Source organism: Cyanistes caeruleus, chromosome 1, assembly GCF_971803275.1.
Source record: "Cyanistes caeruleus chromosome 1, bCyaCae1.hap1.1, whole genome shotgun sequence".
NCBI classification, from domain to species: Eukaryota; Metazoa; Chordata; class Aves; order Passeriformes; family Paridae; genus Cyanistes; species Cyanistes caeruleus.
In genome coordinates this window covers 8259101-8320048 of record NC_141701.1, presented here as the reverse complement: position 1 = coordinate 8320048, position 60948 = coordinate 8259101, and the positions used below count along the sequence as shown (strand labels likewise).

Sequence of the window (60948 nt, the reverse complement as noted above, 5' to 3'; positions counted from 1 at the left end):
TTCCAAAAAGGTTGAGAGCTGCACCCTAGGGCTAAGGGACAGGTGTCCCTTAGAGAGAATGGCTTTGCTTGCACTTGGGAAGCAGATTTTCTCTTGGAAATGAGATTTGGGAGCACATGCTGGAGGACAACATCTGAATTCCAAGTCCTCTTGGCGATGGTGGAAGAAATCCAGAGTAGCACAAGTATCAGGGATATTCTGTGGTAGAAGTACAGCAGGGTACTTCTCAGTGGTACAATTGATCAGGTAATTCTTGGGAAGGGCAGCTGTCTGGTTTTGAACAGTTCACAAGGCTCATCTAAAAATCAGATCAAGATTTGGCTGAAAAATTTAAAATAGGTAAGATAAAATATATTCTGGGAAAAACCTGAAAATTCTTTGCTGTAGGAGAAAAAATTCTAAAAGTTACTCCTAGACCAGAAAACCACTACTGGTGATTTGATTTCTTTTATTTTGGGTTTTTGGGGGTTTTTGTTTTGTTTTGTTTTGTTCTGGGTAGTGAAGCATATGGAGGTAGATTTTATACCAGTTAAGAGTTAATTTGTCAATACTAGAGTCTTAGGCTGAACAAGATCAGGGTTCTCATTCCAGAAAAGCTGTACCTGTACACAGAGATATTTACTCTGAAATAAATATTTACAGGAGTAAAGCTGCAACATCATAACCAGACTCATCTCTAAATAGATATGCTGAAAATATAGAAAGTAGAATTTCTCTTCTTGTACTGGATCAGAAAAGTTTCCCTCCTCATCCCATTACTTTTTCCTCCTCTCTTAAAATCCCATCAATTCACCAGGTAGGAGCTGTGTGAGCACTGCTAAATTCCAAGGGGTTTAGATGATGAGGAGGGAGGGAGAAAGGGAGGAAGGGAAATAGTCCCTGAAGGGTCTTGGCAAAACTCAGGAGCCTTCTTCCCACACCATTTCCCCAGTCTCTTTTCTGCCTTGCTCTTTCCTGGTAGTGAAATGCATCAGAAAGAATAAAAATCTTGACTTCAAATAGACACAGTTGCACTTTCTTCAGATCCCTGTATGGTCACATCTGCTGCAGAATTCATATCAGTGCCTTGAATCTATTTAGTCAATATCAGCTGGAGAATTTCAGGGTTTTTCAGGTAGAGCAAAAAATCCCTGTGTAGAAACCCTTAAATTACTATAGCACTTTTCTATTAATTTAGCTTCACTGCACTGAAAAAAAAAAAAAGTGAAATAAATCCCTAATGCTCTGAAAAATAAAATGAGGGCTCAGACACTCTGAAACTGTAATAGCTTAGCTGGAAGTATGAATTTAAACCAATAGAAAACCTCTTGTAAATATTATTAGTCATCTAGAACACTGAGTGATGGAGGACATTTCACTGGGAAAACCCTACTTCTTGCACATATAATGTGACTCTGAACCGAACTGAATTTTCATAATCTAGAAAATATTAAACTGCATTAAAGTTTTCCTTGTTCAGTCCAAGAGAGTTTTGGCTGAGGGTGTTGCCTATGAATATTTTCCTTTAAGAGTTTTGTTCTTTCTCTTGGGGCAATTCTGTTATTGTAGCTTTAGATTAACTATTAACTTATTTCAATTTAGCTTAGAAGGAAAGAACAGTGCCCCCATGGCAGTTTGCTTGGGTTGAACTGCTGCCCCTGCATATCTGAGCACCACAGGGCTTTTTCCACATTAAAATGGAAGATCTGTCTGCAGAGATGTGAGCACAGCAGACAGGAGCAGATACCTCTGTGGTCTACAACAAGGTCAGTGTAATTATAACTTTGCAGAAGTTCCTGCCAGACCAGCTGTTGACATTCCCATTCTGCACCAAATCCGTACACAAACAAGGAGCGTGACCAATGTGACAGATCTTGGTGTGGGTGGCACCTGGAGGCACCTGGAATGTCAGAGTGACTCCTGCAGCCAGGCCTGGCCAGATGTGTCCTGGTCTGACCGAGCATCCTCCCTGCAGTCACATCTGCTGGGGGGTAGAGATGATCTTTGCATGGGACAAGGGACTTGTTTGACTGATTTTACACGTGCAGCACCTGGATAAATCCACTTTCATTGCAGCAGTTTTGAAAGAAATGTTTCTAGTACAAATGAGGATAAGGACCAGGTTTAAACCAAAAGAGAAATCCCAGAATGTCTACTCTGAATTTCACTAAATAAATGATGACTCTAAGGACAAATGTACTTAGTAATCTAGGGGGTGACTGGGTGGCAGAAGTACAATCCTTCTTACTTTAACAAACTGTAATAATATTCATGGTTTGATATATGAAGTACTTTTTCCAAACCTCTACTCCACATAAACAGGAAGGAATTCCTTTTATATTATTATTTTTGTAGAGTGCTGAAAGGTTACTGGAGAATTTCTGATAGTTTAATTTAGGGGGATGAGTTGTTTTTTCTTCAAAATGTTTGTACAGTTATTTCGAGAAGAAAGAAGTGTGTGCTTGATGAGCCCAAAGTGAAATCAGGACAAAATATATGTTAGTATGATATATCTTATGAGTCTCTCCATGCATTTGTACGTGTCATCCATCACCAGACTGAAGGGAGAGACCAGTGGTCAGCTGGTGGCTGTAAATCTGTCCAATTCTGTAACTCACTCTAGCCAGATGCATTTGCAGAAAGCCCAGGAGCAAACCCTACCCTGTGTTAAACATTAGCAGAGTGTTGTTCATGTGTGCCTAATCAATCACACAGTCTTAAAGCAAAGACATCCATTCCACAGATGTAAATAAATAAAGCACCAGGCACTAGTGGGACTGTTTGTTATGCAGACAAGCAGGTGAAGTATTGGGAAATTTTATTCTGATGAGCACAAAGTACCAAAAGAGTCAAACACATTTTATTTCTATCTTTAAAGGTCAATGCCTGATGCTTGTCTAAATGCTCTGAAGCAATTTTGCTCTCTGAAGGAAAATATTCAGGATCTTGGCAAGACCTAGGGCTTTATTTCACCTCTCTTTAGCCACCTGTAAAGCAGGCACCTTCTGTAAACCAGTCACTTCATTTTCCTCTGTAATTAGCAGCAGGAGCAGTTCAGCAAAGCTGACCCCTCTGGTTCCTCTTCTCTGCTGGTGGTGGAGGGAACACATACTATGACTATAGACAACCTAACTCTTAGATGCTCAGTGCTGTCCAGTACCTGCTTTGCTTTGCTTTGCTTTGCTGGGTTCCAGCTACCCCAAACCTACTTTTGTGAGCCCTGGGGAGCCTTTGCATAACCAGCATCTGCCTGACTGCAGCTGCAGCAGCTGGAAAAGGGCTGTAATCAGGGCACTGTCACTCTGACTGAGTGTGCAGGAAGCAGGCAGAGGATGAAGTGCCGAGGTGCACTTGTGTCCTACTTAACTCTCATCTCAGACACTGGATTCCCTCTATTTTCCACTGAAAAGTTAGCAGTTTGCAAAGGGAGCTTCCTCCACGTCACAGTGAGATGCCAAGTCGAGGTGACACTGAGAATCCTTTCTGGAAAACATGATGTCAAAGGCACCACTCACTCCTTTTCATTTTGCAAGATATTTCCATCTTTTTATGATCCTACAAAAGTCTGGGATGTTTAAGGGATAGAAGAAGTACTTAAAGAAACCTCTGTTAACTTGAGCCTGTTTTGAGTCTGGGCAATTTCCATCATATGCACGGTATCGTTCAAACATTTAATATTTATATTCTGCCTCTTAGACCTCCCAAGATGTTCCCTCTACCAGAACTCACAGGGAGAAGGTGTTGCAATGAAACTGCCTTTTTCAAGTTCTCTAGAATCTCACTGGGGGAATACAGGACAAGGGATGTTCCTGACTTTGTTCTGTTCACGTGGGAAGAAGGAGTGCAGAGGGGTGAGGAGGACAAGATACTGAACACTTCTATTCATCTCAGAGATCCTTACTGCTGCTCACTTATTTGCCAGACAAGTTTGACTTCTGAACTCTTGCAGAACTTTACACATTGCAAAATTTAGTCTCTGAGGCAGATCTACATCTATCCTGCATCTAATCCTCACTCTACTCAGGACAAAATGGTGTTTTATAACCACATTTACTTGTTTTTCATGTTCCCACTCCTTAATATTCCCTCATGCTCCAATTCCACGTGCTCTTGTTGCTTTCCTGTCCTGTAGTCAATCCTTCATAATCTTTATTCACACACTTCTACTCACTGCTTCTGACAGAGGCACAGCCACAGCCTGAACAAGGAATCACAAAGCCCAAGTTAAAGGTGCCCTCCTTCTCTATCCATTTGTGTTTTGCACATTGAACCACAGAATGTGTCTTCCAAACTGCTGAAAACCAGTGACTGCATTTCCAGCATTTAGCATTTCAGAGTTTAATAAATTTCATGGATGAAAACCCTTCATGTTCAATTTGAGTAAGTGGGGAATTCAGATGCAGTTGTCCTGTGTCTTTATGAACTCCATGAAGTGCCAGATGACCAGTTTCCCTAATGGCTACAGGGCTTTGGGAGCATTTGATTTCTGAGAAGTGATTATGCCCAAAAGAGATTGTGCCCAAAGAAAAATGATCTGCATGAAAATGCACTCAATTATGAACTGCCACAGCAGAAATGGAACCTGACAGCCCAGCTGCCCCACAGGACTTCTGCATACATCACTGAGCAGAGGAAATGGTTCTAAGGACCAAGCTCATAAAATTCACTGACAGCTACCACAGCATACTCTGATTTTCAGAAACAGCTGGTACCCAAGTAGCTTTCAAGGTGGCAAGGGGAAATACTGGATATGCAGAGCATTGGAGAGAAGAATTTGGTGGAATCAACATTTTCAACCATTTGCAACCATCCAGAGGTCTGATGCACTTGGAGGTAAATGTGTGTATTGACAGTTCCTGTTGTAGAGAATGGGATTTTACCAAACAATAACACACATCTTCTATCATGTGTGAGGGGTTTACAGCTTTTTCTTACTGATTCCTTTATGCAGTGATTGAAGCAGCCAGGTATTGGGTTCCTTGTCCTTTCCTTAAGGAAAATGATACCCTGAACATCTGACACCACACCATGCACAGTCAGTGGCAGATGAAGGGAGTAACTTTCTTCTACTCCAAGATCTGTGATGTGAAAAGTCACTGCCTCTCATAAGGCAGCTACACTCACCATGGTAGAAAATCATCACTTAAAAGTACAGCAAAGAGATATTGTAAAAGTATCTTGATCACCAGCATTCATCTGTTTCCAGAGAAAAACTAACAAGTATGGTATTATGGATGGAAACTCTACAGAATGATCATGGAGAATAAAGGAAAGAAAATTGAGCTAAACTTAATTATCTCTTCTAAAGAAAAATAAATGTAAAGAAACAAGTCAGATGGAAATATTGTCCAAGCTACCAACATGATAAATACTGTGTATGCAGAAGGAGCTATTGAAAGTTACTACTTCATTTGGAAAAATACCCAAACAAATTAGCAAAAAGAATAGATGTTCGTGTTAAAGACCAAAAATACTGAAGTCAATAGGTGTCTGAACAGAACTAAATACACCAGAAAATATTAAGTACAATAGGCAACTGTGTGGGAGACATCAATACAAGCAGAGACACTGTGCAGAAGATTGGGAGGTTATTCCAAAGCATAGGAAGAGATCAGAGATGTGGTTATGGGACTTTCTAATGGTCTGAGTGCACAGACACTGCTAAGGACGCTAGCCCTTCTCTCGGTACACGAGCATCCAAACAAACCTGATCCCAGCATTGCCTATGAATCAGCCATACTGAAGAGCAAAGTTCTATTGGAGACACACAGACAAGACTGAGGATCACAGCAAAGAGACAAAATGAAAATGTGGACTGTAGAAAAAAAAATTAAAGATCCCCCAGGAAACAAGACGTGTTGTAGCTTGTCATTCATCCTATCTGACTTGTCAAGCTGTGGGACACCAGGGAGCATGACCAGAAATATTCTCTGTGCTAAACTGACCTCTGTCTATGAATGCATTTTTCAAAGCAATGAGCATCTTCAGGACAAATGTGAGCTAGAAATAATGCAATCTGAGCTTTGGCTGGATCCATTTGATTTGCTGGTCTCAACAGAAGAGCAGCAGTCAGGATGACAAAGGCAAGGCAGCCCTGCAGGGCAAGAAAGCAGCAGGTAACCAAACCTGAATTGGCTGGAAGCTGCTGTATGCTGAAGTGTTAATACAGCCAGTAAAGTTTACCAGGCTCTGAGAACACACCCAGTGTCCTCAGCATGCTCTGCTGGGTGTCTTTGTTTCCCTGGCTGTGCCCAAAGGGACAGGCACTCCTGTCTGTGCATGACAAGGAGGGAAAGGCTCTGTGCTGCTCTGTGGTCAGACTGTTGTGTCTCCTGGGTCTCCCAAACACAAAGATTATAGCTGATGACCTTGGTATTATTGAGGGAAGCAAAGTCTAGGAAACATGAGAAATCCTTAAAAAACTCCATAAACACTTCAAGGGGGAATAAAGATAAGAGGTTTTGAAACAGCAAGGCCCTCCTGGACATTTCAAGCTCTGTTACTGAGTTCCACAGTATCAGAGAATGTTCTTGAACACTGGGATATATTTGTCTGTGTTCTTAAATTGTCAGACAAACATCTGGCATGGTTTTGGCTGGGTACTCTACTGAAAACTTCACTGCAAACTTGGAACCCAGCACCAGCTAGGACTTTCCCCTGCAGGCAGTTTTATGTGGTCCAAGGACGAGATTCAGTGGCATGGTCATGGGCTGTTCTGTGTCTGCTGATCTCCACTCCAGAAACTTTCTCCAGACATGTTACATTGCCATAGACACAACTTTGGGATTCTCCAGGCACTCCAACAAAGATAGACAGCAAAATTATTCCATAGATCTCCTCCTCTCCAGAAACAAGGAGGTTGTGCCACTGCTGAGGGAGTAGGGGTACTTCAGAGACAGCCTGAGAGGAAGCACATCTCATCCTGAGGAGTTAAGGCACTTCTCTGAGAAGCCAGAGACTTTTTATATGTGCGAAGCTCAGATTTAAGATACTTTATATAAAACAAATGTTTGAAATCATCATGCTGCAGAGCTGAGGGTGTCTGAGTCCAGCAGCAAAGACCTCACCACCTGATGGGAAAGAAAACACAGCAGCTCCTCCAGCTGAGTGCGTGAACCACGGACTAAGGCAGTGGAGGAAGCAAAACTTAAGCAGAATGGCAGCAAACAGAAAGCATGTTGTGAAATTCAGTGCAAAGTCTGGATGCTACAAAGATCGTGCATGTGCCTGACAAAGAGAGAGTGGGGCAGGGGAAAGCCCAGATCTGGAAAGGAAACAGAGCCAACAGATTTTCACACAGCAGAAGAAAGATGGCAACCTGGTTATATCAAATTCATAATCAAGATACTGAGAACAGGAAGTGGGGAAACTGGTTTGAAAACCAACTAATCTGAAAGTATATGATGTTGAAACACTAAAAAAAAGGGTGGTGTTTAAAGTCACATCTCTAGGAACATACTAATGCTTTCCTTAGTGGCAATGGGTCCTGTAAAGCACATCCAAGATCAAATTCTTTAAAACAGTGATTTACTCATTCTTGTGTGACTTACAAGGCACAGCATATCTTTCAAGAAGGAATTCTTTGGAGGTTTACTGAAGGATCACTGTCTCTGTACATGGCTACAAGCAGTTGCAGGTTCTCTGTAGAAATAGTGTCCATTTTGGATTGCAAACATGTCATGGTGCTATCAAGGACTGGGAACATGAAATGGCTCTTAGTTTTTGACTTGTTGATCTAATTCTGCTCTGTGCAGACTTCTGCAAGCAGCCTTAAACCAGGCAAATGAGGAAAGGCAACAAGAGAAACATTCTAGAATTTATAAAGGAGTGATCATGCTGGTCCTCAGCCTGCTTCAGATGACTGAATCCTTTTCTATTTCAGAAAAAAAATCCCCAAGAGTTGTGAAAAAGGTAATAGAAAAGGAGGGAGAAAAAGTAAGGGAGATAGCTCATGACACACAGCTCTTAAGTCTGCTTGTGATGGAATGATGGAGGAAATTTCATGGTGTAACTCTGAATTCTCTGACAAAATGTCTTGCTAAAAAGGAAACTTTAATGTGGAAGGAATACAAATAGAATGGCAAACAAATATTCTGTTTCTACCTTGGGATATTTGAATTGTGACAGGATTCAGCAAAAATACTTGAATATACTTTGAAAGAAGGTGAAACCATGTCCTAATCTCATGATCATGCAAGGTGTGCATGTCAGGACATACCCAAACTGTTTCCTGCTCTGTGGCACCACCTCCTGGCACCAGTGACAGCACAGACCCAAAAACCAGCTAGAACTCAAATTTTTCATGTTTCCTTTGATCTAAGTTATTGCTAGAGCTGTTTGTATGTAAGGAAGCAGGGGTTGATACAATTTTTGATCAGAGGTCTAAATAGATATGATTGAAAATAATTTCTTTATTAGCATTACAGAATTAAATCCTGAGTGAAAATAATGGTGTATTAACACTGTTTACCCCGTTGTATCAGTCATGAAGTGATGTTTGGCAGCATGTACATTCCATACCCATCCACCCACAGTTTTCTGCATCTTCCAGACTTACTCTATAAACATAGAGAAAGCAAGGAATTGCTCAAAGGAAAAAAATCACTAAGTTCTCTTTTATGTCCAGCAGGAAGTTTTGAAATAAGGTCTCACCTGCAGACTTGTGAAGCCAGCAGAAATGCACTGCAGGAAGGATTCCAGTTTTAGAGTGCCTGAGCCACCAGTGGATGTTCCAGGTGAGCTGCACACAGCTCACTACAAGCCATTGAGCAGGGGAGGACAATTCAGAATCAAAACCTGAGCCATTTTTCAGACACAGCTCCCTGCACATCATTCTCCCTTCCCCCCAGAGGTGAGCTCTGCCTTCCTTCTGTGGCTTGCTAAAGGGTGGTGTCTGAAGACATATTTGTGAAAGTGGGTACAAGACCACAAGTAAAAAAGTTGCACTATTTTTGCCTGCTGCTGCTTTTTAATCAGCATTTGTGCTTTCAGCATGCTGCAGCGTCTATTTTCTAGGCATAGGCTGCTCAGCTCCAGTCTTGCCCTTATTTCCATATTCAAAAATGTGTCACAGTAGGCAAGATAAGGGATTCAGGTGGAAAAGCCACCTGAATGTATTGGGTAATATTTATTAGAGGTTTGGAAGCTGGTTGGCAAAAACCTCTCCTCAGAAAAGTAGAAAAAATTGATTTAGTAATAACTGAGATAGTAAACTCAGTAAATTGAGGCAATTCAGAATTATATTCTATTTAAGTAAGATATTCCTGCATTTAGGAGAATTAATCAAACTGGTAAATGTAAATAAAATTTTCAACTAATCTTTCAAGATAGCATTTTAAAAACACTGCTTAAATGAGCAAAAAAGAAGAGGGAAAACAAGTTGCTGATCCTGTCACTTTCCACCTACAGAGGTATGGATCTGGAGCAACAAAATAGAAACCTACAAAATTGTTATTGAAAACTTTATTCCATGTACTCAAGAAAAGGAAACATATTAACCAACACAGTAGAAGAGGATATGCTGAGAAAATCTGAGAAGATTGTTTTCTTGTTATTGAGTTGACCTTGTGCTTACCACAGTAAAATTAGGCTCAATACTTCATCTTGCTCGTTCCATGACTGCTTTTTTGTAAAATGCCAAAACCCTCTCTACCTGATCTGTATGAGGAAATTAATGGTTCTTCCTACTGATGTGTCTGCAAAAAACATTGGGAGTGGCTGTCAACACCTTCTGTACGAAGCTGTCAGGGGTGTTGGCTAGATCTGTATCTGAAGACTGTGACTGAATGAACTTTGCTCAGTGCAGTTCCAGTGATCATGTAGTCTAATAACAGCACTCTTTTACAGCAAAGCGCTGTTTGTTTTTTTTTTTTTTAATAAGAGATAATAAAATTACACTTAATAATATGATGCAGCATATGGAATACAACTCTTGTTGCACTTAACAGAATATAATTACTCCAGGAAGGGACATTGAACTCGCTGATTTCAGAACATCTCAGAAATTTACTTTTCAAATACTAAAGAGTTTGAAATCCAGCCTCTGAATTGGATCAATTCTTTTGTATTGCTAATAAGACCAGCTTTATGATGATGTACTTGCAGGACCTCAGATAAGCGTGACAATGAACAAAGCAGACTTTGCAGCACTAAAATGTCAGGCAGCTTGTTCAGCAGGTATTTATATCTTCTGTCCTAGTAAAGGGAAAGGTGACATTGTCTTTGAGAGGATAAAATTAGGTGCTAACTCCCCACATTCGCTGAAAAGTTCTGCAATTGCACATGCCAATACCCTTTGAAGTAGAATAGCAACAGCAGTACAGTGAAAAAGAAAAAAAAAAGAAAAAGAAAAAAAAGAAAAAGAAAAAGAAAAAAAAAAAAAGAAAAAGAAAAAAGATATCCAGACGTGGTTTGGACAAAAGTCTTTAGTAAGACATACTGCCAATGCCAAGAATGTGGAGCTCTGGGAGTCTGAGACATTTCTTGTCTATGGTGGGAAAGAACTAAACCACTGTGGGTCTCAGGGAAAAAAGTTATGTCAGGCAATACCTTTGGGCCTCAAAAGTGTTTAAGAATTCACTACTCCTGTTTTCTTTCCCCTCTGTAGTATATTCCTACCTTTTTTTTCCTAAGGTGACAGTTTTTAAGCCCACATCCTTTCCTTACAGGTTAAAGGAAAATTTCCGGTGCTTTATTTAGCATTTCCTTCCTCCTACCTCCTTCTATGTACCTCCTTTACTTCCTTTACTCACAATAAAGAAGTAATATTATGGAGGTGTAAGAGGATTTCTGGACTTAATTCTAGCAGTGTTTTCATATCTCATTCATTGACATAGTGCTTTCACATTTAAACACCTTGCTCAAGACATTTGCATAGATACTGAAAAAGCTTAATTCTCACTTTGGTTTAAAAGCAAGGCACCCAGTAATGTCAATAACAGACTGAAGAATGACACCATCCCAAATAAAAAGAGACTAAAGATTCTAAATATTCTTTTGTTGACAAGAAGAACATTTTGAAACTGCTTTCTGAGACTGAATTTAGGTGAAGCTCTGTACAATGTGGCCTAGTAGGAGGTGTCCTGGTCCATGGTGGGATTTGGAACTTGATAGTGTTTAAGGTCTCTTCCAACCCAGGCTATTTATTGATTTCATGATCCCATGATCTCAAGTAGATGGAAACATCCACTCTACAGGCTTCTTTCTCTTATGAGCAGCAGCACTGAGAACAAAATTAAATTGCAAGTTGGAAGTTCAGGCTTCTCTCCAGGTTACCAGCGCACCACAAGGTTTTGTTTTCTCTCACAAAAAGTGCAAAATATATTGAAGCAAGAGAGATGATAAACCTCCTGTCAGAACAGCTGGAGTCTCTGTACTAAAAAGGGTGGCTGCATTCAACCTGCTTTTTGGGAGCAGTCCCAGCTCCTGCTGTCCCACCAGCTGTGTCCAGGCCGTGTCTAGAAGAGGGGTAGAATCTGTGCCAAGGAGCAACCCAGCAATTACCCAACCCAAACCAGTTTAGTTTAATAGTGTAAGTATCACTGAAGTTTCCAGACATACCTCACCCAGTCCAATGTGTTGCCTTCAAGCACACAAAAATTGGAAATACATTGAGTGTTTTATAATTTCACCAACTGGAAAATAAGATTTCCATCCCACAAAGCACTGGAGATACTTCCCCCATCAGAAGCACGAGGACTGAGACAGGTCTGTGGATATTTCTTGTGTGAGTGCAAAAGAGACTGTAGTACATGGTGACTAGTTTGGTTTGTGACCTGGCACAGTAGCCCAGCTATGGGACCTTCCTAAGGTCCTGACTGCACACTGGAACCACTGAAGAGTTAAAGATCTTGTGAACTTTGTGCAATATTTGCCTATGTTTCTCCCTGCTTACACCTGTCATGAACAAAATCTCTCAAGAAATCCACCCCAGTTAAAACACTGTGTTTAATTATGTACAGTTAATGTTCTTATCCCATTTGTAAACCTTGTTTGTTGTACCCCTTGTTTACTCCGATGGTTATTAGTAATGTTAATTACTTAGCAGTTTCTGAAGTGTTTTAAGAGTTCTTATGAGACATTCCTGTACCCTTTCCCTGACTTCCCTGCCACACTGGAACAAAAGCAACTCCTTAAGGAGCTATGCCATGGAACAAAACAACTCCCATGGGAGCTGTAGTAATATGTAAACTAAAGCATGCAAGACACTAAAACAACGAGCTAACAGAGGAATAAAAGGACAAGGAAACACATTCTAGCAAGCTGTGATGAAAGATCATCTTCCTGCATCACCTAAGCCTGCTTAGAAACCATCTTCCTGCATCACCATGACCTAAAGAGGACTGGAAAGGACTGGCCACCCTAGACAATGAGCCAGAACAAGAGGCTTCCTGGCTACTCTCATGAGGATGGAAGCCCCAGCTCTGCAGTGTGTGCTGCAAAGCTGAGTTGTGCCTCCTCCTTGGAGCTGCCAGTGTGGGAATGCTCGTGGTGCAAGTGACCCCTCAGACCCCCACCCCAAGAGCTGAATCCTAATAAAAGCATCAAACAGGAGCTTGTCTCATGGCCAATTTTTTTCACACTCAGAACATCTTTAGCAACAAAGACTGGCAGGAACACACATCCCAGAGGCCTTTCCACTCCCTGCCAGCATGGTGGTGTTTGGACAAGAGGCTTGCTCTACCTCCTCACCTCCAGGGACAGAGATTCAAGCAGGCTCCAACACCAGAGACCACTGCACAGAGGCCAGCTGGTTCTTGTGGAAGGTTTATTCCACTTTGCTATTTGGTGTATGAATGGGCAGATTGATCAAGAGAAAAAGGAAAGGATGTATTTGCTAGGGAGAAGAGATAAGAATCAATACAGGAATGGTGAGGAGCAAAAGTCACACCAGAGCTGGCCAGAAACACAAGTTCTTCCACTCAGCTTTAAAATGGGACAAATATGCCTAGAATTTAACAAGCATTTTTTGAGGCTCGTGAATGCCATCGTGTCAATCACTGCAGAGCTGTCTATAAATCCCTGCTGCTTGCTGTAACTCATGGTATTCACATTTTGGATTTACCAGTTTCAGCCACCTTTCTGTTGTTTGCAAACAGAATACAGGACACCTTTAGCAAATTATTGTCAGTTAGAAATTGCTTAATCCTTGGCTTTTTGAAGCTAAACCAACCAGTTTTAAATAGCTTACCTAAGGACTTGTGTAGCTCAACAACCTCCACCTCTGTGGTAATATTTTACAACCAACCTTCCTCTCTTTGCATACCTTTATTCAATTGTCTTGCTACAAGATAATCAATGGATGACTTCACACTCCATTCCACTGTTAATGAGTGAAGTCAGTGACTCTGAACACTTTAGCATGAGCACTACCCTCTGTCTGTCTATTAAAGAATTCTTCCCACAGTCAGACTTCAAAGCTATGTCCTAAAGGCATTTTCATATAGTTCTCATGTCTTCCTCTTCTTTGGGAGGTGACATTGTCTCCATTGATCTTTTAGTCATGAAGGACTCAATATGACTCAAAAATTTACAGTGATGGGTTCAGTTTTGGGCTGTGATAATTTTGTTCATCCTTGTAATGGAGGTGTTCAGACCATTAAAACAAATGGCATTGAGAGCCATCACTTTTCATAAATTAGGGGGAAGAGACAGTTCTGTAGGAACCTTGATCCCTGTCTCACACAGGCATCAGCCACAGATAAAAAAGCTGCTGGGTAACTATTGGTCAGTGCTTTCAGGTGTCTCACGTATCAGAATAAATGAATTCTTAATGACTGCTGTCCCATTTTCAAATCCCAAACCCTTTTCATAACAGTGACATTACTTGGTTCCCTAGAATAATACAGAAGGGAAAGATGATGGAATGGGATGTGTGCAGTTTTCCCAGCTTAGTTATGACAGAAACTTAGCAGTGAATTTTCTTTATACACTTCTACCTTCAACTCTCTGGTGTACCTCTATAAATTTCATGATGGAAATCAAACCAAATGAACACCCAAATGCAATAACTGACTTCATTTCCTTTGAAGAAATCCACACAGGCATAAGAAGAAAAAGAAGCATTAGCAGAAGGTTGTGCAGGAAGACAGATGCAAGTACAACTGAATGCTCTGAATGTTTCCAAAACTACCTTTTTCTTGGCATGATCACAAAATAAATTGCATACAGCCTTAAAAGCTGTGCAGTTTCACAGCTTGAGACCCCAAAAAATATTTGTTAGAAAGATTCTCCAGCCTAAAATATATTAATCTGTTTATTTGGCATAATGAGTTCTCTGGAAAGAGTTACCTGAGATCAGTTCTGCACTGAGACATCTGATCAGTTAGACAAGGCATGAGGCAGACCTCAGGAACAACAGCCTGAGTTGGCTGTTTGCCTCTGAATGGTTCAAATAAAATATCTAGAGTGGAAAGAATGGGGCAACCAAATGCCTCCTGGAACAGAAAACTCTGAAAATGTAGGTAGTTATTTTGTCTGGCTGAGTAATATGGTCAGGTCAAATGTCACCAACATGATCAGAATGTGACTCAGCTGTCAGGTCTCTTGACCACAAAACTGTTTGGTTTCTTTGAAGGAAAAAAGGGAAAAATAAACAGTCACACAAGAACCTCTACAAGACCTGAGGGTTGAAATAGGCTGCCCAGACACTTGAAACAATAATTTTGTTTTAGGGGTCAGAACAAAATAAGCTTGGAAAGGCATGCACAAGAAACCCCTTTCAGAATATGTTGGTAAGGGTCTGACCCCAGACCTTCCTTCAAGTTGTCAGTGACTCAGGACATAGTTGAAGAGAAGTAGAGTATCTAAGTGTAGTATTTAAACAGACATTACTTTTTCCTCGTTATTCAGCAATTCACATTTCTTTATCCAGGGTCATATGAGTTCAACTACTGCAGGAGGTCCATATGCCAGCATCAAGTATGTGCTGTTCCTAGGATTCCCTGGACACTCTCTCACTGGCCCAGATGAATGGACACAGTTCTTATGCTGGGTAGCAAGATGCCTGTGCAGGAATTTTTTAACAAAAATGCTGCTTTACTCCAGCTTTGGCTGTTTTAGCTGTTTCAGCTCTGCTTGACACCTTAAACTTGCATGCTCCCTTTCTCACTTATGCATGCCACTTGAAAACCATCTGCATGTGTTTCAGGTTTGTTTGCCACTTCAAATCTGACTCCATTGCTTGATACCTTAAAGTGGTCTCCACAGAACATTTCAGCTTTTCTTGTCACTTAGATGTCACCTTTGATCCCTCTTAGCTCTGTCACCTGCTTTTCCCTTCAAAGCTGCCTCTTTGTATTAGTGCTTGAAGGAGGACTTTTGGTATAGGGTATCAGCAGAGTCTCTGTAAAGGTGCAGAGTCATGACAGCTTCTTTTACTTCCTTTGTCATATCCACTTCCAGTTCTCTTACTGTCAGTGCTCCTGTTGCTTAGGTCAGGTTCGCCTCTCCCTAAGTACTTCTCACATGGTCTCTTCATCCATCTCTTCATCCATTCAGTGTGGCATCAAAAGATGACACGTAGTTGACATGAAAATAATCTGTTTAGTTAGTGCTTGCTTTGATAGATCCAGAGAAGGAGTCCAGGAATATGCTGGGATTATCCTTTGTCTTCATATGCATGAACCTTTTGTGAATTCCCTCAGAGTTTACAAGATTTGACTTGTTCTTAGAGTAGATGATTGAAGCAGGTTGATGACTTTGATATTTTTTTTTAACCTGGACATAATCCATCACAAGACAGTTGATAAGGAGTGTGGGGAGTGAGGTGCTTCACATCAGAAAGCAAGTGACAGTTATTAATTCTAGGTTGGATACACAACCTAAAGTGAGATCAAGCAACAGTAATGCTACAGGACTAACAAGACAAAAAAAATCTCTAGCAAATAAATGGGTTAAGCTTAGTTTATGCAACATTAAACTCATTTCCCACTTAGGGAGTTTGTATAGAAATCACAGAGGCAAGAAGCATAAGATGTTCTTTGTTTAATCCTCTGGAAGGTCAAGGGACCAATGGCACTGAAGAAGCATCCCTGGGGTAAGCAAACTGCCAAAAAGTCCAGAGCTCAACTGGAAGACCTCAGCCTCCCACCTGTAAAACCCATTATTGCAGTTCTTGTCTGCAGGTAGAGCCTGAGACAGAAACTTAATTTGTTTATTGCTGTAAGGCTGACAACAATTGGAAAATATTAACATCAGCAAAGCTGGTGAACTCACTGATGACTGAATAGTCTTTTCAAAGACTCTCCAAACAAACAAGTACAAAATATCCCATCAGTACGAGCCCCAAAGAAATATATTTGTTTATAACAAGGAGTCACTTTCTCCTCCTTACTTGGGGAGAAATTCCAGGAGACAAGGCTGAAGTCAAATATTTCTCTATACTTGGTGCATCAGCAGAGTTCTGGTAGGTTCCCCAGGAAAAAGAGAACATATATTTTTGAGAAGACTTGTAGGCCTTTTGGGAGACCTGGACTGTGCTATGCACCTAAGGTGTTTCAAAGAGACATATAACGTATTCTTGACACCAAAATAGATGCTGAGATTTTATGAATGAACATTTGACCAGTGGAAAAATAGTGGGCAGTATTAGCAAAGCCTCTGAGGAGATCAGGAGAGCCCCAGATCCGTCTACTGCTGGTTTCTCATGTCAAATGTGACTTGCCAGGACAGTAATTAGCACAGCAAGATTACAGCAAAGGTGAAGCCCTGGCTAACACACCTGCTCCTCTGAAAAAGGATGGGATCCAAGATTAAAAGGAAGTTTTAAAGAGTTAAAATTTCATACAGAAGTTAGTAGGTGAGCTACCAGTATGAAAATGTGACTCTGCAAAGATGTCTGATAGACCGTGACTGAAAATCCTGCTGAGACCTGAGAATGTGATAGAGTTAATCAGAGGCTGTCATTTGGACATCCCCTGACAACAGGCACAAAGCTAAACTCATCCAGGGACACCTCTCAGGAGGTACTGGCAGGGTGTCCTTACCTCAGTCTTGTTTTCTGGGAGTGCCAACAAAAGCAATGTCAATACAGCTGGAATGGAGAAGGATATAAAAAGTTTCATTTATTTCTGAGATGGCAGCGTTGGCTGCAACTAAACCATTTTATTTTTTTTTTTTGTCATTGACAAAAAAGGGCTGGAAATATGCAGATATAGACATATTTCCCTAATCACAGTTTTTTCATTTGCAAACTGAAAACCCTGGAGAGATTTGGATTACAGAATCCTTAACCTTTCCATGCCTGTGATGGCTCCATGGCAACTCACTCCTTGTGTGAGGCCTTTCCTTTGTTTGTCTATTGTTTCCTAGCTAAGCTTCCACTGCCCATCAAACAGATGATCACATGGTAATTGATGAGTTTTGTGGTGTCCCTCTTTAGTGGACTGATGGAGCTACAGGGTCAGATGTGTTAGTTCACCTTATCTAAATTGTCACCACATTACACCCAAATAAAGGTCATCTGACCCAACAGCCTTCCATGGCAATGGTGGCAGGAGATGGGAAGTGCAGGGTAAAGAAGGTGGCAAATACAGAGTTAATCTCAGAGTATCCTAGTGACCTACAGGGCAGGGACTTCTGGAGGCATGTCCTTGTGTCTGATGACCTTTGTCTAATTTCCTTTTGAATCCAGGTCACTTTCAGGATCCACATTATCCCCAGTCTATTCATGAACTTGAGCAATTAATAAGCTACTGGTTTTGGGTGAGTTTGATATTTCTTGTCCTATTGCTGTTGATTGGTAAATTATTTCTTTTTTTTTTTTTTTTTTTTTTTTTTGGTGGGTTAGAGAAGCTATTTGTCCTGAGTGCAGCAGTGAGCAGTGAGGGTCTGAGTCATGTGGACCATGAACAGGCTCCTGGGACCTGCTTGAATCCTGAACATGGCAACCCTTTTAAACAAGGTAAGATCCACGTCTATGAAAACACTAATTGCAATCAAACTTTCAAGGGGCTCCTGGGTAGACTGATAATATCACTGAAGCACTTGAAACCAGGCCAGCCACTTGCAATAGCTCGATTTCAAGTGCTAAGAGGAAGAAAGAGTAGTTAATTATATTCTGATGCATAATGTGTGGGAAAGGAAAAGGAAAGGAAAGAGGGAAGGGAAAGGAAGGGAAGGGATACTACAGATTATGCATAAACACTGATCTTCTTTCAAGGATTTTAAGCTTTCATAAGACTTCTTTATGGAACTTGTTAGCAGCAATGACAGCAGTTTTACTTCAAGCAGAGACATAAAGCATTGACCTAAAGGCCATATATAGGCCATGAAAAATAAGGGCAAATTCTCTATTTTCCAGAAAAGATTTTGGGCCTCTGAGAAGCCAAAAGGTGATACAAGTGCAGAAAATGAACCAGAAGAAAGCATCAGAAATGAGAAAAAAAAACAAACCTGTGTGACTCAGATATAACTTGGGTAGGATGGGGAGGGGTGGGAGTGATGGGGAGAATTTGGCAGAAAAATATACTACAATTGCTACAGTTGTGGTATGTTTCTTAAATAAAAGAGGGTCTGTCCCTGTCAGCAGTTTTTCCTAACTGAAAAAAATACAGAAGACCAAACTGTTTTGGCTAACTATGTCAAAAACTGCAGCAGGAAATGTTCTGATATTGCAGAATGCCTTTGCTGAATATATTTGATCATAGAACATGGATTGGAAAGGAAAATAGAAACAAATTAAGAGGAAATATCTACCTAGATAAAACTTGTTTCTCTATGTTTATTTCTCAGCAATCATACCCCCAAATATTCTTTTCCCCCCAGATTTCATTTATCACTTCTTTGGAAATCACTGATCTGGCCTGTCACCCAATTATCTTCAGAGTGAAAACACTCCTCAGTACATCTATTCTAAGCTGTTCCTGCCACAGTTTGAGTCTGTTAGAAATCTGGTCATTTTATTTTCATTTCATATTTGTGTGCTGCCTGACACAAGCAAGAAAATAAAACTCCTGGAGAAAGATTTTCAATTCATATTGGTGTCAATTGAATGTAACTCTGCTGGCATCAGTAGCATAATGTTGGCATTTTTTAAGTGCACAAGGCCCTCAGATGGAGGGCACCTTCTGTGGTGCTATCATCTGCCAAAGCTTGAGAAAAGCTCAGTTAAACCTACAGACTTGTGCTCAGTTAACCTGGGTGAGGGGGCAGATTCCCATTCACTGACTGACTCTGCCTCAATAGGACAGGAGGAGAAAATAAGATGAGAAACCTCATGGGTTAAAGACAGGGAGATCACTCACCAGTTAGCATCACAGACAAATGCAGGCCATAAAGATTGTATGTACTCAGACCTTATGGGTCTGGGCTGGATCTCATGTGGTTTGACAGCATGAGGATATTTCTGGATGTAGAATACAGAATGATCTGAGCTGGGAGGGACCTTAAAGATCATCCAGTTCCAACCCCCAGGCCACAGGCAGGGACTCCTTCCCACAATAACTGCATGCCCACCTTGAGGGGAGCTGGAAGCTGCCATTTCTGCTGCAATAGCCAAGCTGTGATGGAAATTGCAGCGAGCCCCAGGGCTGGGAGGGACCAGGTGATGTCACACAGCTTGGAGAGTCTGGGACTGCCTTCCACTGTTTCCCACCCTGTTTTGTTTCCTTCAAGAAGTGGCTCTGTCAGAAGGTGTCAGTTTTGGATACCCACCTCTCCAGCCTGTCAAGGTGATCGTGGGAGTCGACAAGTGATGAACTGCTGAGCTGTCTGTGTGTCTCCTCTGGCTGAGAGGTCACTCAGGAGGAGGGAAGCAGGCACAAAAGCTTCTCTCCTCTTCAGCTCACATGCCCAGTGATGCTTTCAGATCAGGAAAAATGAGTTTCTCCGTGTTTCCCTTCAGAGTGGTTTTCTCGTGCCCGAGCTGAGCAGTTTGGTATAACAATGGTTTTCAGTGGGATATCACAGTGCAAATGGCAGGGATGGAGAAATTTTCTAACAAACTGGGACTAGAATGAAAACTGTAGTGTGTTAAAGGAGAACAGATAATCACACATCTGGCTGGTAGTTTCCTCCCAGGAATGTAAGACTCTCCATAGCTTAATTAGAGGTACACCCAATTCAGTCCATCTCCACAGCCCTGTGATTGGCAGCATTATAACTGGTTCATTGAGATGCTACATTTTTAGGGAGAAGTTTTGCTTGCTTGCTTGGTTTGCTGCTCTTTAGTGTGTGGGAGGCAGTTTAACCACAGCTCTGACTACTTGGGAGTCACTTTTTGCGGTAAGAAACTGCCTCTTTCAGAATTCTCCTACTGACTCAAGCAGGCTGATTGTAAACAGAGCAGTAAAAAAGAGGGGGAAGTAAATTCTCCTAGTCCTCCACACACATTACTGAGTGAAGCACATGATCTCAGTCACAGGAGGACACAGTTCCCCTCCTTTCTCTCCTGCTCTATAGTGAGATGTGAAAAAGTGCAGAAAACAGCTCAGAATGTAAACTGAGACATCAGGACACAGTTACATTATGGCACTTTTAAGTAATTTCTGCTTCTGATGATAACTGGGAATCTGATGAAAATGACTCTAGTTGATGAGGCAAGTTTGTCTAGGTTTCCATTTGAGGAATTAAGGGTCACTAAATGACATTAGGGGCTGTTCAAAACAGGTAGGTTTTGTTAACAATGGGTGGTAGATCCATGCAAGTAATAGTTAAAGGGTTATGCATATGCAAAGAGCTTAGATGGGTTTAAGGGAGAGAAGACAAGGACAAGGAAAATAGCCTTTAGAGATTATGAATACTCAAAACACATTAGGCTTAAACACCCTGAAATAGGCAGGGACTGGGAAAGTGTTTTCTAGAATTTATACATGCTTTCCCTGTTTTCTTTTTCCCTGGACATCTTATTTTTTTTTTTTTTTTCACTGCTTGCCAGAGATATTGGTAGGTACAGGATTAGGCTGGACCTTAAGAGGAATGTTCATGCTCTAATGAAGTTGCTAATGGTGCTTTGTGGCTGCAAACTAAACTCACTGTAAATATTCAGATAAGACTACCTTTCAACAAACTCTAGTTTTGCAGACAAAATTAAGGTCCCTCAGTCTGTCTAGAACATGATGCAGAAATTCATTCTGGAATAGGAAGGAGGACTCGATGACACAAGCATTTTCTTGGTTTGAGGTCATTCTAACCCATTGCCATAACAATTTTGTGGTTTTCTTGGAAGCTCTAACTTCTGTTAGTTAAAAAAATTTGTTTGGCTTTCCTTGAGTGAATTTGTTCCTTGCAGTCCTTCAAAGGTCCTTTCTGCTCACAATTCACCAGTGGAAAAATGTTCTAAACCAGCTCTGGATCATTTGGTCATCCCACATATATGCTGGCTAAGGCTCCAGCTCCAAATTCCTCAAGTCTCGAAGATAAAAGTGTGAGAGCCAAAAGAAAGATGTCACAGGTTTCTGTCATAGCCTTCAACAATAAGTTCTTTTACATCTTCTCAAATCTCCTACTTAAATTCCATTTTAAAGCCTAGTGCAAGGAGGAAACATCAAATATTTTTTCCCACTAGCACTTTGGAGTATGTCAGAAAGCTCAGGCAGGGCACAGAGGGACGTTTGTGCTTCACTCCTCTGCACAAGTTAATGTCCATGAGTACAAGGGCTTGAGGAGGGGGTGGGAGGTTGAAAGGTGATGTCCCCAAAGAGCCAATGTGTCGTGCTCTTCCTGCAGCAGCATGGAAAGCTGCAGTCTAGAAACTGCTCCTGGTCTGCTATCATCTCCATGCCTGTATTCCTGTGGTTTTACTTGAAAGGAATACATGACATAAATCTATACAAGTGCCAAACATGCTCCCAGCTGCTGAGCTAAGTATTTCTGATTCAAAATAGCACAGAATAACCACACAGAACAAGTTTGGTATAGCCTCAGAAGAGAAAGGGAGAAAAAAAAAAAAAAAAAAGGCAAAAAAGCCAAACTTCACTGCATTCCCAGTGAAAAGCCTGTAGATGGAAGTGTGACAGTGACAAGAGCTGACATGTCTTTTACACTGTCATTAAATTATATTTTCTAGATAGCAAAGAATGATTCAATTTTTCTCAAGGGAGCTGCCAACCCAGGGCTGATTCTGGGTGAGTCTAAAACACCTTTAACAATGGATTGTGATGTTTATGAGCATCTAATAGGAACATGTCTGCTCCCCCACCTTTTCTTGGAATGTGAGTGTATTTGAAAAATTCTCATGCTGGAAACAAACCATTCTTCCTTTTAATTATGATTAAAGATGGAAGATCCATTGTTCATGCTACCATACAGATAGTACTTTGATTTTGCTTGTTATAGCAGCATTTGAGACTGTGGTCTATTCTTTCACTCTCTAAAATGTTTTAAATCATTTTGTAACAGATTTTGCCTTCTGGAGATCTCCTGAGCAGTCCCAGCACATTGTTCATGACACATACACACAGTTCAATACAGGTCAACACTGAGATGCAGATCTAAGTGACTTGCTAATGTCTGAGAAAGTGAAATGTTTTATTAGCAATGTATTTTCTATACCACACTTCTTATGTAATTTCCTGTGACTCACATTTTCTTCTATGTCATTGGTTTAATACTCAAGAATTTTTACTTGGAAAATTGTGCACTAAATTAACATTACAACTGCAAATTCAAGTGCTTAGGATCTAGGGATGTTAATATCCTTGTTTTCTTTGGTTTTTTTCTAAAGTTCAATTTTGAAACTTAATATTTTCAGCAAGCTGGAGACCTTTCATTTTTTGCCAGAAAAAAAATTTCTTTTACAGAAACTGTTTTCTCTGCATTAATGAGATGTACAGGTAATGAAAAGACTGATGAAAAGAAAAGCATATGAATTAAACCAAATATGAAAAAATGATGGGTCTTCAGGTTCCCTCAGTGATTAGGTGAAAATATTTCTCTTTTTTGATTAATGGAAGTTCTTTCATTGACTATAATGACAGGCTGATGAAATCTCATGGGACATAATGTCTCATTTCTTTGCAAAGTTCATGCTCATTTATTTTAATAGTGACTTATATTAGAAAGCAAAATCTCTTACCAAGTTTGCTTTGAAACCCCTTCACAGCCCATCCCTCTCATTTCTTTAATGAAGCTTTTCAAATCTCCCTTTTCAGAACTTCTTGGACTGAACTGTCACTCTGCCTTGCAGTAATAAATCACATTTTACTACAGTGGTTTAAGGGAAAAGTATCCACACTGCAATGGTATAAATTCATGGGTATAATCAGCCACCCACTATGGTGCTGCTTTTCCCTCCCTCTTCCTCCAGATCTGTAACTTCTTAGAAGTCCTGGCCAAAAGCTGAGGGCCTTGTAAGTATTGTCTCTAATGCACGGAGAATTAGTCTTTCAAATGACATATTTTAAGTGAACCACTTGCTTTTTAGAGTGCTTCAAGTATCCTTTTGAAGCCAGAATATGCTCATTGTTTAAGGCCTTGGGGCACTGTAATTTCTGTCCTATTAATTTGGGGAGAACCTTGAAGTGGGCTGCAGCCTGGCAAGTGCATCCTCAGCCTTCCCTGAGGTTTTCCTTTACTAAATGTGTCCTTTATTCCTGGATTATTAGTGTTAGCACCAAATGTATCTCTGGTAAATCAGGTAATTTCTTAGATCATACTTGGGCAAGTATAGCACATGTAGAATTTTGGAAAGGAACCCTGTAGGAAACAGGAGAGTGATGGGATGGCCTGGCCTTCATTCTTCTTGAGTCATTGCAACAGAGAAGTTACTGTTGAAATGGCATTCAACAACTTTACCAGCCTTAACTTGCCTCCAGGCTTTGTGACAGCACAAGGCTTCAGCTCATTTTACAGAACCAAGCACAGAATGGGTCAGGCTGGAAGGAACCACGGTGGGATCATCTGGTTCAACCTCCCTGCTCAAGCAGGGTCACCCTGGAGCACAGGGGTACAGGATTGTGTCCAGATGGTTTTGGAATATCTCTGGTGAGGGAGACTCCAGAACTTCTCTGGGCAATCTGCTCCAGTGCACAGTCACCCACACAGTAAAGTTCTTCTGTGGGCATTTACCAGGATCTACACAACAGGGAAATTTTTTGCTGCTCTGGCTTCCATTTTTCAATTTTACATCAACATTAACCTGAAGAAAGCAGCAGCGTGCCAGCAAGCAGGGGAATAATTGTGTACCTGTACGTGAACACACAGGTGCATGTGGGATTTTGGAGATATGCATGTGAGCATGCACTGGACCAAAGTTTGACCTTGAAGTTGGCCACAGGGCAAGCAGAAGGACCTCAGACATCTGAATGGGACAGAGACATGGACCAATGTCCTTGTCTTTGGTTTTTCATAAAGAGCCTATTCATTTTGTGGCCTTGGATAAATCACTGAGGTCAGATTTTACTACAACGATTCTCCAGCTGGAGAAAAAAAAGAGCTATAATAGGAGACACTTAAGGAAGGACAAAGCAAGAAGGGAGTGACTTGAAAGGAAAAAAAGGACCAGTGACCCTTTGGAAAGGAGCAGGTTCTTATGGCATCATTTGTTTTGCACCTGGGAAAATAGCCAGGACCTTCTCTCTCCTGCTCCCGACACATGGAATGAATACATGTTTCTGAGACAACCTTTATCCTGGTCATATTTAAGCCAAGGTTAAGTTGTAATAAAAATAATTTGATCTGCTTGACTATGACACACAGGACACCCACAAAGTCATTCCATCTCCAAAGTTTTATTAATTTCAAAACATTGAAACATTAAAGCCACAGTTGAGTATAAAATCTGTCACAAATAACAAAAGTCTAAATCCTGAAAGAGTAAAATATAAGTATTATTTATCTTGCAGTTGCAGCAAGAAATATGATTGGGTTCAAGGCATCACTGTATGAGGTGCCATGTTAAAAAAGAGTGGTGTCCAAGCAGGGAGGATGCAACCTGAATTTCAGAGATGAAGGAAGAAGAAACCTGGGAATAAGATAGCTGAAGTATTCATGAAGTTTCTGTAGCTCGATTCAGAAAAACCATCACCAATTTCCACACATAGATCTTCTGAGGAAGACAGTCACAGCCCTGTCAGCACTGACCACTGATCCCAGGCAGATCCTGGATCTGAAACAGATACCAGCCAAAAGGATAAACAAACATATGCAACAAAGTTATAATGAGCTGGAGATGACCCATTTACTCTGGTTTTAACAGGCACATGTGTGCAAGCCTCAGAGTCAGGCCAGGCATGTGAGCCAGGAGCTTGGGAATGAGATGAATGACGTTGTGAGCCAGGCTCTGTAGCTGGGGGCTATCCCAGCCCTTCTGCTCTGTGGGCTGGCACAGATGGGGTGGTGTGTAGCTCACCAGTGAATTATACATCCTGTTAAATGAGCTGTGCAAAATCCCCGCTTGTCTGGAGGGGCATTGAAATGAACAAGAAGCATGCACCAAAAATACTTGATAAGGATACTGGCTTGAAGCATTTTTATCTGAATACCAGTGGTCCCCATAATCTTTCCTCAAGTTTACCTGCCTATCTTTAATCCTAACAGCAGCCAGAACAATGTGAGATAATACACACTGCACTGAAAGAAACAGCAGTAGGAAGGAAAGAAAATGTTCCCAGAGATCTGCCCCTGTTGGCACAGTAAGTCTGTGTCACACACTCACAAAAACTTTGTCCTCAGCTCCTTTCCCAGGCACAGGTGTGTGCTTGTATCATAAGCAGATATAGAGACCTAAATGACACCAGGCCAGGAACACCCTCAGATGCTGAATTTTGACATTTCTTCTCATGAGCCCAGGATGCTCCCTGGGGTGTTTTCTCCCATGGTTAAGTGCTGCTGGCTCAAATCCCAGTACAGGTGGGTGGTTAGCAGGGCTGGAAACTGGTCCCAGCAATCACTGCTGGTGCAGACACCTTGCTGTGAAGGTGAAAGAAATTCAGCTGAATTTGGGGCCAACCTATGCTAGCTCACCTTGGTACCAGAACTTGCCCCTGGAAATACTCAATTTATTAATATAGATGTGATGACTTATCACTATTACTCCGGATTCAATTTATTCTGCCATTGTGATTCCAGGGCCAGCCCAAGCAGATAATCAGAGCCACAAACACATTATCATAGAAAGAAATGAATTAGCTACAGATGGATAATATCCTCACGCCTATCCTCTTCTGAGTCGGGATTCACACACTGAATGTAAGCCTGCCTTTGTATTTGCTTCCTTGGGTCCATATTAGCCTTTACTCTGTTATGCTTCTACAGAGGAAAAATGTAACAAAAAATGTCCTAAGAATGGAGCTGAACAAAAGGTCCCTTGTTTCTGTAGGTATGGATTAGTCTTTGCAGAAATCAGAGAGATGAAAGCTGTTGCAGTGTTAAGAGGATTTTTTGGGTAATACTTTAGAGATGCGTGTACGTGTGCCTTGTGAAATGAAATTTAGTGTTAAGAATAAGAAGCTTCAAAAACTGAATTCTTTCATTTATCCATAGATATTCTATTGAGTAGGTTTCCCATATGGCTTCATCAGTGTTTCAGTCCTGAAGGGGGTTAAAAGTCCATCCACACTTTTCATTCCATTCTTCTTAAAAGAAATAGATAAAACACTTTGCAAATCTTTGATTCCAAAGGATATTTGCAGAACATTTTTCCTCTCTCAATAATATAGTTGGTTCATTAAAAGATATTTTCAGAAAATGAAACCAGTCCTAAACCATTTTTTTCAGGTATACAATGAAAGACAGTTGTGGATCAAAACAAAAAAAAAAAATTAATTTAAAAAAAAATACTTAAGTCCTGCAAGGAGAGATTAATGTTTGCCAGTGGACTCCCAGATGGACAAGCTGTGGTGTTACAAGCATAGGTTATTTGTGATTTGGTCTCAGTACTGAGCCTCTCTTCCTATTCTGCAGTGTCCTGAAGATCTCTGATCCTCATTTGGTATTCTCTGCAGCTTTTAAGAGAGGCTGAAATTCCCAATACCTTTCTTGAATAAGCCTGTAACTCCCAAGTTCTGACCTCAGCATCAGGTCTTAACAGCTTGTTTTATGGCAGAAAATCAGCAGTGCTGTTTGTGTGATGAGCCTGTGCGTTTGTAACACACCATTTCTAGGGACTCAGGAAAGATCCAGGCTGGGCATAGTAGTCTAAGATTTAAGAGGCTCCAGAAGTTCAAGGCAATCAGGGTAGTGTTCAAACCCAGAGCTCCTAACAAGGCTTGCAAATCCATCCCAGAGGAATGCTGGCTACACTGCCTAGCTTTATCCTCAAGCCATTTTTTGTAAAGCCCTTTGTCAGGAAAATTAATCCACAAACACTAGAGGTTTATGTCCAAAAAGGAGACAGAGGAGTCCTTTCACTTTATTTAAATAAAGAGGCCATGGGGCATTCCCCTGGGTCTCTCAAATTTTTGGAGGGCGCAGCCTCCTTTTTATCCCAATTTCCCGGCCCTACGTCCCTTCTCTCTTTCCCCATGGGCTGAGGTACTTGAGAGGTACAGACTTCCTGGAATGCCTGATACCTGAGAACCCCCCCAATGCATGACTCCCCTCTTAATTCTTAACTCTTGTAGAATTCATGGTGTTTGCTCAGTGTTCCTTTCATCCTTCAGTGGAATCCATCCCATTGTTTCTATTATCTCTCAGTGATAGTTTCGTCTTATCAGCAGACCCGCAGCTTGTTTGTAAATTCAAACCCGTCATTCCTCTCTCCTTCTATTACATGTGGGGTTTCTTCCTTAATCCTGCTCTTTTGTCACCTGCCCAGGTCCTCTGGGGTCTGAGAGGAATTCTGTGTGAACACTGTTGTCAAGGAAAAAGGGAGCTCCCTGCATGTGATGGGGCACACTGAGGCAGGGACCTGTCCCCCAGCCAGACCTGCTCCGTGTCACCAAGCACCTGGGTGTTCCAGGGTGACTCAGGTGCTGCAGACAGCCAGGCTGATGCACTCTGCAAGCCTCAGTGCCCCACTGACACCAGCTTAAGGATATTCTGTACTTACAAGGGAGTGATTCAAGATCTTGCATGGGAAACCTGGGTTAATGGAAGCCCCATAAATACTCTAACTAGATCATTTGCTTAAATCTCATAATGTAATTCACTTAGCTCTGAGAAGCAAAGAGAAGCTACTACAGCACAGAAAATATCAGCTCCATCAACTCAGATGGATAATAGCCCTTCCTTTTATTCAGCTGGCAGAGATTTATCTGAACAAAAATGCTGGGATACAATTCTGCCAAAAAGAAACGTATATAAGGTTGTCTGTAGCAGGTGAGGTAGTTACACAAGAAGAAACTTCACAAAGAGATTCCTCAGAGACATGAGGAGCCCGACAGGCCTTTGTTAACTGTCCTTTGCAGGATACACGGTTGGTTCTGATCATGACAAAGTGATGCTTTAAAAGACTTTTGCCCCTTCCTCGATGCCTTCTGCCACCAACACTCATCAGTCCACACACTTTGCCTTCAGTAATGGAAAACCATTTTCCTCCAGTTGCTTTTGGGAACATTTCAAGAGGGTGAAAAGACATATTTATAATTTTATTTCTTGCAAGCTGGGACCCTGATGTAAACTAGGCTAACTTGCAAATCTGTAGCTGTTTTGATTTATGTGGAAAATCTTCGAGCTTACTGCACCATATATCATAATAATACATGACTTTGAAAGCTGCATTCAGACAGCAGGTGACTTCAACAGCACAGGAAGGATGTGGTGTGTTTGCACCAGTGGTGAATAATGTGTGAATAATAATTTAGTAAGCATAGTGGCTGGAAACTCAGCTTTGCTCTTTCTTATAAACCATATTTGTCTTGTATGTGAGCTCATCAAAATGATTAAATTAGCCCATGCCTTACTGCCCTGTGATCATGCACCAATTGAAATTAGATAAATTATATTCTCTTTGTTTCAAATGGTTATTTCTCAAAATGAGTATGCAAGGATTCTGAACCAAAACATGTGGTTCTGCAAATGTTTATTTGAAGGGATAATTGTAGATCAATTCCTTAAGGATTCACATGAATTAAAAGCACAATCCTATCACAACATCACAGTTTAAAGTTTTCTATTAAAATATTTTTTAATGGATTTTAAAAAGAACAACATCTTTCATAATGATTTCAGACAAAAAAAAAAAGAGCATTTACACTAGAAGGAAGTTTCCATTGTCCCTGGGAGCAAGGAAGGAGGAGAGGATATAATCTCACCAGTCCAGCAATTTGGTTACATTTTATCTGGTTTGGCAAAGAAAAAAATGACTTGTTCCTCTCCCTCAGTTAACAAATGTATTTCTATTCATAGCACACTGCAAGACTTCTTGAAATTTGTTCAAGTACCATCAAAACTGTTTTTTGGTTGTTTCTTCTGCACATAATATTGCAGAAGAGAAAAATTACAGCATTTTCTGTGTATGGGAAGTAACAGAATCCTTTTCAGCAGGAAAAGCAAGAGGAACTGCCTTTTGAATAGACTCTTCATTCCCTTCCCATAGTTCTTTCATTTCTCCTATCTTTGTAATTTTATACTGTCAGTCCTTATAATCTTTCAGCTTGCAAGAATAAAGGAAAGAACATCAATTTTTTGGAAAAGCTTTAGAAATTGTGTTAGACTAGCTCCTTCCTGTATCTCTACAGCTATTTTTTTTTCCTTCATGCAAGTTTTAATTTGCAATTTCTGACATGCCACTGTGTTTATTCATACAGACCTGAAAATTCCATCTGTAACTGGAAGTTTGAATAAACTATACTGAACTTTCAAGTTAAACCGAGTTTGTTCCTGAAGTTATAATTCAATTAGTTATTAATTCAGCAAGGTGCTTAAGCACCTTTTAATTCCTTTGAAGTCAATTAGACTATTCCCAAGCATAGAGCTGTGCCTGCATTTAAAAGTTTCTCATTGAACAGAGTGTTATTGATTTAATTTTAAAAGTTAGGATCACAAATTAAATATAAGAAACTTTTACCAGGGTTCACAGAGATCAAAAGAATGATTAAATCATTGTATGAGTTGAGGTAAACTGTAGAAACTCAGCTATAGTCTAAATAAAAAGGTGGCTGTATGCAAAATTTTTGAATGCCACTGTCTGTGACTGATTGTGTCTGACTGATTATTGTCTGTGAATCAGATGTTACACTAGAAAAGTTTTGCAAGTTGTTTGACAGAATCCTTCCATAAAATAAAATTATTGTCCAGGCACTCTGAAACATAAACATGGAGATGAACAAACTCACATTGCTCTGAATATCATAAATGTTAGTGTGCAGCTGCTGTAACTATTGACTTTGGAGCTTTCTTGCAGATGGAAAAGACTCACACAGAAAAAGCAAATCTAAAATCAATCTATCTATAACCAAAATAAAAAATTATCCAAGGGGCAGTGGGCTTAGTGGGGGAAGACAGGGATAAGAGTGGGAAAAGGCACGGATAAAAAGGAATAAGTAAGACCTTCCTGTTGATGCAAAAGATTCAGAGTAGATCCCCTTGCTAAACTGAGAGCCAGTCTTGGTTGACACTTAATGCCTAATGTTAAACAACATTAGTTTAAGTTAAACAATTTAACGAAGGATTCATATAGACTTCACTGTACCACAAGAGTAACTCTCTTACAGGCCTATTTTATAAATCTAAAGTTCTTAAAAATCTAGGAGAGCCACATCCATAGTCCATTTGGAACAGCATACCCACTGGCAGGCACACAGACCAAAAGGGAATCTGAAAGGTATCTGTGAAAAATTCCCTTCAAATTCAGTGAAGTTCCCACTCTGGATGACTTTTCATCTTCAAAATGGGCAGAGGGCTGAACCTAGGGGAGTGTGGGGATCAGTCCAACATCTGCTGATCTTGTCTGCCAGTCCTCTAAGTACAAACTTTAAACTTTAGAGTTTGCTGGCACAGAGAGGTCGCACCCAGAGGGATCTGCCAGTCACTGCTCACTGCAATCCAGGAGAACTCAAAGGGTCCCACTTTGGACTGCTGTTTATAGGGCTGCAAGAGAGTTGGCTTTAGTCACAGTAATTTTCCATCTGGCCGCAATTTGGGTCGGTAACTTTCTTTGAAGGTTCAGTAACAAAAATATTATTGCACTTGTGTTGTTATTCAGACAAGAAAAATAATTTTCCAAGGCTGTTCATTAAAAAACAGGAGCTCATTAGACAGGACTAGTTCCTGGGAACTGCTTCTGACAAGCTTGAGAGGAGTTGAGGCCAGGTGCAGTTCATCAATGCTGAGGCCTAAAAAGCATTTCTTAGGTCATGGAGCAGCCTGGGCAGGCTGGGGGGATGAATCAGCACAGGGAGTCATACATGCAGCTGGGAACAGGATAAAGAGAAATGGAAATGCAACACGAAATTTCACACATTGTAGCAGAAAGTCACTGATGCGAGATGTCAGTGTGAATTTTCTACTGGATTATGCACAAATCAGACTCTTTTTGAGATTAACCAGAAAAAAAACTGTGGCAGGTCAGATCCCTGGCCCTCTCAGAGTTACTCACACAGTTAACCATAGCACAAGGAAGATCTGGGGCAACTTCAGCTAGGATGCTCTGAGTGTCTGGACATTGCACATCCTTCCCTGTACAGATCTAGACTATTTTCCAATTCTGACCAAAGTCCCTGACCATTAGCCAAGCATAAATGTTAACCAGCAAGAATAAAGTCCACATAACCATAATCATAACGACATGTGCTAATTACAGCATGTGAATTTTCAATATAACAGTTTGTCAGATTGACCCACAAGAGTTGGTGTCTCATGGCTTGATGGTTTCTGGGACTACCAAGAGGTACAGCTTGGAAAGAAGTGCTGATAAATCTGGTACAGTTTCTGATATCAAAGCTGTGGCAGGAAAGAAAGGCATCCTCCAAAATGCAGGCAGGTGTGAGGCAGGTGACATTGTGTGTGAAACCAAAGCAGTGAATTTTCTGTACCTGAAAAAATTATGGAAGAAATGATGATCCTGCAAAGACAGGAATGCAGGTAGATGTTAGACTTTCTGGCAGGAGTTCCCTGTGCCATCAAAGGGCTAAATCAGAGCTGTACAGAACTCCTGTGGAAACACAAGAAGGAGAATAGGAAGTATTTCCACCAAGTATTTCAGGGTATATAAAATAAACCAAGTACATGTTTCTCATAATGATCTGGGTTTGCCACCGTGTTCAGGCTAACGACAAAGTAATTAATCAGTTGGAGAGCTCTGGAGAGCCACACAGTAGAAAGTGGTATCTGCAAGGAGATTGTGCAATACACAGTGCAAGGATCTGGCTAAATTCAGGTAATGAGTGTGGGATTATAACCTTTTGTCTCAGACTATGGGAGGTTCTTGCTGCGTGCTGGGCTTCTGCCACTACTGACATTAATCCAGTGGTCAATCCTGTGCCAAATGGTATGTAGATGGATAAAGTAGAGAAAGCTGGATTGCAGGAGGAGGTGGGGCCCTGCTGAAGCCCTTGAGTGGGTGACTGTATCCTGGCACTTTATATTAGGGAGGTTTTGATGCCATAGGTATTGAAACTAGTGATGATGGAGTTGAATGTCTATGGGTAAGAATTAAGGGGAAGGCCAACAAGGCTGACATCCTACTGGGAGTCTGTTACTGTCCACCCAACCAGGAAGAAGAGGTGGCCTAATCAAGATGTGAGCGAGTCCCCATTGATGCTGCATAAGCTGATGGAAATCAGGAGGTGAATAGTTTGTATGCTACATACTTCATAAAATAATAAAATACTTGGCAACCTGGGGTCTGACAGTCAGAAATATGTAGTGTAAATATTTGTACTCTTGAACTGGGTGGTGTTGATTCTTCATCACTGCTGAGAGTGACAAACAGAAAGCATACTCCCAGAGAATTTTGGGATCACTCCAGCCTGTATGTTGTCTGGCTGTTCACAGGAGTGAGCCAGCAGAGTTAATTCTGGAGGGTCATGGAAAAGTTTATCAGAGCAGAAGAACAGAATAAAGAGAATAAAGCCTTGTCTTCCTAGAAATAGCTGGGAAGGCATCCAGAAGTTTAGCCAGACGATGCTAACCAGACCACTCAGAGGAGAAAGGGACATTAATTGATAGAGCAACAAGAGCTTCTGGCAGCCCCAACAGGACTGTCCCCAGGACTTCACAGGCTAAAGCAAAGCAACATCTCTCTTTCCCTTCCTAACCTCCTCTGCTTTCATCCTACAGTGCTTGCTCTTTCCCACTCAGCAGCAGATGCATTTCCACCTGAAATGCAAAGGAAAGGAGGACTGACTCATATGGTACAGGAGTTTATACCACATTAGCTGACATTCTGAATGGGGAAATTCCTTCCATATGGTGAATCTCAGCCAGAGCACAAAACTGAATCCTGATGGATCTCCTGTCAGTCACAAGGGAGGGCAGGACTGAGAAAAAAACCTCTGTCACCCGCACTTTGTCATGTGCTCTCCACACTCCCATTCGCCAAAATTTATCAGCAAAATCACTCTCTAGGCTTTTCTCAAAGACTATTTTGTATTTTCTGCACCCTTTGTATTCATATTTTACTATTAATTTCCTTAAATTCCTTTTTTTCCTAGCATTGAACTCTATCTTTTTTTACAATATTAGCATTCTGCCAGCCAATGACCAAATCTGCTGCCAAAAGAAGATGACATCTAGATAAATTCCTTCAGATGCATTGTTTATGGGGAGGAGGTATCTTCAAATTAAGATTATTTGTGAAATAATTATGGGAAACTTCTTGGGTATTTTTATGGTCTTTTTTTCCTATTCTTTAACCACATATGAAAGTTGCTTTAGAAAATAAAGGCAAATACAAAGGCATTAAATCCCATAAAGGAAATATCATCCTAAGGTGCTTCTTACTAAAGTCCCTTTCTTCATTATTTTGCTTTTCATCTGGTTCTTCTAAATACTGAAATGCTTTTGGACCTTGAAGAACCTTCACTCATTTTCATGGGCCTCTCCTCAAAGCTTCTAAGTGATGTTACTTCTATATTTGTTTCATATCTCCTAAGCTCTCCTAGTCTCATCCTTGACCCCAAAGCTTGGTGCAAACTGTGCATAACCCTAGTCAAGACTAGGCTTGCTAGAGTGGTTTGGCTATGGTGGCACCACACAACAATTGGCCCTGCCTCTCCTCTGAGTCCTTTGTGGTGCTCCCTAGATAGAACTGAGACTTGATTCGAAGAATTCTGGAGTTCAAACACCTGTTCTGAATCCCATCAGAATAATATTTTCATCATGAGAAGTCATGACAGGTACATGAGCCCTGAGATGGTATGAGAACACACTGAAAAATTTCTGAAATTTCTGAAAAATACAAAACTAGTTGAAGTAATGTTGGATATAGAACAGAGGGACACAAACCTCATCTGATTCCACAAAGAACTGAGATTTAATTAGTCCCAGAACTACTTCAAGGTGGTTTCCGAGCGAACTGGTGAGACAATGAATTGACATTTCTTATCCAGAAACAATCTCCACCATATTTCTTGCAGGACTTTGTCTTTCCCTACTCACAAAGGGGCAGAGCAGGAGAAAGTTAAATTTCAAAACTCAGTGTCAGTTTTAAGGGCAGTGGATATCAGGAAGGCGAGGCTGGGTCCCAGTTCTGTGCCTGCACAGCACAGCTCTCTGTGTACCTGCCTGGGCTAGTCCTGGCCATGGAAGCAGGAGCACAGTAGAGGTTCAGGTACTGTGGGATGAGCCCTGCAATGAGATGAAGGTGATCAGCTACGGCAAAGACTTCTCTGTCCATAGACGCGGTTTTGTTTTGACAACAGTAAGTCTTGATTTTGGTGGCAGGAATCAGATGTGAATATAGAGAGGCAGAAATCCCTGCCAAAATAATCAATTTTTGCAGGTAGAACGTTTTAGTATATCTCAGGGTTTTCATGCCCTCTCTCCCACACACACCATTTAGTCAGTAGGGTTTTTTGTGCTTGCCTAATGCCAGGTAAAAAGAAGGACCCGGTATCCTCATTAGCACTACATTAATAAGCATGATTAATGTGCATAATTAACTCAATTTACCTCACCTTAATGGAGTTCCTGAAGGTCCTCAAATAGCACTATTAAGGCTCAGGAAGTGGTGAGGGCTTTTCCTCCCGTTGCTTTGTGCCAGCTGGATGGCAGCCAGCTCAGATGCTCGGCAGCTGTACCCATCCAGGGAGCACAAACCTGCCTGATGGAGTCTGACAGCCCTTGGGGAAGCCTTCCCCACGTCCTGGCACCTTCCAGCACAGCGGGAGGGAGCGTGGCTCTGTCTGCACTGGGCTGGGCAGATGCACAGCACTCCAAAAATGACATTATCAGCTGGTGCCAGGCTGAGGAAATGGCTGTGCTGGTAAATTGGAAGGCGAAATTGAGGGAGAAAAAATATTCCTGTTTAGCAAATGCAGTATGTCCTCAGAGCAGGACTGAATCCATGGAACTGTTACCACATTCTCAGAGATATCTCATCTTCAGGGATATCTGCACTGCTCACAGGAGGTCATGACAGCCTTCACTGGGATCTGAGTCACACATACCCCTCTAATGAGGCCAGAGTGTTCTGTTGTATTCTCTCTCATGATCCAGTAGCTGTCTATACATCCAGAAAGAATATATTTGATAAATTGGCCTAAACTTTGCAGAACATTACTTTTTATTTCTGTGATTTTTAGCGGCTTGGTAGGCAGCCCTTCCCACTTCTTGCAGGGCTTTTAGGAACCTCCCAGGCTGGGGCCCACTTTCCTTGATGCTAGGAGTGCTACGCATTTTCTCAGCCTCTTCTTCTTCCTTGGATGTGCAGTGCCTTTTCTGAAATTTCTGGGGAACTGAAAAATCATCCCAACAAACTGAAAGAGGGGGAAATACATATTTAGAGGACCAGAGATGCAATACTCTGAATTGGTGAGGTGCATAGCTGCTTCTGTTACAACCCCTTGGAATGTTCAGAGCTGTTAACCCTGCCCACATAGGGGAAGGTCATGGACTGACCTCTAATACCAAAGCCCTTGGGGAATGTCCTTTCAGAGCTGGAGCAACTCCTGGGCAGAAAAGGCTTCCTGACCTGCATGGGTCCAGACCATCAGCTTTCCTGACAGGCAGGAATTTTAGCTTTTAGCTTACAGCTCATCACTTGTATTTTTTTAAGCAGTCCATCAATTATAAAACTAAGGTGCTTTTTCTGAGTTGACCCATAGAAGAGGATGCAAGCTGTACAAATCCTGCAGCTGGGGCTCTCTGTTGTGTACCCAGGCTCTGGCATTTCTCACAGTAAAGAGAACTCCTGTGCTTAACAATGGCTCCCACTGCTTGAAGTCTGGCATTTTGAAGTATGTTGGAAATTATTTCATCCCCATCCTTCCAGCAGGTTCAAACTAATTTTTATTTAAGGGTAAAGACATGCCTAAAATGCTAGCTCTTTGCTAGTGTGCATTTTGTCTTCTCTTTCCTTAAATATTATACAATTGAAAACTCAAAATCAATACAGTAAAAGTTAAGTTGTCATGGCCCATGCAGTCATTATATGTAAGTGTTGTCATTATGTAAAACTGCAGAGATTATGTATAATTACTAAGAAAGTTGTGTAACTAAGCAAGAGGCCTATCTTACAGAAATGAAAATGTTATCTTGGAGATTGCTATTGACACACACCCTTCTCAGACCTGCAGCTAGACCATGTTTCTTTCCTCTCATTTCTCTAACAAGTTATTTCTCAGAAAACCAAGGTGTAAATTATAAATACTCTTCTTTAATTAAAGGCATTCGGTAATGCTAGTGAGGAAAAAAAACATAATTTATATGCAAAATAAAAATCATCTTATGGATCCCATCCTTCCTACTTCCTCAACTCTTCAGGTGCAATGAAGATGCCATTTTCTGTTCTCTGTGTTCCTATTCTTAGCACAATAAAAATGAAATTACAGTTATTTGCCACTGTTTTGTTAAAATGTCAAACTGTGTTGCAAACAAATTGCTTTCAGTCCAGTTCAGTTGAGTTCAGCTCAGCAGCATGTGTTCCTTCTTCCTGCCTCTGCTTCTTTGTAAAGCCACAGCAAGACTGCTGGGGAGTGCCAGACTCACTCCAATTAAAAATAATACCATGTTAAAAACAATAGCCAATAGCCATGGGCAGTACATTTAAATAGGAATCATGAACAAAATACTGTAGCTGGAAGTGAAGCCACCAGCACCCAAACACTGCCATGGAAACACCAATGCAAGAGAAACTGAAGCCAATGGAATCTCTTCAGCTCCAACTGAGCTTCATTTGTTGAGCTTTATTCCCATCCTGGGTTCTGCTGAAGAGGTTTTCACTTACCAGGGCTGTGGTAGGAAAAATCTGCCTTGTTTTAAGGCTCAGCAAAACAACACCTGGCCTTGTTCTCCACATGGAGCTTCCTAATAACACAGAAGATATCAATAAAAACAGGGTTTAAGCTCTCTCCAAAAAAGCCACTCCTTGCTTCTATTCTAAGGAGCCCTGGATGTAATTCCCAGAACTGCCTCAGACAGCATTCATTGCCATCTGGGCATGACATATGAATTTGAATTGTCAAATGGCCTGCAAGTATGCTGAATGCAAAACCTGGGACATAAATTGCTCAAAGCTGTGGTCTCTTTATGCTTCAATTTGAGCCAAATGTGACAATCACACTGGAAGTGAAGAGCCCTTAAGTTTTTTTAAGTAGGTTTTAAAGTAATGCATATCAACACCCCATACGTCCTTCAACCATGGCTCATTTGTGAAGATGCTGTATAAAATCACAGAATCATAGAATTGTTAAGGTTGGAAAGACCTCTAAGATCATCGAGGCCAAGCATTAAGACCCCAGTGTAAAATAGATGAACCCAAAATGAAGATACTTCACTGCTGGGATGTGTTTCCTGTAGAGGCTGTCTGAGGCTCAGCTGACGTGCTCGGTGCCTGCTTGCAGGACAGGCTGTCATTATTCACTTGGGACTTGGGGTCAGCCCTGTGGCTCTGGGAACCAAGTGCTAATTGGTGTGAACAAAAATTAAGGTTTTTGACTTTTTATGAACAGAAGACAAAGGGCTATGCAATGGCACATCAGTCCTGAACAGAGCTCTCTGTTATGAATTTTATATCATTAGAAACATTTTCAGCTTGGGAACTTTGGGGAGGGAATGGCAGGCTCAGGGTTTAGAATGAAACCTTTATATTTGCCCACTGTTGCAGACGGCTGTGCTCTCTGGTAAGGAGGGTCTTCCAAAGGACACTGGGAGGTGTGCAGTCCCAGCTTCACACAGAGCAAATCACTTTGTGTTTATGAAGCTTGTGCCTATTTTTAACCCTTCTCCTTGTTGCACTCCTATGATCAATGGTTTTTACTCTATTTATGTTGTGCTCCTACTATAGAGCACCCATTTCTGCTGGACCTTTTCAGATGATGCTTTGATGCAGAGAAGTATATTTGGGCATGTGGTGTCTTCACCACCAGTCTGGTAGCCAGTAGAGTAAGATTCACACCTTATAAATCATACATCTGTTTTTTTGTCAGAAAAACACCTTAACAAACTTAAGCCATCATTTTTTGAAGAGAAACAATTTGTGACTTTTCAAATGGCAAAAATACATGAACCTTGTTATTTTCTCTTGCAGGCTACTGTCCCAGGACACTTACACCTTGATGTGAAAATCAATTCATGTATTTAGTTAGCATTTACTTTTGTTCCAGCAGTAAGGGAAAAAAATGAGGTACCAAAAGTAGTTTTTTATAAACCAACAGCTTGGAGCAATTTGTGTCTGAGTATTTAAAAGAACAAATAAGATCCCATCTATTAATTCCTAGAAAGCAGAGGCTCACCAACATCTGCAACAGGCTGCATTCTGATCTCAGTGACATGAAGACACATCAGGAATCTCCTCAGGTAATCATTGGCCATCAACAGCAGTCATCAACACTGACCTTCCCTACTCTGTGGAGAGCTAGTCCTGAGCATCCACTTTGGCAGCAAAAAGCTGCTCTCCACCAATAAAATAGATGTTATGACAAAGAATGAAAAGGGAACTTTTATTTCTTAGATATTGAGAAATACAAAGCAAGACAAATCAGTAATTTCTTCTCTGACTTGCTCACTAAAGCACAAAGATATGCAATCTCTTTTAAAAAAAAATAGTTTGAGAGAGTCCTCCTGATCTTACAAGAGATTTGGTCTGAAACAATTTAGTTCAGCTGCCATTTAGCAGCTGGGTAAAACTAAACCTGGGATTGATCAGTACAGGGGGAAGAGAAAGGAAGGCAGTGAGGCTGGCTGGGGCCTAAAACAAAACACTGTCTCTGCTCTTGAGGTGATTAGCTTGTGAAGTAGGCAGTGGAGGAAATTGAGCAATGAGCACAATGGTAAAGGAAATCAAAGCAGGTCCCCATTGTTTCAGGAGACAAAAATGGGCCATATAAGAAGAATCTGTCTTGTTGATTTACAGTGAATTTACAGAGCATCACAAATGTTGTTTTCCCATGTCTGGGTAAACAGCTGATCTCATTTGGTTTACAGAGCTAGTGATGTTTTCTTTTGCAAGACAGGAAATCAGTCAAAATGTAGACAGTAAATTAAATCCTGTTGGAGGAATAACTGAAAACAATTTAGGGCCAAGGAACTCTTAATGATTTACAGAGATCCCACACCAAACCCCTTTCCCTAACGTCAGGACAGCCTCACCACAGGTGTCTTGACACTACTAAACCATTTGCTAGTGAGCCCTTTGACTCAAATTTCTGTCTCATTTTCTGCTTGTTGCAACCCTACAAAAACTTCTCTAACAGCAGCATCTCCTCATAATTTCATTCGATTTTGCCCTCTGCCATGCACACGTATATGGGCACATACCACACTAAACTAAATTTGTTACCACCTTCTTCTTTTTTCTTTTTTTCTTCTTTTTGAGTCTGAGTGAAAACTCTTTGCCTGTGCTCTGTGGACATACCAAGATGGATGTAAAAGTATCTGTCTGTATTAAGGCAGATGCCAGAGTGCACCTCAGCTCTGAGGTTCATTAAGAGATGTTTTCATTCCATTGTATTGCTTATTCCCATTTGGAATGAGATCCAGGCATTATTAAGTGACAGCATTAAACTAAAATGTATCAATTATTGTGGGTTCTTTTTGTTTGTTTACACTATATCTGTTATTGTAATCCTATCCACAGTAATTTAATTTGGTTTTAGTTGATAAAGTTAATGGGATATCTTGATTCAATCACTGTAGGAATAGAATTATAATTGAAACTATAGATGTTTGGAGATTTCATTGTAGGAAAAGTTGCTATGTTTCCAGACTTTGCTTACAGCCCCAACCTCACTAGTTTTGCTTATATAAATCTTCCCTATAACAGTATTAAACTCTTGGACAAAAGTTTTCCAGAGGTGAAGTGCAACACTGGTGGGATTGAACCCAGTCATTTTTGTTACTAAATGGGGCAAGAAATAACAGATGGTAATCAGATTTTTAAATTAGCCATACATTTTGTGAACAATCCTATAAGGAAATATTAGATAACCAGGAATTCTTATTGTTAATCTACTTATTTTTCCATTGTATCCAGGCATTTTTAAAGAAATAATTCAATATTGACTCCTGTGATATTAAAACAAGGTAATACTGAAAACTGCACCCTTCATGCTGTAGAGTTCACCAGGCTAATCCTCTATGAGATAAAATGACTGTGAAGTACTGGAAATAATTTCATTTCATATATTTAACTGAAAGTTATAGTCAGCACAGAGTTCTTGGATGGGATCACTGAGAACCAGCAGGTTCTTGTCCTTCCAGAGCACCAGGCTGGCCTTGCTCCCCAGCTATCAGCACCTTTCTGGTGAGCAGCACTCCAGCTACCAGCCCACATCTAACTAGGGTGGGGCTGGTCCTGACTCCCTTCAGTGACTCACAGCACACACCTGCATCTGCCAGGGGAGACTGATTTACAGAAGGTTACATATTTTACTCTCTTTTTTGGCTTGGAATCGGTGGTGTTGCCTTTAAACTGGCTGTATGGGAATCACAATTAGTTTAAAGTGGATGCACAGTTTGGGATGGTGAAGTGAAATGAGTCTCTGATAGAAATACAGCAAATACTGACTTTTAGAGCTTTGCTTATAGAGAGAAGATGTTGTTTGAGGCTGCTCTAGATCATCTAAGGGTGATCTTCTTTTCATACATCTATGTTTTTCCCGCCTTTTTCCTCTGTTTATCTAATATGGACAGATTTTGCCAGTATTTCCCTCAAAAAGATCTTTCTCTTTTAATACTCTTTGCCACACACCATTCCCCAGATTAAGGCATTTTGGTTTGCTTGTTTGATTGACTGATTGTTTTTGTCTTAGAAGTTACCAATTTATTTTTTTCAGAGACGGTAAAGAGTTCTGTACCTTACCTACAAAAGCTCCTTTCTGAGGCTGTGCTCCAGGATGAGCACAGGCACTTGACCTTTAGTAGGCTCAAAAGTAAATCAAGGGCCCAACATGCTCTAAGCAACAAGCTCAGCTGGTGTTTCTCTCTTTCCTAAAAAAACACACTGTCTTTTCAGAGATTAAACATGTAACCAGAAAAGGTATGAAGGGAATATGATTCTCACTTGAGGTGATTTCTTTAAGCCAAGTGGTGATAGCAGCCAGTCTTGATGAAGGTCACAAGCTGCTCATGGCTAAGAGTAATCAAGGATTCCCTTACACAGGACTTCAGTGGATTAGCAAATACAGCTGGATAAACAAATACCACTGGCACCAAGTATCTGAGGAACCAGAAGTGGATGCTACATTAACAATACTTATCACAGGCTCAGAACATAGAGGATAGAAGACTACAGATAAGTTGCTTTATTAGAATAAAGTCACTTTCTTTTATTTGTCTGCTATGCATTACTTTATTACTTTTCCCATTAGCACTTGGGGCATGGCATAAGTAACTATGAGGTTTAACTTGGGATTTATTATCCTCTTCCTTTTAAGATTAGAATTTGTAATGAAAACTGGATCAAGCTACAACATCTCATTTTAATATAAATGCATATTAAAAATGAGCCTATAAAGCAGAAGATATCTTCTGGTAATGAGCTACAGTCATGAAACCATTTGTAAGTACCTTAACTGAACAGCTTATATGCTAAGAATAACAGGTTGATTCTTTACACAACATGTGTTGCTCCAGCTGTGCAGGAAAAGATGGTGGGGTCATCTGAATGTTAATTTACAAAAAGAACCAGTTATAAATCAACATTTCCTCAACAAAGAGCTTTTTCCAACAATCCCTCCTCTCCAAATATTATCATACAACACTGCCTTGAAAGGTCAGCCAGGACTCTCTCCACTGCCAGAATATCAAGCAGTGAGAGCTTGTGCTGCATCAATCCATCTCCAGCCCATGCCCTGCCATGCTTGGGCCATTTATCCCATGAGCATCCTCATTCCTCACTCCTCACTCACACAAAGTGCTCTGGAAATGTCAGAGATTTTGCAAAAGATACCCCCAAATGTGGCAGAAGGTGAAAGAAACAGGAGTTTTTGCAATCATTTCTTTAAAGTTTTCCTTGCTGTGACTGTCCCTATTTGATGTAATTAACCAATCCAGGAGTTGTGTCTTGCAGCACAAGTCCTGCACTCACACTTGAGTGTAAGTCTGGACCATGGGGCTCCATACCAGCTTATTCCTGTGTTTAAAACTCTTGTAGAGCTTTCTTATTTCTTTGTTTAAAACTCTTGTAAAGCCTCTGGCATGGGGAGGAGAGATCTCTGTGCAGGAGAGGTGAGCTCTCCAGGATATTTCCACCCCCTGCTCTGCTGTAAAATTTGCTCTGTGACTTTTGACAAGCCACATTTCCCTCTTCCCATGCTGAAGCTAACAGCCAGTTACCAAACCTGAAGGCTTGCCAAAGCTTAATTCAGCCCTTCTCTAGATGTTTGGGTGGAAAGTACATGAGAAATGCAAAGTCCTTTGGTGCACCATCCATCACATTGTCCCCACGATTGGGACATTCACTTCTTCTCTCTTTGAGGAGCAAGTGCACCGGTGTAAGAGCAGTGCTGTTCTGAACTACCATCTTTCAGATGCCAAGCTGTCACTGTGTGTGGTGATTCCAGAAGGCATGACAAATGTTCAACAAGATTTTTAATGGCTGTTAAATCCAGAGTCCTGGATTTATTCCAGCTCAGGTAATTACATTCATCCTGCTTAAAGACAGTTTAACAGGATAGACCATCCTTCACAGAGCCTCCAGTATGGAAAGAATGAAGGAAACACGCAGTGCTGCTGGCGAGAAGGGGAGGAAGGCAAATGGGGGTGTTCCCAAAGCAGGGGAGCAAGAAGAGTCATCATTTTTTATGTCTTTGTGTGTGGTGCCTGAGAACAAGGAGGCTTCAGTGTGGGAAATAAACCTACCTTGGGAAAGGAAACCTACCATAAAACAGGAAAAATGTTTACTGTGCTGACTTTTTAAAAAGTGAATCAAATGATAGATGCAAATCCAGGGGTCTCTGCTAAACTCAGGCATTAGATGATGCCAAAATCTGTGTTTGTTCTTAAAGTATAAAAATGTAGTATTTTGAAAGCTGCCATTCCAAACATCAAACTGCAGCCTAGGAAGATACAGGGTGTTTTCTGAAGAAGTAAGAAATCAGGTTTGACAAAAGATATCTTCTGTTTTTGAACTCAAAGGATATTTCTGGATTTTGCTTTCATAAAAGGAGATATCATCTCACATTTTTGTTGGTGCCAGCCTTTTAAATTTGGTAAACATGACAGTCCTAAAGGACCCTTTGCATAGCTATCAGCTAGCTCTTTTCTTACAGCTGGTCTATCTTCCTGACATGATTTCATTTTCTTTTCTTACTGAGGAAATTAAGATGCATTCACAGATCAGCCCCAAATTAATCTGCACATGGAGATTGATTTCAGCAAATTGGATAACATGGATTTTTTTGAAATAGGCAGACATTGCTGGCCCTTTAGGCAATGCTGTAGATAACATCTGTTTTGACAGAATTTTGAGGGGACAGAGGATATGAAACTTTGTGAGGGTTTTTAATGTTGTTGATTGATTATCACTTCTATAAATGATTAATATTTTTTTCCTTACTTGCAGAAGTCAGAGCAGAGAGAGTGTATACCACCAGTCAATCATCCCTCTCTATTTCAGTGATTCCAGAGTAATTTTGTTTCTGTCAGCTGTGATTACTGCTGCTGATTGGCTTTGAGCAGTACTTTCACCTGAGATACCCATATTTTTATTTCCATTTGCTTATTTTCTGTCTTCTTTTCCATTGTCCATCTGCTTTGCCCACAGTTTACAGGCTAGACTCTTTCACTCAATTAGCTATTTATTTTAGACTAAAATCTACAGTCCTGATTTGATTTGAAATAGTAAATCTAATTTTACTAGAAATGATAAATTATTTAAAGTAGCTGGGAGAAATGGAAGTTCACCTTACACTCATTTTCTCAGGCCAGCTTTATCTCATGCACGCTGAATATCTTTGTTGTTCAAAGGTCTGAGAGAAATTAAGAATCTCTGAGAAGTCTCTCTCAACTAAACAAGTGCTGGAGTTGCTGAAGTCTCATAATGGCTCTTTTCACAAACTGTCCCTCTGTCTGATGTCTTGGAGAGCTCCACATCTCACAACAGATATGATTTAGATAAAGAAGGAAATAGATATGTTATATTGCCTTCAATGGAAGATGCTGTCTTATTTAATTAAAACAAAAGATGGGTCAGGCAGGGCTGTCAGAGCTGAACACAAATTATTTGCAGATAATACAAACCCTCCTCACAGGATTTTTTTCTAGACCCTGTGCAAGTGTTCTCAGTGCTACTATTTGTTGTCTGAAAAGCAATGCTCTCTCTGGTGACAGAGCTGAAAATATTGTTCAAAATTGATTATATCTTACCTTTATTTTAAATGTGGAAATAAATTTAGAAGCCAGGATTACAGTGCACAATTCAAGCTTATTACATCAATATCAAGCATGAGTGAAATCATGGTTTAATCTCTGTTAACATGCAGGGTATGAACTCTGAACTCTAGGCTGGAATGTGTTTTTGTATTCCTTACCAGAGTAAAGCATCAAAGGGCATCAGCAGTGCCAAATGTGTTAACTCCAGGTCTTTTCTCAGGCCTTGCTCCCTTGATCATGAGGGTAGGCTTGCTGGTTTAATCACTTTCCTGACTGGCTGACAGATTGTCCTCTGCAGGGAGTGAACTGGCTCTGCCTGAGGGGAAAGCTAGGCTTGGGATAACTCTCCAAGGATGGCTGCTCTGAAGAAATTCCCCTCTCTGCGCCTGGGTTTCATCCAACACTGAGACCTCCTGTATCCTCTTAGCCTGGTTCCAGTCTAGAGGCACACACTGCTCTTCCACTCCTCCAGCTCTCCTTCAAGTGTTGGCAGTCAGAACACAGCAAAGGTGCATCCTTATCTCTGTCATCACCAATACAAAATGTTGTTATTAAAAGATATGGAATGTGATGTGGGGAGAGCTGTAGCTGGTTGTCTTTTAAAACCTGAATAAAGACTTTGAGGTGGAGAAAATATTACTTTAGAGGTAAGACCCTACTCCAGGAAACAGGGGAGTGATTTCACTTCCTCCTATTGTTTATGCTATACCTAACCTAGTGTCTCATCCCAGCCACTACATCCCAAACAAGATATAACACCTCAGATCCTTCTGAGGAGGAGGATAAATGTGAACAGTAGCCACAGGAGTTCAGATACTATAATGGTGGATATCTCAATATGTTTTTATCTGGTGGCTCCTATTCACATAGGTTACAAAACAGTTTATGGAAGACTGAAAGTAGCATTTCCTAGCAGTTATTGTAGAAAAGGATTGAATTTCAAAGATCTTTAAGAATAAAAGACATTGTATGGGTATCTTCTCTGTAATGTGAGTTTATGAAAAAAATGAACTACAAAAATCCAAAAATGCCAAAAGACAAGGTAGAATCAGTCATTGGCAGATGTGATTAGTCTTTTCCAGTGGTAGGAGAAGACAGGAGAATCATCTCAACAATTACATCCAAGACTGAAAAGATATTCCTGTCTAGTTTTTGTCCACGGTGATGATGTTTTTTCTGCTCCATGAGTCAAATATTATTGCTTGGGAGAAATAATGGGATCTGCCATCAAAAGTGTGAGCTTAATTATTCCTACCACTAAGAGAAAAGAAGAACTTCAGGCTTCTGGCTCTCTCTCCTTGAATTTTCCTTTTGATTTCTGTCCTGGAGTTTTGGCCTCTCCTTATGAGAGCCTCTCCTAAATTCTGCCATGGTGAGACAATGCCAACAGCTACACACAGCAGCTCTTCCTCCTGCTGCCTCCTAGCTCAGGAATCACCTGAGGGAAGCAGTAATAGCTCATTATCCCACAGTCTGAGCATGAGCAATAATGAGCTGGCTGCTCAATTGAAATCCTGCGTTCTGTAATATAAACACAGTGCACAGCTTAGAGAATTTAATAATCTCAGGGCTTAATTAGTATCATAAGAAATTCTAGAAGCAGTGACTAATATGGTACAGAACATTGCAACTTGGAATTAATATGTCTCATAAGTTAAGATCAGGGTCTGGAATATGATGAATGACTTATATAGCTGAGAGGTTGAAGAAAAAGAATATATTCCTTTCTGCCAATTAATTTAGTATTTTGGTTACTAGAGGCCTGCTACTCACTTTTGTGCTGACCAAGAGTGTCTTTTGATGTCTGCATCCCCAGCTGATGTCTGCATCCAGCTGATAATTCTTATTTTGTTGGCTGATGTGGGAGGTGGGATTTTCTTCTATTTTCATACAACATCTAATGTATGCTTTGACTTCCTGGGTTCTGGATGAAGGTGGATGATGAGGTGCTCCTCAAAAAGCAGTGTAGCCATTGAGAGGGTTTAGTGCCTAGACCAGCAGCAAAACTGCTGTTTATGCTCTTCTAGAACTTCTCCTAAATTAAAAGGCCTTAGAGGATATGGAGATAATTGGGTGGTGAGAGAAGGCTCAGAGAAAGGTCCAGTTGCTCAAAGTTGACGAGAAGGATGGAATTGGTATCATGGTGCTTAATTATGATCCTTAGAAGGCTAAACTGTGCTTGGGAGAAGCAGGTGGGTTAGTGTCCAAGTCTGCTGGAAAGATCAGACTGCAGCCAGTGGGATGAGTTGTTTCCAGCACAGACTGAAGAAGGAGCAAGCTCTTACGTGGTATTCTAATATCTGGGTCAAAATAACCTGTGCATGATTTTCTGCCCCTTGGCTCTTGTCCAGTTGCTCAATTCCACAGAGCAGGGCCTGGCACTGTCCTCTTGACACCTCCCTTCAGGTATTTATAAATATTGATGGGGTTGAGGTTAATGTGCCATTATCTTCTGCTGCTCCTTCTTGTCCCACCATAGAAGTTGCAATCTCCTCATGGGTGTGAATGGACACCTCACCCATCCTCAGCCACTCCTGCCCTAAGCTAGCAGTGTAACATGTCTAAAAATAGCATTTTTTTTTTGTTTTTTGGTTTGTTTTTTTCTGCTGCAGTTTTTTGTTAACATTGGTGTTTTTGACAGAACAGGGCAATGAAATGGCTAAAGGAGCTGTCATACTTCATGGGGGGACACCTACCTCCAGTGCAAGGCTGGAGGAGATAAAAGTCATGATTTGGTGATGGACCTGACAGATTTAGGTTAATGGTTGGACTCAGTGATTGATCTTTCCCAACCTAAATGATTCTGTGAGATGACTCTCTGGAAAAAGGTGACCTCAGCTCCAGAATGACAGCTGCCAGATCATTGTGCCTGGACATGTCTAAGTTTCTATAAAAAAATTGCTGGCTTTTCTGCTCAACAGTTTTTTTCATGCACTTTTACCATTCAGTCTATTGTGTTTGGTCTGAGAGGTTTCAAGCTACCTCTTAGTTCAAGATAAAAAAGCTGAAGTCCTTATTTCACTAAAAGAGATTCATAGCAAAAATACGTCATCAATGTAATTTGCAAATTCTTTTATCTTCTAGAGATTTTCCTAAACAGAAATGTTAGGTTTTTTAAAGTTTTATGAAAATAAAGTGATTTCTGTTTGTTATTCTATCCTTGCGTTTGAGGGTTTTCCCCTTTTTTTTTTTTCTCTTTTCTTTTAAGCACTCATCTTTCCTTTTTAGATCCTCTAGGAGAAAAACAAAGGAATAGTTGGAAAAGAATATGCATCAAATTCTACAGGACTGAAAGTTTAGGGGAAGGCAGCTCTGCTGCTTCACCAGTCCCACTGGGAGCAAGATGCTCTCCTCTGTGAGAAAGCCATTCCTCCTCACTGGCATGAGGCTGGGGGAAAACAGGCTCCAATTCCCATCTCTATTACAGAAATGGAAGATGGGAGAGAGTGAGTTCCTTCATGTGGCAAATTTGAAATGCTTTTCATCAGGTCTCCCAGGGACTGACAGAGCCTGTCTCTCCATCTCTCTCCAGTTCTCAGGTGGAGCTGCAGGCACAAAGCCAGGTAAAGAGCTTCCCACCACCCTGACTCCAGCTGAGAATATTGTAGCTTTTCTCCCATCTACTGAGCCAATAAAATTACTTATGCAGACAGGAAATAAATCTGATTACCACTGTGGCCAGCAGATCCCTGTAACTTGCAGCTGTTGCCTGAATATTTTGTCCCAGTGCCAGAGGAAGGTGCTCTCCTGTCAGTCACTAATAGAAGCACCATGACTGCTCCTTCAGCTCCAGATCACTCACACAGCTCCCTCTTCTCCCTCCTTTTCTTCACTCTGCAGAAAACATTGTATACATAAATTTTATTTTATATCGAGTGTTACAGTCCTCAAAAATTTAATACTTCTCCATCTTTAACTGAGGTAAATGCCTAAAGCAGGTACATAAAGCAGCTTCTAAATGTCTTCCTTTCCCCAGCACTCTTTGCAGATACACAGCATGTATCATCACAAGTGTTCAAATTTTCCTTGTTTGTTTTTTTTTCATCCTCAAATCCTCAGCCTCTGAAATGGATTTTAACTGCCTTAATCTTCTTGGTAATACATTTTTTAATTTGACAGTGTTCAAGAAATGAGACCCTCTGTTTCCAGAGAGTCTTCCTGGAGCCACTCTTTAAGGACATACTCCTTGTTTGTCCTGGGCAGAGACCATTTCAGGGAACATTTTCAGGGAAGGTCTCTGGAGACAGAATCAGCCTTGTCTTGGAGGTGAGCAATTGCTAAACAGCACAAACTGCTCCAAGCTAGAAATAGCCTCATCCCCCCCCCAAAAAAATAAGATTTCTCATAGAAGAGCTAGCTGTAATAGTCCAAAATCATTATATTAATTGTAGGTAGTAAAGGCTCAGTACTCTAAATCCCTCTTTGTCCCCTTGTTTTAATTGGTAGTACAGGCATTCCTGGTCCTGTGCTGCAGAGTATGAGCCTTAAGCAGCAAAGAAAAAGCCCTGGAAAGTTCAAATCTCTGTTGCTAACAGGCCACAAAGGCTTCACAGGCATTTAATTACTGGCACTGGGGCTGTGCTTCACTGTACCCTCTTGCAGGTACTCTCGTGCTGTGGTTCATGTGTTCCTTTCTCTGTATCTGTGCCAGATCATGGTGATAATAGGTTTTTAGTATATTCTAAAGTTTCTTTTCCCACTATAGTTCTTTCTGAAAGGAACTGGCCTACATGTGATCAAATGCACCACATCTTGTCTGCTGTTAGGGAAAGGGTTGTTATGAATGTATGGCACATGGTGAAAATTGTTATGATGGGTAGCTGCAGTTCTGCTCATCCAGTAATGAATTTTGACTTCTCAGTATCAGAGGCTGAAAGATTTCATTTTCAATGAGGTCAGATATTTTTAATGTCGATTCTACAGAATTTAGATGATTCACAAGGTATGCAAACCATTTATACTGCATGGAAATAAGTAGGGCATAAGAGAGGGCAATTGCTCTATTGCTTTGCCTTCAGTAGTGGAGCTTCTGAACACAAGGGGTCCAATTTTTGAGCCATCTGCAATTCAAGATCTGCAGAGTAGGATTTTGAAAGGAGTATGGGTGAAGGTTTCCTGATGAAAGGAGGATGAGAAGACAAAAAGCATTGCAATGAACTAATTAAAATCAATGCCAGGAGAGATCTCTCTGATGCCTGGGTGGTGAGCAACCAGCAGGTGTCTTCATTACTGAGACTGCTGGTGACAAGTTACATATAAAATTATGGGGTAGCTCGTTTAATTTCAACTGCAAAGTCTTAGCAGGTCTCTGGAGAGATGGAGTGGGAGGAAAGCCCATAGATGCTCAGTCTGTCAGCTTGGTATTTGGACAAGAAAGAGTGTTCCAGAACCTGGACTCCTGTGAGCTTGAAATCCTTTCCTTTAAGAGCAAAAAGAATTAACAGAATAGGGTGAACTTTGGTTTAACAGAAAAACAATCACCATGGCTAACCACTGCTGTCATGAAGGGTTTGACTTGTATCCCAGTGGAATGTGGTTGATTTCACACAGTCAGGCTTATTTTCCACCCAGAAATGTGGGATCTCTTCTCTGGCAGCCCCAGCATGCAAGAAGCAGTGGGACGGAGGGAAGGCAAAGTTACTGGTGTTAATGGATGCTCTGCAATTTTCTCCTTTAAAGGAATTGCTTGCAAGGTGGAAAAAAATGTTTCAGCAGTAACTGTGAGCTGTTATCAGACTTGTGCAGGTTGCAGCTTTTATAGTTAAGGATGCAAAGCAGTGTTCATTCAAGTGCTGGCCTCATATCAGAGCTGGGCAAAATTTGTGGACCTATTTCAATGCAAAAATATATGACATACTCATTACTTTTTCATGTTGTCTCATTAGGTGACTTCTGTCAATGAGATTTTGATAGCCCCTGCCTTGGAGGCAAAAAATATGGGCAAGTCTGGCATGAGATTGCAACTCCCCATTTCATGGGGGAGACAAAGAGGAGGGCTGTGCATTAACAGAACGTTTCTTCATCACATAATTTGGAGACAAGGTCTACAGATTTTTTCTCCCTCCCTGGTGCTCTCTTAAATGTTCACTCAGCTGTGAGAATGAAGAAATTGTAGGGAAAAATAAGAGCAGCAACTAAAAATGGAGGTGTTGGAGAAGTATCATTCCAGTTCTACAGTGATGGCCTTTTACAAAGATCAAACCAGTAACTGTTGTGCTTAAATATGATATGGAAATATTTTTATATACATAAAAACCTGTCCTTTTGTTACAAATAAGACCCCCAGTAAAGTGTGCTTGAAAGCCATTACAAAATATAATTTAACAATACCAAGACACCCCCTTTTATTAAGTTTCCAAGACTAGAATTTGAAATTGTGTTTATTTTAATATTCTCACCCCAGTTAGTTAGAGAGTTTGAAAGATGGCTCTGATGAAATGTGATGTGTCTCTCCACAAGGAAGTGGGAAAGCTTTAATTTATTTTGAAAATCTGTTTGCTGACTCAGAGTAAAAGTGGGGTGAGATGGAAGATATAAAGCACTGGTTAGTGTTTGCAATTACTTTCCTGTTGGCATCTTAATGGATAGAAAACATATGAGTAGTGCAGGATAGGCACATAAAAATTAATTTAATTAATTTTGAAGGAAAAATAAAAATATGGAATTGAGCTTAGCTAGATTTTTACCAACTGAAATATAGCTTGTGATAAGGTCTTTAAAATATTCATATTTGCTGCATCAGAAATCAACCTCAAATAATTCACATTCCATCTTTATCTTTTTAGAACTATATAAAAGTTATGTTCCTTTCCTGGATAAGGAGGAGGTAGAACTGAAAGAAAAGGTGTAATAGAAAATAATAATTAACCAACTAAGCCCTCTTGCTTTTACTAGGAATAGTAAAATATCTCTCAGCTAAGACCAAAGTGGAGTTGGACTCTTGTTGGTGAGAGGGAAAGAAAAAGTTTTGGAATCTGGAGCAACAGCGATAGTTCTGCATCCTTATTTCACCTCTGCCAACTGCAGGAGAAGATGATGGTTTTGCAAAGCTCAGACTGCTGCTGAGGCTCTCTGCATGGCAATCGGGGGAGCAATTACAGTCAAACTGAACCTGGTGCCTGACACATGGTGAGGGACTCTGGTTATTTGTATTTTCACCTAGCTCATACAGACAGCAAGAAAGGGCCAGCTGCTCCTGCACTCATTTTCTTTCTACTTAGCACAACATGTTTGTATAGTGCCTAATAAAATAAAATAATTTTTAAGAGAATCATAACAATCCTTGCAGTTATCTTAATGATTGGAAAGGAGTGCAAAAACAACAGGGAATGAAGGATCCTGAAACACCATAGCTGTTTACCATGATGTTATCTCTAACAAGAGATAAAGTTTTTATTCCTAACGTTTTCCTCACTGAAATTGCTCGACTTCTCTATCAAGAGGGCAAAATTGGGCAAATTATACTTGCTGTTGAAGAAATACCATTCCCTCTCACAATCTACTAAGCATAACCATGGCCCTGCTAAGCTGAACCTTTTAAATATGCAGGAAAGCATGTCATTACAGGTAAGGAACCCTGAATAAAGAGAGTAAGACATCTTCAGGAGAGGAAGAATGTGTACCAGGCTTTGCTAAATTACATTGAGGGCAACTTATTAGCACCTCAGAAATGCAGATATATATGTGAAAATTAATGCTAGGCAGGTGTTTCCAGAAATAAATCCCCTCTGTTACTTTTATAAAGATCTGACATGGAATCAGGACTGTCTTTCCCATTTGTCACACTGGCAGATTGAGCAGGTTTCATTGTTTTTGACTACATATCCATGAAACCAAGTGTGTAGTCAGCAGAGGGAGGGGAAGATGTACAGGAATTTGTATCCCAGACTCCTAAAGCACTGTCCCAAAGAGGAGCCTGTGACTCCTCACGGAGTAGGGAGGGAGCATTAGTAGCATCCCTGGTCTGGATTGTAGGGCTGGAGGTGGTCTGATTACTCATGACCTGTATCCAATATGTTATCCTGGTCTTCTCTGCATCACTCTCTCTGCAATGAATAGAGTTGTTGGCATTTTCTTTATGCCTGGCTATGTCCAGTCTCAAGCCTAGGAGCAGCCTGAGCTCCACCAGCTCTGCTGACTGGTTCCATCTGACAGCAGTGGGATTCTAGACTCTTAGGTCAGGTGTCTGCAATATAAACTGCTGCTGCTGAATTTAGGCATGGTGATAATTGCAGTTCTGGTTTCAAGCAGGTAAGGTCAGGTAGCATAAATCTGAGTTCAGCAGAGATGTGTTGATGTGTTTGTCTTTGGTAGGTGCACAGGTCCCGGGATGTAGTACATGAGACCACTCCAATCTCTGTTGATAAACTCCTCACTACATCCATCTGGGCTAGAGAAGAGAGTAGAACTTTGGTGCTTCCACAGGATCAGGATTCAGTTCTGGAACCAAAATCAATCAATATTTTGATCATTTTCCTGGGTGACAGACAGTATATACCCTTCCCATGTGTGTAGCTGAAGCCAAACTAGGGAGAATGGTTGACATGGTGGAAGATAGATTCATGTGGGTGTGCAAGCTGAAGAAAAGGGCTGGTAAGAACCTCAAGAAGTTCAATGAAGACAAAGGCAAAGCCCTGCACAGACTGACTGAGCAGGAGAAAGGACCCTGGAGTCCCAGTGGATGTCAAGTTGAACATAAGTGAATAATGCATCCTTGACCACCAACCACAATCTGGGCTATGTTAGCAAGAGGAAAGAGCTCCAGGGAAGCAATTATCACATTGCCAAGCTCAGTCAATCCAAGTCCCGTTTCCTAAGGACATTATAGGCACTCTCATTTGAGAACTCACTTAGATAGAATAGATGGAGAAAACCCCCAACATCCCATGGTCTGAACGTGTTTTCTGGAGGCTTAGGGCTTGGACCCTCATTTAACTGTAGTACATCAGTTCATGACTTATCACAGCAGTTATTTGTCCAATTTAAACATCTGAGCAGCTTTATTAAATTTACTGCTTAAGACTAAGGATGATGCTAAGCACTCTGCTAAGCTAGGGCTTTAAAAGCTCATGCCTACACAGCAGTTATCACAGGATCCAGAAGTGTCTCAGGCAATGTGTGCTATTGGAATACCATTACCATAGCTATCTATTAAGCCCTGGAGTGTCCAGGTGCCTGGTTCTCACTGTGTGGGTTTGCTCAGAAGCTATAAAAATTGTTAAAGGGCAGTTTTCTTCCTGCCACTGGCTCAATCATACCTCTGTTTTATAGCCTTCATTAAAAGAGAATGATGAAAATGCCTAAAGAGAGTAGACAAGTTTAGTGGTGGTACAAACAGATACCTGATTATATATCCCTTGAAAAATTTGGTCTATATTTGATTTGATTTATTTTCCACTAAAACTATTTCTAAGTAAGAGCTATTAATTAACACTGTGAGGTAGTATACTAGCAAGGTCATGTGTGGTTATCTTAGACATTTCTCAAAAATTAAGTTTGTGGCTGTATCACAAAAGAAATTTCATTTCCACTTGAAACTTCAGCTGCAAGTAGTAATGGTTGATGCATATAAAATATTATTGCCTTTGCAGTTTGTGGAGCTGAGTTTTCAGTTACCTGATGATGCTTCAGTGTAGCTGAAATTATTAGTTTGCAAGATTTTTTTAGGAGGTTATATAATTTGTTTGCATTAGGAATTCATTTATCTTTAGTGGAGAAAAAATACTTTTCCCCCAAAAAATCCCCATACTGATGACAGATGATGTTCATGAACCCAATTTCCGTACCTTGCACTACTGTACATTCTCCTTTAGTTTTGTTCCTGCTCTGCAGAAGCCTGGAAACAGGAGTGGTGAAGGAGTGGTGAAAGGAAGGCTTACGAACATGAATAAGAAAATTTTACTAGGAGAGGGAGTAATTTTTATTAAACCAATATTCATGCCTCCAAAGAGATCTAGTTTTGGAATTTTAATTTTGCTTGTTTGTGTGTTCCATCTGTGTCAGCTGGCTTTGTGACAGGCATGACCTTGCTTGAGGACGGGAAGGATAAATCAGAGAATTTTCTGTAGCGTGGATCTTGTGCAATGACCGCCTTTATGGGAAACCCAAAGATATTGCTCCCCTCCCTCCATGACCACCTTCTTGACCTTAGCTTGGTCCACAGGGCACTCTGGGGAGCTGCCAGCTCAGCACCGAAATGGGGAGTGAGAGGATCCTGGGGTAGGAATATGGAAACTCACCCATGGAGAGTGCCCTCAATGCCAGAGGGTCCAGTGGGCTTTCCTCTGTGTAAACACAAATCATCAGAAATTCTGCAACTATCTTGAGCTGTACAAGTAGCTCCTTCTTAGTCTCTTCAGGCCTTTGTAAGATTTTTTCAGACAGAAGCAGTAATGTTTGGTTAAATTTATATGAAGCCTGTGGTATAGCAAAACAGCAATATCTGGATATACAGGTCTATTTCTCCAGAGCTGCCCTTCTTTCACTGTAGCCTATGATACATCACTATTTAGTAAAAATTGAAAAGATGATATGTTTGCCTGACATCCTTGAAAGCTGTTCAAGTTCTGACTTGTCCAAAGGACATAAATTTGTCTGTAAAACAGATTTTATAAAACCTTGTACCTGCACACAGAGAGACTTCAGAAATTGCCAGGAAATGGCACTAACAATCTACCTCCACTACAATTTCACTAGAAAGGGGACAAGGGGGCTTCTCCATCCTTTCACCACATCTTCCACTACTCTGTGAGCAGCAGGCTTTGAACAGCAGAGCCTGAGAACCAGGTGTGCCCTAGACAGGTCCAGAGCTGTGTCATCATTATAAAATGTTGCCATCAGCCCTGATCCTGACATAAAATCCAAAGGTCCCCAGGAAGAAGGAAGAATTTTTTTGCTGCTTCTACCATTTACAATACAAACACTGAATGACATTGTCATTTCTGTGTTCTGAAATACATCCAGAAGGAATGATCATAACAATCACTGCAATAATGTAGGGGGGTTTGGTTGATATTTTGTTGTGAAACAAACAAAAAAACAAAACTAAACTAAACTAAACAAACAAAAACACAAAACAAACAAACAAACAAACCAACCCACACCAAAAAATATCCATTGAAGACTATGTGAAAAAGTCCAAACTTTTTTTGAAATTGAGAATGTAGTTCATTGTTAACAATTATATTAGATTAAAAGAAAAGATTGTTGGGCATGTACTTTTCCTTTTCCACATAGAAAATCTGGGTGCTTTTTTTCTCACATTTATTATTAATTTCAGTTTAAAATAAATTTATTTCAAAATGCTTCATTTTGCATTTGAAAGTATGTTCAAGTTTCCTCTGCCTCAAAGAGCTATCCCTAAAATATATTTTGCTAGATGCGTAGGAATATTATGGCAAAAAAATGAGTATAAACAGTGCATAAAATTGACACATCAATATGAATTTAAGTAGCAGGGTGACTTGTATTGAATTTTTTCTTAGTGCAAGGATCAATAATTTGTCTGTTGACAAATTTAAAATTACTGTAAGTGGCATACAATCTCATTTTTGTTTCTCTGCAAGATGATACTTTCAGAGACCCATGGCTCCAGGTCAGGAGGGTGTGAATGTTGCCTGACCCCTTCAGTCTCAGCTCTGCAGGGGATGGGTGGATTTGGGGTGGGTTGACGTTGCCACTCCATTTGTAAATCGTGTGATCCATGCTTCTGTGCTAGAATTTTTTCATTCTATTTTGCATCAGGAGTTAACATCATGAAAATATATTTGGGCTGCAAATAAATTCATCTATTCCTTCAAATACTAAATTAATCTCTAACAAGACTGGTGGCAGTAGCAGAAACTGCAATACAATTAGCATGATATTTCTCATAAGCAGCGGGCTATGTCAACTCTGGCCAGGCTAAAAACATTAAAAAAGCTTTTATTTTCTCTAGAACACGCTAAGTAAAAGTACACAGTAATTTATTTTCCACTGTTCCTGGGTTTGTCTTGATGTCAGCCTTAACTTTACCAAATGCAGAACCTGCTGGGAGTGATTTTCATTCTAAGATTGTCCTCAATCTGCAAAGTACTGATGACAATACACAAGTGGTTACTGTCTTAATAACCAAGCAGGCTGAATTAGATACAGAGCATGGTAGCAATGCATTATGTATTGCTGGAATGGAATTTAAACTATTCAAGCGTACAAATTGAAAACTCATTCTGAAGAATTGCTTTGCTTTCCTAAACTGAGTATATGTTAAAAAAAACCAAGACATTCAAGAGACTTATTGCTGGAAATGAATGTAATAATATAATTCATGCTGTGTAAGGCAGACTAGTCTTGATAGATGGTGTTTGGTTGGTGTTAAACTCTGATTTGCAGAATAGGAAATTCCTTAAGGAAGCAAAATCTCTTGCCAAAGCTGGCATTGCGAGTGCACAGTGATTAACAGTGTGCCAAATCATTCACTAATAACTTAGATAGTCAGCCAACACAGCCACCAGCTGGTTTGAAAGCACCATGAAAGCAATTTACAGACCCCTTAGAAATTTAAAGTGGGACTACATGATTGCCAGTATAATAACACTATCTTTAACTCAAGCTGGTTTTTTAAAAGAAAAAGCTAGAAAACTCTCACCTGAGCTGAAAAGAGCCAGTCTCCCTCCTCTGTTCACCAAGAAAACAGTCATGTCCATTTTCTCTTTATGCAGAACAACACTGTTCAAAGACCAATTGTCCAACACTCAACTAACATTGCAATACCTCCTTGAGCAATTGGCTGGAGTTTTTCTTGGGTGAAGATGATGAGATTTTGCTGACAAGAAAGAAAATTTGAATATTCTGCCCAAGAGACCCTGTATTTCTGTGAACTTAGTCTGTCAGTATGTTAGGGCAGACACACCTCAGATTAGTTCATCATCCCATCTGCAGAAATAGCCTCTGTAGAGCTGGAGGTGTGAGATTGGCTTGGGTAGCTCATAGAGTTGTTTGACACTTTCTGTGTGCTGGGGATTGCTCTATTCTTGCCAAAAAACAAGTGACTGGCTTGTTCCTGGCCCATCTCAGGGTTGGAAGGGCATAGACAGCTGCAGTTTGTACATGGATTTAGGAAATTCTGTGCTGTGACTGGTCATGTTCAGCACATGGTGTTGGCACAGGAGAATAACATTTCTGCAGTTCCTCTATGCCCACAGGCTCCCCACAGAAGAACTCAGCTGTTTTTTGTGCACTCTTGACTCAAGAGTGTTTCAGAATTGTGCATGGTGGGAAGGGAATGAGGTTGAGGGACAGCTGAGTGGTCCAGCAGGGTAAGTTATGGACTTGGAAGAAATTTTTCCTCTCTTCTGGTTTCTGTATGACTTCTGGCCAGATTTCTCCCAGACCTCTTTGTGGGCTGTGCTTTTCAAGGCACACCAATGATTTGATCATTATTGATGTGTAATCCTTCCTCATTTCTGCCTTTCCTGGTCCCAGAGAACAAGGAAAATCCAAACCCTGTTGGGTGCCTTGTTGAGCAAGGTTGGGTGGCAGTGGGTTAGATTTGGGAAAGACAAGGATTACCTAAATATCTATATCCAGCTTCTGCCAATGAAGATGCCTTTAGAGGAGCTAGAAGGAGCAATAATTTTCAAAACACTTTCAGGTCTAGTGAGCAATGGGAAAGTGTATGCACCTCTGGAGGTCAGTAGGGCATTCTCTGCTAGCAACAAGTAAATTAGAGAAAGCAAATATATTAAATATGTTAAAGGGATGAGCCTCAGACATAGCCCCTTTTGTGTGTCTTTCCAGGAATTTACATAAGAAAGCTTTTCTGTCTGGGAAACCAAGATGTCTTAATTTTAAAGCCTGTGAAGGTATTGTGACCTTCAATAATTCCTTGGAATCAAATAATGTGTCTTTCTGTCAGAAATACAAGTTCGGTTGTTGTCTTTTTGGGTCCATTGTTTTCAGTTTTGGGTGTTTTTTCCCCCTTCCCATATTTATAGAATACTTCAGTGCAGCTATCCAATATTTCTTTCTGATCTTAACCCAAAATATATTTAGCAAAATCTAACAAGTTTCATTTCAGAAACTTTGAAATGTCATGATTAAAATATGGCAATCAAAAGTGTTAAAATAGACATTTTCTAAATGCTTCCCCCTTTAGTTTAATTTCTAAAATCTTGTTAGGCTTGACACTCTTCAAAATATTTATGGGAAAATATTTGACTTAAAAGGGAAGATACACGATTGTGCCAACATCAATCTTCTGAATTCATGAGCTTTCAGTCAGAGACAATATTGGGCACTGAGCCTTTCAAAGCCTTAGTGAGATAATGATAAATTATCCTCATTTTTTATAGAGAGAAAGTACAGTTAGGCATTTGCTCACAAAAAGAACAGAGCTGCCTGAGACAGTTCTGAGCCAGGAGGCAAAACAAAGGCAACCTTCAAGCTGAGCGTGGGCTGTGGTCCCTTATGAGGCAGTAGGAATCTTCCAGGACTAAGCTGAAGCCTATGAGGTTATTCTTTGCTGTTTCAGTTGATTTAAATCCATTTGCTGTAGGGTTTTAGCTTCTTAATTTCCTATTGTCGTGGGGCAGAGAGCAACTGAAATCAAAGCACTGTAAAGATTATTGTTTCATTCTCTCTTAAATTGTGACACTTTAAAAGAGAGTTCATCATCAAGAGTATGGCCTTCACTCAGGTTAAATGTAACTGTTCAGTGTAATACAGAAATCACCTATTCTGCATCCAAAATTACAGAATACAGAATTGTAGACTCATAGAATCATAGAATCATAGAATCATAGAATCACAGAATCATAGAATGGCTTGGGTTGGAAGAGACCTTAAAGACAATTTAGTTCCAACCTCTGGCCATGGGCAGGGACATCTTCTACCAGCCCTGTGCAGCCTGGCCATGAATGAATTCCAGGGATGGGGCAGCCACAAGTTCTCTGGGCAGCCTGTGCCTCACCACTCTCACAGGAAAGAATTTCTTCCTAATATCTAATCTAAACTGCCCCTAACTTTGAAGCCACTGCCCCTTGTTCTGTCACTTCATGCTCACATAAAAAGTTCCTCTCCATCTTTCTTCTAGGCTCCCTGAAGATACTGAAAGGCCACTATTAGGTCACCCCTAATCCTTCTGTTTTTCAGGCTGAACAATCCCAATTCTCTCAGCCTGTCATTGCAGGAGAGATGCTCCAGCCCTCTAATCAGCTCTACACCAAGCTGGTTATGGGGTCTTGAGCTGAAATAACTTTTGGTTGCTCAGTCCTAGAATGATGAAAGGGGTATAAAGTGTTGCTGTCATTGATTGAGGCTTAAATATCACAATGTTTTTGACCAGTGTGCATCAATGAACTAGGGAAAAGTATTAAAATGACCTTCACTTCCATGGAAGAGATGAACATTCCCAGGAAACATCTATCATGGTAGAGATAGCCTCCTGAAGCAGAGCTTCATTTGGGATCTCAGTAACAGATTAATAGGTCTGGCTGTCAGGAAGAGTCTCCTGAAGCTTTTCTAATTGATTCACATTGATGCTGTATACACCTTTCTTGCCTCATTGTGTATAATTCTTTTTCTTCACTCCACATACTTACTGCCAGTTCCTCATTATTCATTCCCACCATGATCATACAAAGAACTGAGCTCCTAATTCCTTCTGAATTTATTTTCCTATCCATTTTTTGTTTTCAATGATTTTTTCCCCCTAAAAAAGACTTCAGTGCCTTGGCTTTGGATTATGGACAAAAACCATAATCTTAATACACTCAATACTAATCATAATACTTCTGTTTGCACAGTTTTGGTAGAATGGGACAGTTTGTGTAGCTCAATGTAACTTTGTACATATTTTCTCAGCAAAGAGCAGACCAGGTTTGTCAATTCAGATAACATACCCTTAGCTACTGACCAACCTCTAAACGTCTTTAACTTCTTCAAGTGATATTCTTCACTTAGAGCATTTCAGGCTTTCGATATTTTTTTATTTACATTTGAAAATTTTACAAAACTTAATGATTTGTGTGCAAGGAAAACAACTGGGTTTTGCAGAATATTCTCCTTTGGACAAGCACAAAAATTCAGAAGTTTTTTGGCCATATAAGTGAAGTTTTTCATTATTTTTGAGATAGGGATTAGCAGACATGAGGGGAAAAGAACACCCTCCAATCAGTTCTAAGCCTCACTTTCATCTCT

General features: G+C 40.6%; 1 long non-coding RNA gene across 1 annotated transcript; it reads left to right on the top strand.

Moving 5' to 3' along the window:
• The first annotated feature begins 1614 nt into the window (after positions 1-1614).
• Positions 1615-18445, top strand: LOC147655285 (uncharacterized). The gene is made up of 3 exons (XR_015278578.1): positions 1615-1745; positions 17768-17881; positions 18281-18445. It is a non-coding gene; the product is annotated as an uncharacterized LOC147655285 (long non-coding RNA).
• The last annotated feature ends 42503 nt before the right edge of the window (positions 18446-60948 follow it).